We start from the raw sequence: 72089 nt of genomic DNA, 5'->3' as shown, positions 1-72089 counted from the left end.
TTAACATTTGAAATGTAAGAATTAATATTAATAATAATAATGAATAAGTATAATGATATTTAATTATTATTATAAAAAAAATAATACAAACAAATATTTAAAAGAAAATATTAAATATTTTAAATGTTCAAAATTCTATAAAATAAAATAAAATAAAATAAAATAAAATAAAATAAAATAAAATAAAATAAAATAAAATAAAATAAAATAAAATAAAATAAAATAAAATAATCCAGATAGTCAATGGGGTCTCAGACGTCTGCATGAGTAGATGTTATCGTGTCTGTTTAAACACAAGCACAGGGTTAATTTCCACATGCAAAGGGAGGCGGTCAGGAATGCAAGGGAGTTGAACATTGATAGAAGATGAATTGATATTCATAAAGCATAATGTCTGAGGTAATACTCAAAGGTGTGAACACAGTTATGGAGAGAGCTGTGTGTGTGTCATACGGGACGCTTTGAGCTGCCAGCACAGATTATAACACTCCTCCTAATGTATATTTCTCTTGGGGGTCAAAGGTCAATTTGCTCACTTTCAGATTTCTGTGTAGCAAGAGATAGCCTGAATTTGGAAAAGCATACTAAACAATGTTAATGTAATATAATTTATATTCATTTATGCATTAAGCATATCCAAAGAATTATTTATATTTTGAATGAGCTATTTTTATATTTTCAGTTTTGATTTTAATCTTAGTTTAAGTTTTAGTACTTTTGTCATGGACTTTTTACATTTTTACTCTTTTAAATTTTGCTACTTATCTTAGCATTTTTATTTCAGTTTTAGTACTTCAACTTATTATTTAAAAAATATAATTTAAGTTTTTGTTTTATTTTTTGTTTTTTGCAATATCAGAATAATCAGCACAGAAAGTACAGGCATGATATATAAATACGTAAATAAATAAATGGATGACTACATAAATAAACAAAATACATAAATATTTAAAAAGTATATTTAAAATATGTTTATATACAACATGCTTAATCTCATAATTAAAATACAGTAGAATTGAAGTATACATCGTAAAGTTGTAATCAATGCAATCTATGAATTAAATCAGATTTACCTTTTAATAAAGTAAGCGTTTCATCTAATATTGATCATTTATTTTATTTTTAAACATTTTACTTTACAATATCAACAGCGGTCATGTGACAGCGGTACCGTTTAAAATTTGTATCGTTGCATTAAAAAAATGTAAGACTAGTAATCCATTCCAAACAGAGCCAAGAAAAATCTCATTCAGACACAAAATATTAAAAGGAACAAAATGTTCCAGTCTAGATAGTTTGTGTAAACATGCCTTTATTAAATTTTATTGGCAATTAGCCTCAAAAGATTATCTCATAAGCATTAATTAATTTATTATTACTTTATATATTTTTTGCATTGTTCCACCCCAGTGTTTTATTTCTATAAAACGGCAATTAAACACGTTTGTTTTGAATTGTAGGTCACAGGTTATTTGTGTAATGTTTGCTCAGGGCTTTAGACGATCAACTGATAACCTGAAACAAACGTTCGATTCGTCCTGAGCTTTTGTCTGGACGTCAGCCTGTGTGTTTGGGTTGTACGACTGTTTTGAAACCATCCCGACCTCCAATTCATGAAATGCCTTTGGTTTTATTGTTTGTTCCAAAAGGCAGATCCATCTTGATTATGTTAGTTTACATTTGAAAGGCTGGTTTTAATGTTTGAAGACGAGTCTTCACTTGAATGATGTTTCAGCGGTGAACGTGACGGCCCGTCATCTGTTATTGGAAACAGCCGGGAAAATGTTGTGTCAGATTACCTAATTGAAAGCATCCACTACATTTGTCTGCAAGAAGGTGACGTGCTTTAACACTGGTCAGAGCTCAGCCTGGCAGCTGTTTATTTGCACATGTGAATCTGATGAATGAAAACGCTGGGATTTAGGAAGCGAGAAACATCGAGGAAAAAGTTGTGATTTTTAGAGAGAATTTTGCAGGAAAAGTATTTCACACAAATGGATTTCCGTGAATGTCTCTGAGCATAAATAAAGAGAGCTGTGAGGAATTCACGACAACCATCAAACTGCAAGATTTGAGCAACTATCATTTATTTTCATTGACAAATTAGTTTTTTCTTAATCTTTTGGTTTCTGTAAGCAACATTTAATTAATTGAATTATCCAAAAAAATAGTCCACATAACCACCATTTAATATATAAAACCTTCCTACATTGGACACAATTTCCAGCAAAAATTAATAAATCTCAATACGTTGCTGTCATATTTAATCACTCATACGCAATACAAAATTTTGGACATATAGCATACTCTTAAAGGAACACGCCGACTTTTTGGGACTTTATCTTATTCACCGTATCCCCCAGAGTTAGATAAGTCCACACATACCCTTCTCATCTCTCGTGCTGTAACTCTGTCTGACGCACACACCGCTAGCCTAGCTTAGCACAAAGACTGGAGGTAAACGGCTCCAGCTAGCATACTGCTCCCAATAAGTGACAAAATAACGCCAACATTTTCCTATTTACATGTTGTGATTTGTATAGTCACAGCGTGTACAAATAACAAGGTCACATGAGACACAGCCATCTTCTAACCGTATACATACTGGGAACTATATTCTCAGAAGGCAAAGCACTGCTACTTGGGCGGAGTGATTAGCGCAACACCTGAAAAGCACCGTTGTTACTTCCGTCAACAAAACCAACGTGACTAGCTAGCTAGTAGCTACTCACTTTTTGGGAGCAGTATGCTAGCTGGAGCCGTTTACCTCCAGTCTTAGTGCTAAGCTAGGCTAGCGGTGGGTGCGTCAAACAGAGTTACGGCACGCACGGAGATGAGAAGGGTATGTGTGGACTTATCTAACTCTGGGGGATACGGGGAATAAGATAAAGTCCCAAAAAGTCGGCGTGTTCCTTTAAAGCCGGTTCACACCAATGATGATAACTGTAACTATAACATTACTCAAACCGTGATGCAAAATGTTGTTCATCTGCCCACTCGTTGAAAACTATAATGATAATTATATTAGCATCCACACCAATGCACAATATCGTTCTGTTTATTGTAAGTGCGCGCTACAGTTTTGTCGCTCTTTAAACTCTTTAAAGGAGGATGGATTCTGATTGGCTGTCGATGTTTTTATCGTTCATCAGCTGATTCCTGTGCAATTATTGTTATAGTTGTGATGTGGAATCAGAATTAGAACGACATCTTTATCATTTTCAGTTTTTGATTTAAATCGGCCTTTACTGTTAGTTAACCTTTATTTTACACATCAACTTTTAATCCCAGCTAGCAAAAATATGTTCTAAGAACATTTTGCCAAAGTTACGATTCGGAATGTTCCAAACGTTCCAAACGTCAAGTTTAAAAAATACATAAAATGTTTCAAAATGTTCTTGGTTATGTGAACGTTAATGGAACATTCCATTTGGGGAATGGGGAAACATTATGGGGAATGTTACTTTTGAATGTTCTCTGAAAGTTCGTTCTGAAACAAGTAGTAAAATAAAGATAAAAACGTTTGAGGAACATCCAACTATTAAGTTGCAGAAAAAAATGCTAATGCTTTTAATGCTAACGTTTTTAGAACATTATTAAAGACCAGATAACTTTGAACAAACATTCTACTAACGTAACTGAGAACGTTTGTTCATAACTTTCAGAGAACCTATCCAGAGCGTTCCTAGCACACTAACATTTGGCCGAGAAAAAAAACGTGAAAACCTGCAATATTTCATTCATCCTTAATGACATTCACTTCCTGCTGGGTCGCTCAACATCGTCAGAGATTTCTATTTCTGTCCTGTATCAAAATTTCATGAGCGATTTGTACATGATTCTTGGCGGAAATGTGTCTGCCGGTGACGCATTTTTCAGGATGCCAGGAAGGAAAACGTGCCAAAGCCGGTTGTAGAGGATGGCACTATGTTCGCGTATGCATGACGGGTTCAAACAGTGGGTGTCCTCATCTCTTCAGACCTCTGCTTCATCCTTCAAGCAGCAGGGGATACAAAACACATCGAATTAATCCGACTCGTAGAAACGGGTCGTCTGAAAGGGTTTTGTGGGGACTCAGAGAGGGGTGTTGTCTAAAAAGCTTTTTCACAGTGAAAACACGCTGATTACGTTATTGTTGAGTGGCTTTTGATTCCCACACGAGGACCTAATGCTTCCCCGAGGAGACCTCCATTAACCGGCACAGCGGGGATTAAACCTCCACCTCATCAGAGTCTCGGACCCTCAGCGAATCACGGGAAACGCTGGTCCGGCTCTCGAGCGCTTTTGACCGTTGCGCCTCTTTCTAGTGGCTGAATGCGGGGTTCACAGTTTGTTGTTCCAAAACAATGCGCAGGGGTTGGATGAATGAAGAGTCTTGCGTTTTTTTCTGCGTTGTTTTCCCCCTCCTTCTCTTCTTCTGCTCCAAGGGAACGTAATTAGAGTGGGGAATTGGACGGGAGGAGGCTTGGGATGGGGGTTGAGAATGAGAAGGCTATTATCCCGCTGTTAGACGTGAATGGAGAGACCCACTCAGACGGCACAAAAGGGACGAAGCTGAGAGGAGCCCTTGCTAAAAGAGACCCGGCTCCACCGGAGCTTCAGTTCGGGAACAGATGCGACGACAAGTTTCTCTCCAAGCGCTCTGACAGGCAGCGTTAAGAATGTTAAGAGAAAGAAATGCCGTTTTACCTGAATGTGAAAAATGGTGCAACTAAAAGTTCTTGCAAAATTTCACCTCATGAATCTGCGTAATTTTTCACCCTAAATTCAAGAAAAAAGACTAAAAGAAAGAAATTTTGTTTTGTTTTTTGCATTGTAAGATTCATCTCACTGTAATGCAAAATAATGTCTCTCATTGGTGTAAAAGCCAAATTTCATTCGTTACCATAATGTGGAAATAAATGTCATTGTTGTTAGTTAAAAGCAGAAAAATCTCATCAAAAACCAGCAAAAAAAAAAAAAAAAACACGTTCTCATTACTATAATGCAGGAAAGCAACACCAAAAATGCACGTAATACTGTCATACTACTGTTGTACTATTCACTACAATAATCTGTAACACAAACAAAGCAATCTCACAAGAAAACGTAGTGATTTTATGAGGTGGTGTAAAAAATAAAATTTTAAGTAAGGATGAAGGACCACTATTGAACATTACCATAACTGAGGCGTAAGACAATTGTACAAAAATGTTAGAAATTTATATTATACATGCAAGTCGACTTGGATCAGAATGGTTATAGAGACTACAGGCGATCTGGACGTCAAATGCAATCTCCTTAGGAACAAAAATCCGACTTCTAAATTTGATCATCATTCCCACGGCCATCTATGCGAGTGAGCCCTGGAAATCATCGGCAAGCATCACCAAACATCTTTCAACAACGTCTTTGGAAAATACTCCGGGGGCCCTATTTTACACCCTGTGCAATACAGCGCCAAGCGCAATGCAAGTATTTTTTGCTAGTTTCAGCCCGACGCAGTTTTCATTTTCACGTCTTACGCCACATTGTTTAAATAGCAAATGCATTTGCGCCCATTTGCGCGCCCATGGGCTGCTAGTCTGAAAACCAGGTGTGTTCTGGCGCATTGTTGGCATGTTGCTATTTTGAGTAAATAGAACTAGACTGAGCCATTGACCAACTGAACCCTGGTCTAAAGTCAATGGCGCAATATTTTTTTGTTATTTAAAGAGCGCGTTAGTAATGTGCGCCTATAGGCGAGTCCACAACGAGCGTACACTCTGCTTATAACACACACAGGGACGCACAGCAGCACACAAACATGCCAAATATTTAAAATAAAAGGATTACAATGTAAAAGATTATTATTGTGTACATAAAGATATGGTGAATCCGGCTTGTCCCGTAGATGTTCTGCTTGCACACTTTAACTTCGCGGACGAGCAGATCCGTTTGCGCTCTGGAGACGGCTTCGGTCTTCGATGTAAATAACGAATCTGCCATGGCGCGAGCGCAACTGGCATTTAAAGGGAATGGGAGAAGAGACTCTGATTGGTTTAACGCACGTAAATCCCAAAACACACCCATTACTCATTAAGAGAATAGGGACAACCCTTTTAGACCATGCGCCGGGAGCGCCGACCATTTTTCCCATCGTTAAACTAGCAAAAGTGGATTCGGACACGCCCTTAGTGAACATGCGCCCTGCGTTTTAGACCATGCACTTTAAACCCCTTAGTTTTAATCTCTGAAAAGCCAAGCTAACGTTAATTCTTGTTTTATTACGAGCTCTGTCTCGTTCTCTTTTCTCCAGCAGACTCTGTTCAGCGTCTGTTTAAACGAGTGATTCTCCGGAGGCTGGAGATTTAGCGGCTCAATGTCAACCTTTCTCACTCACTATGACAACTAACCTCTTACACACACACACACACACACACACTCAACTAACCTCTTCCACATACACACACACACACACACACACACACACACACAACTAACCTCTTCCACATACACACACACACACACACACACACACACACACACACACACACACACACACACACACTCAACTAACCTCTTCCACATACACACACACACTCAACTAACCTCTTCCACATACACACACACACACACACTCAACTAACCTCTTCCACATACACACACACACACTCAACTAACCTCTGCCCCTCACACCAGACACACGGCAAAGCAGTTGGAGCAACTTTACTCTATTTATGGATATGACATAATTTCTAATTTTATATGAAAAAAATATAGACACTTATAACAGGCTTACCAGAGTGAATCAGCAGGATAAGACAAAAACATGTTTTGGAAGAAGGACTAATGATATATTGACCTAATTTTGAAAATGAATAAGTTAAATAATGCACCTTTAAATTCAGTACAAGAAATAATAGGCTTTATTTTTTTAAACTTAAAATGTACAACAAAAACTTCTAAATTGTCCTAAAAAAATAGGCTTTATTTTCCTGCATGCAATAAACTCAAGGGTGAAATGTGACCTAGACCTGTTCCTGACAAGTTTTCAGGAGATTCAGGTGAGAAGTCATTTGTAAGTTGGCAGCATCATCCAGCGTGGCCTTTAAAACACAGCGTTGTGTAAGTCAGCAGTGCTGTTCACTTTTTCCTCCACACTACACACACTACGAGCATTTCCAGAGAAAAAAAGGTCAGGTCTTACGCACGCTCACCACACGCGTATCAGGAAAACACGTTACTGTGTGGCCGAGGGGTTAAAAAAAGATTTTGGAGAGGGAGAGAGAGGAACTTCCCTGAGTATCAGCCATTGCGGTGAAGTTTACGATACGGAGAAAAAAATGGGGTGTCAGGAAAGAGTTATAGGAACCAAACGACAGCTGTTAATATTACCAGCAAAGGAGAAAGGTCAGCTAGATTAGCACAATAAACATACAAAAGTTGGTGAAAATGTCCATATAGGTGAGGAATTCATGTGAAAGTTTGTTAATACATACATTAATAATATTTTTTTTATATAAAGGATTATTAATAAGCTTTTGTGGTATTCAAAGTGGTATCAAAAATCATGACATTTTAATTGTATTGGCATCAGCTACTGCAATTTTGATTACTAAATGCTATTCAACAAATTTTTAGCTGCATGATTGGTTATTTTGTGGCACATTTTAACTATCACATATAAATGATATATAGATACTATAATATATACTGTAGCAAATCAACTCAACTATGTTTCTATATTATTGGCCAACTCTTTATATAAAGTTGGTCAACTTTATCTGCATACATACAGTACACTCACGTAGGGCGATAGCAAATCTCTACATTTTGCAATGATACAAAGCAATAAAGCAAAGTATATTATTGTCCAGCTCTAATCTGCTATATGCGACTATAAGATATTAAAATTTCACATCATGACTTTCTGTAAAGCTCCTCTGAATAAATGTGGATTGTGACAAGTTCTATATTGACAAAAATGTGAATTCTGAAATCACATTGCATCATGTTCACAATTTTGCAGATTTCACCCCAAAAATTAGCACAGAAAACGCGCTGCAGATCCCGTCTGGGCCGGTATGGTCGTAGTGGAATTGGTCTAACATTGGCGTGGCATAGAAACCAGCCCAGTTAATAGTTTCCAGGCTGGTCATGAACCACTTCCTAAATGAGGCCTGTGTTTCTGACCCCAAGGCCCCTGTCCTGTCTGGGGCAACAGAGCCGCAAACACACACGCGCTCGCCCGCTTAATGCATCTAGAGTCTGCTGTGAGCACTTTTCAGATGCATGTGTTTCGACATGAAATCACATTCATGACCGACCGATGTGATCCTTGAGAGGGAGGAATCATAAATGAGAATTTTGTAAGAATTTTCATGTATTAATTACTTTATCAATGTTTGAACGGCTTGTAACGAAACTTAAAAAAACGAGACTCCCCGACTCCATGAGTGTGGTCTCCTAGGTTGTCCATGAAAGCCTGTGAACTGATTTTTCTGTGAAGGACTCAAAAGGAAAATCAAAAGGATGTGGCGTTAACACACGTTTCCCGAGAGCATTTCTTCCGTTCAAGGACACATGAAACTAATGCTCATACAATGTCAGAAAAACATCTGAGACAAAGTCGATACTTAATCGAAACATGCCTGAGAATAACATTACGGAAACGAAGCTTATCTTTGGAAACGGAGCTTATCTGGAGTCCAGGTGCTTTATTTGGAGGCCTTTTGGAGGAAAAAGCACATTTGAAACTCTCTGAAACGCTTTCCACCACCCAAACCACAGTTTCTGGGAGACATTGAATCAGAATGCGATCTACGCCGCATGGATTACCCGTGTTAGGGTGGCCGCAGGTCTCAGACCCAACGAAAGGCCCCTGAAGGGATTTCCTGACCTTAGTTCAAAAATAAGGCGCTTTAACGACCGTTTCTCTGTGTATTTCAGGATCTGTCGAGAGGCGAGGCCGCGTGAGTCAACGTCTCCTAAAGAGAATCGCCACGCTTGGCTGAAAAACCACAGGGGTCCATACCCAGCTAATAGGGAACGTTCTGCCAAGGTTCTCTCGAAGTTATGAACAAACGTTCTTCCACTCACGTTAATGGAATGTTTGTTCGTGATCTGGTCTTTAAAAATGGTCTCAAAACTTTTTATACATCATTCATGGAACTTTTTTACTGAAACATTTTAGTTAGGCCTTCATCAAACTTTTAAAAAATGCTACTACTTGTTTTAGAATGTTCAGAGAACATTCAAATGTAACATTCAAAATTTGGACATTCATGTAACATTTTTTAAATGTAACTACTCAATTTAGAATGTTTAGAGAACATTCAAATGTAACATTCAAAATTTGGACATTCATGTAACATTTTTTAAATGTAACTACTCATTTTAGAATGTTCAGAGAACATTCAAATGTAACATTTAAAAGTTGGACGTTCATGTTACATTTTTTAAATGTGACTTATTTCAGAATGTTCAGAGAACGTTCACATTCTCATGGTAAAATGGAATGTTCCCTTAACGTTTCGCATAACCAAGAAAAAACACGTTTCAGAGAACATTCAGAAAAAAAACATTTTCATAACTTAATGGGAACGTTAATAAAACGCTCTTCGAACTTAGCTACTGTAGGTAATTCAATTCAATTCAATTCACATTTATTTGTATAGCGCTTTTCACAATACATATTATTTCAAAGCAGCTTTACAGAGAATTCATGTCTACATTACAATTTAGAGTGATCTGTTATCAGAGGTGACTGTGTCCAAGTTATGCATTTATGTAAAGAGAGCAGATGCAAAAATGTCTCTGCGGCTGATGTTACGATGAATCGGGGGACGAGAGGAGCCGGTTGCACGAGCGTGCATGTCAAGAAAGTGTGCATGTCAAGAAAGAGCGCACCCGAAGTGACAGAATCTGCTTTGCTTTGTGTATTTTCTCTTTCACGTCTGTCTTCCTCTCATTAACCGGCGGTGTGGTACTGTAGATCTCTGTGATCTGGCCTTCGGATTCGCCACACATTGCGTGAGATTCGATCGTTGCTCGCTGGTGTATGTGACAGAGGTCGTCAACATAGCATTAATTAAGACCCAAAAACAACAAAGCCCAAACAATAAACACCCGTCCGCAAAAGCCACTACTGCCTCCCCGACCCGACCGGGGTTCAGCCAAAGAAAGTAAATACAGTAATACGTTCAAGATTTGTTTTCCCTCCGCCCAGAGAGCTGCTCTTTGTGGGGCTTTAAGTGAAAGTGTTATTCAACAGATTCAACCGTTCGATTGTCATTGCACGAAGTGGCGTTGAAATGATCATGTTCCTGGCGGCGTTCCTCTGCAGATGTGCAGCTTGGCACCTCAAGCCGTTTCTCAAATAACCACATAGTTGGTCAAATGGGGCACCTCAATAAATGGTTTCTATTAGCACTATTTAAGTAGTATTCTCTCGCTATCGGTGTCTAAAACACGTGTTTATGTGTATATCATTCAGCAGCTTCTGCACAGCCAGTACAGTTAAACCTTTAAACAACTCAAGCCAAGTTTTAAGAAACACACGCTAATCCTAATTGTCAAACGGGTTTGGCCGCAGGTGCCAATGGGTTTATCCGAGTCAACTTTAGTTACACTCTTAAAAATAAAGGTTGCAAAAGTGTTTTTTGCAGCGACACCATAGAAGAGCCATTATTGGTTCCCCAAAAGAACCTTTCAGTGAACATTCAAAAAAAAAAAACATGTTTTATTAAAATATTTGTGAAAGATTCAATGGATGTTAAAGGTTCTTAATGGAGCCATTAATGCTAATATAGAACCTTTATTTTTAAGAGTGTAGTTCCAGCTGTCAAATTTCACTTCTGTTCATCCATCCAATCCTGAAAAGTTGCGATATGAGCCATCCCATCATCATGTCTGCTTACCTGTTAAAGTTCACAGCATGTTCAATAGTGACATATTACAAGCCTGTTTGATCATGTTCATTAAAAAAAAGTGAATACTGACTGAACACCAAACACATTTAAAAAAAAAAAAAGTTAGTCCTTTGGCTTGACTGTGATTGAATCACCTCATAAGTGAAATACCAAACCGGGTGCAATCGTCAACCGCAAACCAACACTGTGGTCCAAATGTTTTTCCATGACACTGGTAAGAGGGCAAAGGAGGTGACTGTTGGCCCGGTTAGCGCTGAGAGGGAACATGACTGCTTTGAGATTGCTTTACAATCCGTCATAGTATACGCCGTCGCTCGTTTGCCGCCACTGAATTCCCACTGGAAGAACAGCGTGTTACGGATCATTCCTAAAACTTTACTTGCAGGTGCCAGAGCATTAACTAAGTGCTGTCATGAACGCCACCACACTGCAAAAAACAACGTCTTCTTATTTGGTATTTTTGTCTTATTTCCAGTAAAAATATCGAAATGTTCTTAAATCAAGATATTTTACATGAGATATTAAGTCTTGTTTTCTGAAAAAGTAATCAAAACTGAGTGAGTTTTGCTGAAAATAAGAAAAAACATCAGATTTAAAATTAAGTTTTATACATCGTTCATGAAATGGTTTTTATCTGAAATATTTTATTTGGACATTCATCTAACATTTTTAAATGTTACTTCTTGTTTCAGAAAGTTCAAAAGTAACATTCCAGTAATGTTTTTGCAAAATGGAATGTTCTTGTTAAGTTCGTAAAACAACAACAACAAAAAACAAAAACATGTAATGTTTAAAAATCTGGACGTTTTGAACGTTCAGAGAGTGTTCTGAAATAACGTTTCCATAACTAGGATATTTTTTCTTGTTTGAGGCATAATTTTTTTTACATAAAACAAGACTTAACTCTTTCCCCGCCATTGACGGAATTTTCCGGCAATCCATGTTTTCACTGTTATCCGGTAGGGAGCGCTATTAGGCATCGTCTGAAAGAGTACAGAATCTCCTGATCAAAACACAGGCGAAGAAGAAGCAGAAACAAGCGATAGAAGTATTGCTGACGCACATGTAAAATAATGCGATCATCGAACATTAAACAGCATATAAATCAAACCGCCTAACGTTACTGAATGAAACGATGAACCCATGAAGAGGAAACGACTGTGAAGCTTTGAAGTCTTTGACAAAAACGCAATATTCTCAGCTTTTTTAATGAAACTTTCCCACATTCAAGTGTTGATAAAAAAAAAGAATGCATGAAAATAGACTAAAATGTTTTGTTTGTTGGTTTTTTGTTTGAAAGCAGAGGCTCTGTTCTTTTTTTTTTTTTTTGATATATGTGACCCTGGACCACAAAACCAGTCACATGGGTAAAAAAAATTAAATTGAGATTTATACATCAGCTGAGATACAACAATTTGAAAATCTGGAATCTGAGGGTGCAAAAAAAAAAAAAAATCGAAACATTGAGAAAATCTCCTTTAAAGTTCTCCATTTATGTTCGTGATTGTCCTGCAGTCACTCACAAAAATAAATATTTTATATATTTACGGTAGGAAATTTACTAAATATCTTCATGGAACATGATCTTTACTTAATATCCTAATGATTTTTGGCATAAAAGAAAAATCGTTAATTTTGACCCATACAATGTATCGTTGGCTATTGCCACAGATATACCCGTGCGACATGTGACTGGTTTTGTGATCCAGGGTCACATATTGCATGTGCAGATATTCATTCATACAACAAAATATTCCGGGGGCCATGAAAGTTTTGTGAAAATGATCAAAAATGCTGGTGCTGGCAACTTTCCACAGGTGGGAAAGAGTTAATATCAAGTAAATGTATCTCCGTTAAAGAATGTTTAGATATAGGAAACCAAGTCAAAAATACCATGTTTTTTTTTTTTGCTTTTTTTTTGGCAGAGTTCCGCTTTTTTCCCATTCGGATAAGGAGCATCTTCTTTGTGATTCCCGTCATTCATTTTCTCTGTCTATTCTCTAAAGAGTGCAGCGGGAGTCTGTCTTTCTCTCGCCCCTGAAAGAAAGCCCAGAATGGCCAGTGAAGGGAATTCAAAGTCGTTGATAGACTTGTCGGAGACGAGGTCTTTGCATCCTTGTTGACAAAGGTAAGTAATGAGAGTTGGCCGTGAGTCTGGAGGTTTCTTTAAGGCTCGGGATGGTGGGGGGGCTCGCTTTGGCTTTTGTTGACCAAGTCAGAGATGCTTCTCACAGGCATCAGAGTGTCAAGATCGGTTACCTCTAACCACCGCCGATTGTTGGCGAGATGGATGGACTCTCTCTTTAGAGCCAAAATGGGAGAGCGTGACCGCACAACGACGGCTTAGCATTCTGGGAGCTGAATTCACTCCGCCAGAGCGCTGTGGGATCCATTGACCTGCGCGCCATTGTTCGACAGGTCACTTCCCTGAAACCGTAACCTCAGGGGCGATTACCATTGGAATGCTCAGGACAGCATTCCTCCTCGACGAGCCCATTGACTGGGATTGGCACTCTGCGCTGGGCTGCCGGAAAATTCCCAACGATTAGCTACCGGTCCATAGAGACAGGGTTGGCCGTCGTGACCTGTGTCAGAGAAACGATTCCCGGGACTTATGGGAAAAGACAAGTCACAGAAGCTGCTATAATGACCCGTCCTGCACGTTGCTAAACCCGGCCTATGAGCGTAATCTGACGGGATTATTGCCTGTACAGTCACATTTACATTGCAGAATCTGTATGAAGAGCAGGGATTTAACTAAAAACTAAAACTTTAAATTAAATACACTTTAAAAATAAAAGTTATCACTGGCTTTTCCGATGCATGCTCTAATAATAAACTGCTAGGGGTGTAACGAAACCCTCATGTCACGATTCGATACAAATCATGATACTGAACTCACGATACGATATTATTGCGATACTCCAAGACATATGATAAAAGGTGAACAAAAAATTTACTGTTGATTAAAAAATTGGTATTACATTGTGTGTGTAAGTTAATAGGCTTGGACCTGGTGCTGGAAACCCAATGCACAGGACAATAGAGACACCAGAATGATTCTGAAGCTGAAAACTTTATTTTAGATGAATATGCTAGATATAGATATATTTAAAATAATGCATAAATAATGCATTATCAGGACCCACAAATATTCCCCCATTGCATTATTATACATTATACTCAACATTATATATAGTAGTTTAATGTAGTACTGACACTAAAACTCTGAAAACTTGAATTTTTTCTCAATTTTTATTTTGGGCGAATTATACACAATACATGTCACTATCCACGATACATATTGTTGCATTTTTGAATAGCGATGTATTGCGACACGATATATTGTTACACCCCTATAAACTGCACTGGCTAATACGTTGCATTATGTAATATCTTAATTAGGTATTTTATCTAATTGTGTGCATCACTGAATCTCATCAAAGTCAACAACACAGTAAAAACTAAGTTTCTTGATTTAGCTAAACAAAATCTAATGCTATCAGCACAAACCAAGTCAGCAGATTTCATAAAAAGGACTTGCAAATCTGAAATGCAAATTAGAACAAATGGCTGAAGTATTTATGGAAGCTTGTTTTCGCCACAGAATTAAAAATATAAAAAGGTAATTGCAACAATTTATCTAATTTCTTTTCTGATACTCGAGTTTATATGTCGCAATTCTGACCTTATATCTTGCAATTCTGACTTTATAACACACAATTGCGACTTTATATCTCGCAATTCTGAGAAATAAAGTCAGAATTGTGAGATTTAAACTCGCAATAGTGAGATAAAAAGTCACAATTATCTTTTAAAACGTTTTATTCTGTGGCGGAAACAAGCTTCCCTAAGTACTAGATGTTTACTTGAGTAAAGAGTCACAGCAACCACTTCAGAACAAACCAGAACATTGACAGGATTTTCTGACTTGGCAGTGCATCTCAAGTCTTCAATTTATTCATGCACCAAATTGACAATCTGCCACTGATTGATTGTAGGCGACAAGAAACTTCAGTTATAGGCCAATAACGTTAGGGAACTTTCCACTTACTGTGCACCTGTTTAAAAACGAGCGTCACACTGGTGTTTAATTGCAAGACAAAAAAAGCATCTTAAACTAGTCTAAGGTGGTCAGCCAGTCTGTTTTGCTGGTTTAAGCGGTTGTTTTCAGACTGGGAGACCAGGTAAAGCATCTTAAATGAGACCTGTAAACCACATTAGGCTGGTTTAAGCTGTGTTTTATTTTATTTTTCGCAGGGTGAGTTTTTAACCAACAAGCAGTCATCAGCTGTAGCTATAGGTACAATAATTAAATGCCAAACATGACTGAAATAAATAAATGTATGTAAAAAAACAAAAAACAAAAAAACATGGGAACATTCCATTTTATCATTTTGAAAACATTATGCGAACGTTAATGTCTGAATACTCAATTCTGATTGGCTGGAAGGTGTGCAATAAAATCGTTTAATGCACAGCTATATCCGTGGATTATCCCTTACATGTTCTTTGAGAAATAATGTTCTCTTTTCAGAACATTATTCAAGGCGAACGAACGTTCTATTAACGTTACTGGAGTAACGTTTGTTTAACTTTGAGAGAATCTTGGCAGAACGTTCCCTGTTAAGCTTTTGTTTGAGTTAATTCTGCAGGTTTAAGTGGTAGTTCCATCAATTACAGATTATATTATATAAACAACGATTGAAATATATGAAAAAACTCTCTTACAAGGGTTTTAACAGCCTCTTGAATCACTTGTGCTTTATAAACTGAACATTTCAATACATTTAATCAGTGTCACATCAAACATCACAGCGGTCCTGCTAATGTTTAGATATCTGAACAAAGCGGCCGGTCCGGGTGGGAAAAGTTTGCTGTGTGTAAGGCTTCAAACGTTCGGGATCATGTTGGCACGGTTCACAGTGCTTTTTCTCTGGCATGAAGCCTGTAATCTAGAAGATTTATGTCACTCACCGCCCCTGTGCTTAACAACCTTTCTAATATTCCAGGACATAAAAATGTAATTGCCCCACATATCAGAGTTACAGAAGATATTGGTGTACTTGTTTCTGACCAGAAACACAAATTGGTTTCTATGGAGACGCTCACCACTTATACAATTTACAAACCAACTCACGGCTCTGGTTTGGCTTTTGCGCGCGGGAGGAATCGTCTGACTGCTAGTTTGGCATCTGGTCCGAATTGTGGAATCCACATGTCGTGTTTGGGTTCACATGATCATCTTCGCAGGATTTGGATGCACCTGGGTAAAGAGAACAAAACACAGTCAAGGGCTTTTCCTTCTGTCAGGCCACTAATGCAGTGTGTGTGTGTGTGTGAGTGAGTGAGTGAGTGAGTGAGTGAGTGAGTGAGTGAGTGAGTGAGAGACAGAGAGTGTGTGTGTGTGTGTGTGTGTGTGTGTGTGTGTGTGTGTGTGTGTGTGTGTGTGTGTGAGTGAGTTTGTGAGAGACAGAGAGTGTGTGTGTGTGTGAGTGAGTGAGTTTGTGAGAGACAGTGTGTGTGTGTGAGTGAGTGAGTTTGTAAGAGACAGAGTGTGTGTGTGTGTGTGTGTGTGTGTGTGTGTGTGTGTGTGTGTGTGTGTGTGTGAGTGAGTGAGTTTGTGAGAGACAGTGTGTGTGCGTGTGTGTGTGTGTGTGTGAGTGAGTTTGTGAGAGACAGAGTGTGTGTGTGTGTGTGAGAGAGACAGTGTGTGTGTGTGTGTGAGTGAGTGAGTGAGTGAGTTTGTGAGAGACAGAGTGTGTGTGTGTGAGTTTGTGAGAGACAGAGTGTGTGTGTGTGAGTGAGTGAGTGAGTGAGTGAGTGAGTGAGTGAGTGAGTTTGTAAGAGACAGAGTGTGTGTGTGTGTGAGTGAGTGAGTTTGTGAGAGATAGAGTGTGTGTGTGTGTGTGAGTTTGTGAGAGACAGAGTGTGAGTGAGTGAGTGAGTGAATGTGTGTGTGTGTGTGTTTGTAAGAGACAGAGTGTAAGTGTGTGTGTGTGTGTGTGAGAGAGAGACAGAGCAATTGTGACAGAGTGTGAGTGTGTGTGTATGTGTGAGAGAGAGAGACAGAGTGTGAGTGAGTGTTTGTGTGTGAGACTGTGAGAGTGTTTGTGTTTGAGACAAGGTGTGTGTTTGTTTGTGAGTGTGTGTGAGAATGTGTGTGTGAGTGTAATTTGGTGTCTTTTTAAAGAAGACACTTGGCAGATTATTGCTGAAGTGTATTGCCTTTAACAAGTTTTGTACCATTTTGTTGAAGTAACATAAAAAAACAAAACAAAAAACGTAATTTATTTGGTAATTTAAAATTACCGAACAGCACCAGATGGTTAATATATTTATTTATTTAAAACATCAACATCAGCACAGTTAACAAAAAAAACCCCAGAGAAAATAAAATATTTACATTCAAAGGCATAAAACTATTCATAAATGATCAGCAAATCATTATGAACATAAGCAGGAGGCAAGTAGTTCTGTCAACAGACCCAAACTCTTTCACAGGCCCTCGGGCCAAACCTACTGTTGAGCCCTGGTGTGTTTTTCTGGTCTTTTCATGCCCCTGTCATCAGAACAGATGCTTGCTGGGTTTCAGTCATGTCTCATTGTGGGTTCTGAGAGAGCCGTGTGTGTGTGTGTGTGTGTGTAGCTACGTCTGTCTTGACTTGATGTATCTGTCAGATGCTAACACAGCTTCTCGTTCATTCCCCACCGTCTGACAGATGTCACTAATTTACTCATCCTGGATCAGATTAAGAAAGAAACATCACTCCAGGCCTCTGTTTCAATGGCGTCTCAGAAAACTGACTTGTTGAAATCAGTTCCAAATCAGATACTTTATGATATTATTCAGCCCAAGACACAGCCAAGCTGGGCCTCAGTACGTATATTTCTACTAAGGCACTTTCCTGGACTTTTAGAAAACAAACTGCATTTAAACACACTTTTCATACTCTCTTTTTTTATTCTGAATCATAATTTCAAATCACGTTTGTTGACATTTCTGGTCTGCAAAATGGCTGACTCCTTTGTCATGCTAATGCTAACTTCATAGCTATTATTTTATATACAACTATTTTCACACTTGTTTTCATAATTTTGCAAAAAAAAACAGATACTTACCTTGATGTTTCTTTGTGTATGTCACATTTTTCCCCTCAAGCTCTTCACTGACATCTCCTTGGTAAACAGGCACTTTTGAAAAAACTTTAATTAGGGATGAATGAGGGAGTTATCTGGGTATTTGTATAAAATAGGTAAGTCATTGTCAGAGAATAAATACTGAAATGGTTATAGCGCATAAAACACCTTATTTTATATTATATTTTATAAAATACAGTGACGTGTTTCTCATACATTTTTAAAAATAGATATATTTTGATAGGTTTTCAGAATTTCGATTTTGAAAGTCATACTTCATATTTCACATGTTCGATATTCTTTGCTCTGCCGTTAGAATGACGAAACGTTTTAAAAGTTCAATTTTACCGCTCGCCAATGTCAAAATGTTGGAAATGGCCAATCAAATCAAAGAAGGCGGGGCTTTATTGCTCACACAGAAGGCGAACATGAATTCAGCGTAAGGTAACGCTTCCTTTTGAACGGTTTAAGCGTGTGTGAGGTAAGAATAATATGTAACTAAACATTTAACAGCTGGTTTAAGATAGAAATGTTAAACGACCAACAGAAACTTCTCGACTTTGTCAAATTTCACCATTTTGAATTGAGAGTATAGACCACATTTACGTGATTCATGTAATTCATAACTGAGTGATGACTGATGATACAACAAACGGATATGTTTTCGGCATGTTAGGCATACATATGTTTACAACGTTTACATATTTAATTCCTTTAAATAATAAGGACCCGCCCAGCTAACAAATATATGTTCTAAGAACATTTTGCTAACGTTTCAATTAGGTTTCTGAAAGTTCTTTTCTTTTTTGCCATGCTAACGTTATAAGGGAACGTGAACGTTTCATTTTTATCATTTTGCAAACATTATGGGAAAGTTACTTTTGAATGTTCTGAACATTATAAAACATTAGCTGACCGAACTATACGTTTCATGAAAAATGTATAATGTTTTTGTGCAAAGGTTTTGAGAACATTGATACAGATAACTCTGACCGGACACACTATTTTAATAGTGTGGGTTGGTTCACCCAAAAATGATAATGATCCCGTAATTTACTCACCCGCAAACCATGCTAGGTGTTTTTGACTTTGTTCTTTTAGCCTTTATAATAGGAGTGAAAGGGGCCCAAAAAAGTGCATCCATCCATCATAAAAGTAATCCATACGACTCCAGGGGTTAATAAAGGCCTTCTGAAGCAAAGCCATATGTTTTGGTAAAGAAAATATCCATATTTTTAACTTTATAAACTATAATCTCTGGCTTGCGGTAACGGCCATAAGCGAGTCTAGTTCTGGCGGAGGTGACCTTTGACCCGACGCATGACGTATGATATAGGCTTAGCGTAAGCTTAGCTGAGAGTAGGCGCCGCTCGCGGTTCAAACAAATAGGGCTGGGCAACAAACTCAAGCTCCTCCTACATTTCTCTTTAAAAATCATCTAATACTTGACCAGCGTTTTGCTCTATCCTCTGTGCTTCCGCGTTCATCAATACGTCATGCGTCGGGTCAGAGGTCACTCTTCCGCCAGAACCCGACTCGCGTTCAGCTGTTACCAGAAGCCAGTGATTATAGTTTATAAAGTTAAAAATATAGATATTTTCTTTACCAAAACACATGGCTTTGCTTCAGAAGGCCTTTATTAACCCCTGGAGTCGTATGGATTACTTTTATGATGGATGGATGCACTTTTTTGGGCCCCATTCACTCCCATTATAAAGCTTGGAAGAGCCAGAATATATATGTTTAAATATAACTCAGATTGTGTTCGGCTGAAAGAAGAAAGTCATATACACCTATGGTCTTTTAAATAATTTTGGGTTGAACTATCCCTTGTCCATAGCTTTGAGAGAACCTATCCAGAACGTTCCCCGTTAGCTGGGTGTGTACAGCAGGACCACGTGCTTTTACACCATCGGCCGATGAAATGTGAAGATGTGGCGAGCAGCTGCTTCTGGCTAAAAATGTATTTTACAGCTTCTGCGGGACCCAGTATGTGTCTTCCCCTAATGCATTCATCTATTCATGGATTTTATGACAATGAAACTCCATAAAGCACTGAAATATCAGGCTCAGAGTTTACTTTGGACCAGTGAAACAGAAAAGATAATTATAAGAAATTATAATTAGACATTTACTCTGCTTTTTATCAGCTCGCAGGGCAAATGACAGGACATGTCCGATTCATGGTGAAAGGTCATGATCTATCAAAGGCAATTGTGGGAGATTATTTTAGTTTTATGTCGGTACTTTACCTTACATCTTCAGGGTAGTTTGGGTTTCTTACTTCGTTCTTCTTTGATCAAACCCCAAACATTAAGATGCTGAAACAGGTGAAAAAATCCCACAGATGCACAATGAAGATGCGTGTCTCCATCTGTAACAAATCTTTAAAATCTTCACAAAATTATGTTCCTTCCCATTTGCCAAAAAATTTTCTCTTCTAATTTTTTTTCTTCTATTTTTTGTCTCGACAACAGCTTGCGTGCTGTGTGAGCTAACCAAGATGTTGAAAATGCAAATATGTTCCAAATGTCTGGGGATTTTGTCTATGAAGTATCGAGTTTTGTGGTCTCAGCTGCGCCACACATTGATGTTTTATCAATGACATTGGGATCGTGGCATTCGTGGGCCTGAATGAGTCGAGACGCACGGCCTCGTGTGTTTCCAGCTTTAATGAGGAGATGTTTGGACACCACTATCCGTGTTTGAAGTCGGCTTATAATGGCGCCCTGTTGTTTGAAAACAAAGCGCCTGTAAGTCAAACAACAGTCGAGTATTGCGCTGTAAATTATTGCTTTGTAAACCCATGGTAACTATTTGTGTGCAAACAGCTTTACAAACATTACAAATCAGAAGCCGGTGGTCAGACTTAAAACAGATTTCTCTTCAAAGACGTGTTTGCGTGTGCATTTAAAGCTGAGAAAATGTCATTCTTTATACTGAGAAACATGATTATGAGTTATATGAGCAGATGCTGGACTCTTACAGCAACCCAGTTTACAGGGAACGTTCTGGCAAAGTTATTACGAGCAAACATTCTTCCAGTTGCATTAATAGAGCGTTTGTTCAAAGTTTTCTGGTCTTTAATAATGTTCTCAAACCATTAGAACAAAAACATTAGCTATACGTTTTTATTCTGAAACGTTTGGACGAACGTTCCCCTAACGTTTTTTAAATGTTACTACTTGTTTCGGAATGTTCAGAGAACATTCAAAAGTAACATTCCAGAAATGTTTGCAAAATGGAATGTTCTGTTCTGAAATGGAATGTTCTCATAACCAATAAAAAACGTTTTGAAAACATTCAGAGAACATTTAAAGTTAATGTTTTTATAGCTTAATGGCAACGTCAGCAAAAGGTTCTTAGAACATATTTTGTTAGTTGGCAAGGTACTTGTATGTCTGAGGTTTATGTATCACTGCGTCCGAATATGCATACTTCCATACTAGAGATCGACCGATAATTTTACCGATATTGTTCCCGATATAGCATTTTCCCATAAATGGGTATCGGGTTTTGTAATATAGGATTTATCAACACTAGTGACAATGCACAATTTTTTTTAACTCTTTCAGACTCTATTTATTGATGCAGAAGTGTGTTTTGTTTTGTATGCGAGGAGGGAGTGAAATTGCAGTATTTAAAAAAGTGTAAAAAGCTTAAAAAGTCTGTTCAGTGCTGTGGTTCTAATGGTCAAAAACAGAAATAAAACAATAAATAAATATCGGTTCTGTATCTCTGATGAATAAATATCGGTTATCGGGCACATAAACATGCAAATAATTGGTATCGGTTATAAAAAATCAATATCGGTCAATCTCTATTCCATACTTATAGTGTCGTACTTATAATTCCATACAGAGTGAGTCGTTATACTGATTCGTGAGTCTTTTTGACCGCTTTGACTGTAAAAGAATCAGTTAAGATTCATTAATTTACTTTGCTTGTTTTTTTATTTTATTTTTATTTCACAATTAAATCGTAAAGCAACAAAACTTAAATATTTATTTTCTCATAATTTCTATGGCAGTGCCTTGACCACTCACAAATGGATGATTTATATATGTGCATTTCAAAAATAGTGAATACTTGTGATAAATAGTGAAACTTGAGTCAATACAGTGTGGTGTTAACATGCTGCAATGTAGACACTGCAGTGCTCATATACTAATAAAAATGCACATATATAAATCATCCATTTGTGAGTGGTCAAGGCACTGCCATAGAAATTATGAGAAAATAAATATTTAAGTTTTTTTATTTTATTTTTATTTCACAATTAAATCGTAAAGCAACAAAACTTAAATATTTATTTTCTCATAATTTCTATGGCAGTGCCTTGACCACTCACAAATGGATGATTTATATATGTGCATTTCAAAAATAGTATATGAGCACTGCAATGTAGACACTGCAGTGCTCATATACTAATAAAAATGCACAACAAATATTTGGTAAAAGCCTACAATGTTTTAGAAACGTTTATTATTAAAACAATTTTTTAAAATAAAATGCATATATTTATGATAAAAATAATATGGGGAAAAAATTATATGCTAGATACAGGGTGGAAAAAACAATGACAAATGAATAAAAAAAAAACTATATAAATAATAAATTAAAACAAATATATTTAAATAAATATAGGAAACATACAGGATGGGAAAAACAACAAACAAATAAAAATAAATAGATTTATATATTTTAAAGGTAAATAAATAACTTCAGACAAAATGGAGATGATATAAATAGAAAATATATTTAGATTTTTTTATGATGCATACAGGGTGGAAAAAAACAATAACAAGTACAAATAAAAATGTATACATAAAAAATACATAAATTAAATAAAAATAAATGTATTTAAACAAATAAATTCAAACAATTGAGATTCAAACAAAAATAAAAATTGATTTATAAGTTTAATATATATATATATATATATATATATAACTTATATAAGAAAGAATTCAGAAAAAATTGAGATACTAATGAAAATAAAAACATAAATAATCAGTTAATATATAAAAGTAAAATATTAAAGTGAAAAGAAAGTCATCTGACATTTTCAGATGGTTCTGATGGAAGAACCTCACAGAGCATCACGTTCATCAGACACACACACACACACACACACACACACGGACTGCTGATGCTGCCGCTCGCGGTGTGAGGTTGGAGGGCGGTTCTGTTCACCCATTAACCCTACTCTAGTTTTACGTCCACGCCAACATAAATACACGCGCCGGCCAAGCGCAGGATAATTATTTAGTGCTCGCCGGCCTCATCTCTCCCCCTCCCAGCGCGCACATCCACGGCCCTATCTGTTGATCTGACGTTATTTACGGTTTACTGTTATTGTCCAGAACAGAAACTTATTAAAGTGCAGTTATTAAACGTTCTCGCAGGGGCAAGATCCGCCGTAAATCTAACGTTTCCCAGAGTCCGTCGGACCCTAATGGATGGTTATGGTTATCTAGTTGAGTTGTTTGCGCAAAAATGCTGTTCCCCACCAGAAAGAGACGATGTAATCGGGTTTTATAAGAATTATTAAGCGTCTTCGACATGCGCTGCAGTAAAGATGATTTGGATTAAGAGGTTTTTATGTGATGAACTGTGTTTTTGCGGCCTCCCTTTCAACCACCTAGTCATCTTGTGTGTCTTCTCAAGTTTAAAAGTACGGCAACATAAGGAACAGCATACTTTCATAATGCTCAATGTACTATTTTAGCAGTTCTCACAATTATGCAGGGTTATTATAGTTAACTATATCAAAAAAAATGTAAAAAAGTTTTTTTTTTTTTTTTTACAAATCTGTTATATTTTTTCCTGTTAATTCAAATAAATTTAAAACATTTGCTTGAATTAAAAACAATATTTAGAAAAATGATTGTATGTGTTTTCTCTGCAGGTAAATAGCTGCGATGGCAAAAAACACTAGGAAACAGTAACGTTCAAACTGCCAACTCAACTCAAGTAACCTTAACAAACAAGCATACTCTATGACAAAGATTGTTTCAGTCACTCAGTATGCATTTTTAATATGTTAGAATTGTGTAATATTTAATTATTTGATTATGTACTTATCCATTTGGTTGTGGGTGCAGTGCGCTTGCAGAGACTCCACCCACACACTCCTCTGATTGGCTGATTTTTTTCACGTCTCATAGTCGTGTCGCATCTGATGTGGACAGACAAATTGCATGACGCAGTTTTTAATGTTGTTTATATGTCTATGTGGTGTTTTTAATATGCTTTCAGACAAACCATGTGTAAATTCATAAGTCGACAGCATTGCTGAGTATTTTCTCCTTAAAACTGCAGTGAACCAAAGACAGTCTCAAAAACACGCTTTGAAATCGCTGGTGTTTCTGACGTCACAAACTACCTTGTAACCAATCAGATCAACGTGTGATCGTCAACCAGTGGATCTCTGAGCTGAGTGAGTGAGTGGAGGTGGGGCTCATTTGCATATTCATAGAACCACTTATACTAAATGAGGCAAGGGTGTCGAGTTACATTCAAGATATTTTAAGAAATGAAGACATTTTTTCTTGGAAAAAACGTTTAAATATGTCATTTTGGTGATCAAAGATGAGTTTTAAGAGATAAAATGATTGACTACACGGGGACTATAAAAATAATGTTAACTTGCATAACCCATGCAATTCCGTTGAGCTTGTACTGCCAAAAAAAAATTGTTTTGCATTGCAGCAATGATATAAAATCATTCATAAAACATTCATTTACTTGGAAAAACAAGGCTCATAAATTTTTATTTTATGTGAGATTTATGTTAACAGCCAAGGGGTCATAAAAATAAGCATGAAAACAATTAATATTTCATGCAATTCTGCGTCCAAAGTAAATGTAAATCTCATTTTAAGGATGTTTAGACATTTGTACTGAATAACAAGACAAAAATGCTGACTAAGAACATATTTTTTGCATTGCATCCAGCTTTTATGAATGCAAGAACGCCCCAACTCTTCTTCTCGGTGGTTCACATTCATCATTTAGCTGGGTTTTATTTATTTATTAAACTTTTTTATCATAGCTGTTGCGTGGTGAAGATCGTAGCAGGACACATCGCGGGTTCCTCCTCCTCGGGCCGTCCAGTACCCAGCAATAGATGAGCTCAGTCTGTTCCTTTGAATCCACCATGTGTTCCTCACCACTAATATCAACCAGATGACAGAGAACCTCACAGTGATTGTCTCTCAATGAGACAAGTAGTCAAAATAACATGAAGGAGATTATGAGCTGCGTTACTCAACAGACAAAGCGGCACATTTGTCTCCGGAGTGAAAACCCGAACGGTTATATCATGAACTTCACATGAGAGTCTTTTCATCATTCAGATGGACAGATATTTTGTTCATAAAGAGAAAAAGGTTTTGTTCATAAACACTAAATTATTCATTCAAATAGAGCGACTCTCTTCATCAACACTTGTAAAATACAGAAACTCTTCAAATTCACTAAATACTTGTTTCGCAACTCAATTATTTGACGTACAGGTCAAAGGTCAATGCCAACATGGTAGATGTAGTCTGAGCGTCTCCATGACTTTGGGATTGTGTTCACGAAACATGAACAGAAAGTCACTCACGACTGTAGAAACTGCTTGACTTGCATCCAGAAGCAGGAATATTGAATATCCATTAGTATGCGATGAAAAGTTTTAAGCGGCTTAAATTCTCATTGTTTCGTAACAACTTCAACATGATATTTCCAAACCAGCGAGACAAATGTGAACAGTGCTTTTCACGACGTCTCATGCTAATATCTCACTGAGTAATAACTGCCACCACCATTAATCTTCATGACGCAAACGCCACTGGTGAAAAATCACTGAGCTGTTTAGAAATTCGTGTGTGTGTGTTCAGTCTGAAGGGCCCTACAAACAGCAGAATAAATGTACAAGAATACATCACTTCACAGGGAGCGGGAATAGGCACATTTACCCATCAGCCATTGCGCTCCACACGAGTGCTACTCAAATCTGGGTTAAATCAGCAGCAAAAACCAGTTAATCGAGAGTCTGACTTTTTTATTCGCCACAATTCACTAGATAAAACACCATTAACAACAATTTATCACACGTATAGGGGTTGAGTATTGATTTATCTAAATATATATGTATATATTTTTTATGAAAATGTACACACACACACCTATATCTATATATATATATAATTTAAGCATTTACATTTTATAAAAACTTATATATATATATAGATATGTGTGTGTGTGTGTGTGTGTCTGTACATTTTCATAAAAAAATATATACATATATATTTAGATAAATCAATACTCAACCCCTATACGTGTGATAAATTGTTGTTAATGGTGTTATATATAATTTAAGCATTTACATTTTATAAAAACTTTATATATATATATATATATATATATATATATATATATATATGCATGTTTTTACATTAAAACTTATAAATAAAGATCTTATATTACATTATATATATATAATGTAAACATTTATATTTATATAATTTTTCATTTTGCCATATGTAAACATGCATATGTATTTACATAGAAAATAGATATACATAAATAAATATGTATATATATATATATACACATGTATATACATAGATATATTAAATATTTAATTAAACTTTAAACATTTTATTATATTTATCATTTTGCCATATGTTTGTAAACAGACATATGTATTTACATAAAGGATGTTATATAACATAATACATTATATATCAATTAGTATAAATTTAATTGGATTTGATCAACTTTTTGATTTTGCAACATATAAGTAAAAGTGCATGTATATATATATGTGTGTGTGTATATATATGTATGAATATGTATGTGTATATATCAAATGTACACTTATATGTAGTTTTGGTGAGTGCTATTACTCATCTGTGAGGTCTGACAGGCTCGTCTCAGGGTGGGCCGGTCCGCTATCTTTCACTCCCCTAGTATGAAAACAAGACTAACAAGACATAAATCATTTCTGTGTTTTCACACTGGAGTCGCGTTACAAGCTACCAGAACTGACGCTCAGATTCAGGAGCATTGCTAACAGTAGTTCAGCGACGTTTCACTGTATCGCACAGTAACAACCGTTATCTCTCCTCCTGCGGCGTCGCCGGGACGGTCCTGCAGAGCGGCGTAACGTGTGCAGTTTTCCTTCAGTCTCCACCGAGCGTTCTGGACGATCTCAGACGTCAGTTGAAAGCATCCCGTTACGCTTTTGTCTTCACCCTCCACCCTCCTTCCATTCCTTCTCCTCGTTTTTCTGAAGGATAATTTATTCTTTACGACTGTCACGTCTCTCCCACTCGCAGCTGCACGCTATCCATAAGCTCATCCCGCGCTAACTGATTGCTAGTCTGAGATTTGTGTGTCTACCCGGTAGGTCCCATGAAATCCCCCACAATGCTCAGCGCGTGCTGCTTTGGAAAACACGGCTGAGGTTAAACACCAGTGTACATGTACACGCCTGTGTCTGATGCTTTATGGGTAATGCCAGGATACAGTTGATAGACTTGAGAAAGCATATATATATATATATATAATATATATATATATATATGCTTTCTCTATATATATATATATATATACACATACACATTTGTGTGTAAACATGCATGTATTTATACGTACAAAATGTGTATGTATGTATATATATTATACACACATTTATATTTTATAAAACTGTTGCCATATATATGCAAATATGCATGTATATTTACATCGTAAATCAATATTTTATTTGTACATTTTCTAAGTTGTAGTGAAACAAAGATTATTGGAGTATGTTTTATAAGAAAATACTATTTCAGTCTTTCACATTTCGTTTAATTTTTACCTATTTGTGAATTTTCTGAGTGAAAATTCTTTTCTGTAAGTAAATCTGTAATTTTTTAATGTGCAATATGAATAGTCCATGCAATTATTAATAAATGACATGTTTTTGCAATTCTGATTTGGTGATTTACCTTTAATTGTCTGGTCAAATTTAGGCATAAATTGTGTAATTTTTGGGATGTTTAATGATCAGGGTCATAGTTCAGTCCAGAAGAGGTCAGTTGGGAAATCTGTTTGGAAACAGTCATTATGCATTTCCAAATGGATACACTAATGGCACAAAAACGGCACACTTCTCCTTGAATATGACTGACTTCCTCGTGAGCATGAAGTGATCAGTCAACACCTTTACCTCCAATCAAAACTCAAGATCTCATATTTCTGATTAATCATATTTCTCATCAAATGAACAGTCATGTTATCAACTCTAGACTCGTACTGGATGACTTATAGGATAAATATTTCAAAGTTGAGACTTAATCATACAGTAAGTGGGAACTCAATAAAATAAAGCCATAAAATTAGAGAGCGGCCTTCATTCTGCGTTTTATTAGTCACTAATCGTTGTTAAGAAGCGAAACGAACAGTGATCTATTAAACACAGTTGTTCTCTCTCGCCCTCGTGAGATAGTGGCTCTCGATCGACCGTTTCTGTGTGAATAAGGCCGTCGGCATTTGTTCAACTCGCATTGAACAAACGATCTTGACACCAGAACAAAAGCCGCTTTAGAGGAGAGCAGACTCTGTTTTTCTCTCTCATATTTTTTAATGGCAAAATGTTTGCCAGAAACAGGTGGATTTATTTTGGGCAATCCGGGGTATAGTGATGGAGCTTAGATGGTTCCGGGCCCCAGGGCTTCAGACGACTAACAAAACACATCTTACTTCTGCTTTGCTGCCTGTCTGTAATGCCTTTCAGCCGAGGGCATGGCGGTCCCGAGAGCTTCCCGAGAGAGACCGAAAAAAAAAAAGTTTCAGCTTGGGTATATATTCTATAAAGCATATTTCAGTTAAATATACATTAACATCAATCTTGACACAGACAAAACAATATTAATCGAAACCTGGATAGTGTAGATATAACTAAAATGTGACCCTGGATCACAAAACCAGTCATAAGTCGCACATGTATATTTGTGGCAATAGCCAACAATACATTCAAAATCAAAATTATCGATTTTTCTTTTTGGTCAAAAATCATTAGGATATTAAGTAAAGATCATGTTCCATGAAGATATTTTGTAAGTTTTCTACCGTAAATATATAAAACATTTATTTTTGTGAGTGAATGCAGCACAAACGCCAACATAAATGGAGAACTTTAAAGGAGATTTTCTCAATGTTTTGATTTTTTTTGCACCCTCAGATTCCAGATTTTCAAATAGTTTTATATCTGCCAAATATTGTCCTATCATAACAAACCAACATCAATGGAAAGCTTATTTATTCAGCTTTCGGGTGATGTATAAATCTCAATTTCATAAAATTGACCCATGTGACTGGTTTTGTGGTCCAGGGTCACAAATGTGAATTGTGTTCAGATTTTCCAAGTTTATCGCCAGTGTCTTGCTTCTCAGATCTTTCTCTTGAGAAAAAGACCTTGTAGGCCTATACTTTACATCGCTTAGATGCCAAAGTCAATCAAAAATAAATAGGTTTGTCAGATTTTAAAATGGAGGAGAAACCACTTTACTGTTTAAAATATATGTACAACAACTTTTTTATAGTTATACGAGTTGTAAGTTATATGAGATTCAACTAAAAAAAATTTAGCCAATTTTAATAAATTTAAGTTGAAATGACTTGATTATACTTTAAAATTTAAGGCAAAAAATCAACTTAAGTTTTTAAGTTGAAATAGGTAGAAATTCCCATATCTATTGTATTTAAAATCCAATCAAACTGTTATTTTAATGCTAATTTATTTGTAACTTGGCAATATGGCAAATACTAATATTATATGGTGGCTGTCATGACGTATTTAAAACATACATCAAATATGGAAAAACAGGTTAAGTAAAAATACAACGAATATGCAATATAGTGCATATATTTAGCAAAATGTTCCTCTCTAGAGTTAATTTTTTTCTTTCTGACTTAAAGTTTTTGGACGTGACATTGTTTACAAGCTATTTTATTAGCGTCTTTCCACTGATTTCTGTAGGTTGCACTGTATCTTTCAACATACCTTCTGATGTTCATTCACGTTTATTTCATTGCCTTGACTAGTAGTAAAGCAGAAGAGATGATCAGTCACTTGATCACTTGAACTCTGTCACACCTCATTAAAGAGCATCAAAACTGTATTTATTGTTTGAATTTCATGATAAAATGGACAGAATTTAAAAGCTGAGACTTTGTTTCATGTCAGAAGTAACCAAGCATAAAGCTTATAATCGATTTATTGGATCCGAGGCGCTACAAAGCTTTGTTCATTCATCAGCAGAAAACAGCTTAGACTAAAAGATGGAATTTAAGGATCGATAATGGTTCTTCAAAATCGATTAAAATTGAGAAATCGATATTATCAACCCAGCCCTATTATAATTTTTTTTAAATATATTTTATTATATTATATAACATATATATATTGTGTGTATATATAGAATTTTTGTTTAATTTTTATATACGATTACACAATTCTGAGAACCAGGCTTTCAAAAGTTATTTTTCCTTACAATAACATCATAAACGTCAGTCAACTTAATCCCAAATTCATTTTATAACTCTTAAAGTCTATACATTTTCATTTTTCCTAAGGAATTTTAGGAGAAGCATGACTGAAACGCTATAAAAGAGCAAAATATCTACCGCAGTTCGAGACCGAATCAACCTAAACTCTCTTGTTTTTTCCCCCTTTAATTCCTAAGATAACTCCACACATGCCACAATCAAGCGAACGGACCACAAGATATTATAAACATGTGTTTTCCTCAGAAACGTAAAGAAAGGCTGGATCAGCGAGCTGCTCGCTTGATTTAACTATGATATCTAATGATGTATGTTTCCTCCTCATGCCCTATTAAGATTAAGAGCGACTGGAACTGCGCAATACGGGCACAGTTTTCGGCCTTTGGGAGCGCGGCCTCAAATATGAGTCACAGTGAATATCCCTGCCTCGTTTTAGGCAACATTCCCAAATGGGGTTCGAAGACATGGAAGTGGAAAGCTGTCGCTGACATGGCCAGGAAACAAGCATAAAAAGCCACCAATGCAATTCATCTTGTCGTTTATAATAGGGAAATGGCGACGAGTCTATTCTTTTCGGGCTTAATGTTCATTATGTTGAGAGGTGATGTGTATTTAATGGTTTTCAGGCTTCTGAAATACAGGAAACTGGAGTTGGGATTCATACTGATGTCATGTGCACTTAAAAACACCAATATTTGGGTCCAAACTCAGTCTGCGTCATTTCTTTGGACTTTTGCATTTAAAAAAACACACAATTAATTTAGAAGCAATCAACCACAAGAGGGAAACCAATGCAATTAATCATATAATCGTGCATAGTTAGGGTTGAAAAATTATTCCGTCAATAAAATCCCAAATTTCAGTCAACTTGATATTTATTTTACTTTTAATTGCATCGTATCTGAATAGAAAAAATATCAGTGCAGCACTCTGTAACATATCCAGAAATATACTCGTTCCACATTTCATGAACTGAGGAAGGATCTTTGAATCGTAGACACTGCTTTAGCCAAGTTGGAAAAAGAAAAAGTGGCCCAAATGTCTATGGCATACCTACGGCTAGGTTTCAGCAAAGATGAACCGATGTTAACATGCATCAGCCGAGCAAAAAAAAAAAAATGACAGTGGTTTCGGAAGTCAACACATCATTAGCCATTAAACGTTTCTGTCGGAAAATACGGGGCCTTTACGTTTCATCTTTAGTCACGAGTTTCTACAAAGTCTTTGTATCCATTACTCTCTTTTTTTTTTACACTTAGTACAAAATAACACATTTCTACCCGTTAGCACTTCGGTTCCTTAGGAGACTATAACATATAATATATAATAATTTATTTTCAGTGTTCAAACAGACAGATCCAGTGTGACTGGATAACTAACATACTCTACCAGGTTCCAGTTGGCATTTTAGGAGGCTTTTTATACATCCCTCGATTTGCACTGAGCTCCTTAAACACAACTCAAACGAGTTCCTTTGTGCCGCCGGACGCGGCGACGTCTCGTGCCGAATCCCTAGAAACGCTACAAATCCCAGAATGCACTGGTATCCTGCAGTCCTTGAGCGCGAGTCAGTGCATGTACTTCTGGGCTCGTACCTACTGATAGAGTTTAGTATTTTAACTCTCATGTTAAAGCAAATATACATTCTGCTGTGCAAAAACGGCCGATTAAAACTGGCTTCCTCCCGTTCCCGTTCCCGTTCATTTGCAGGTAAAAACCTCCGTCCTCTCGCTACAGGTGTTGCATTTCACAAAACAACACCACTGGAATTTACAGTTGCATTGCCACACCTTGGTGTACTGATGCGTGTTGTAGCCCCGCCCACAACACATGAGGTCACAACCATCCGTGTGTGGAGACGTCCGGTTGCACATTCGCCCCTGCGTCCCAACGCTGCCCGTTTTGGCGTCCTCTTCGCAATAGTTCGGCGAGCGCTCGATGTACACCAAGTCTGTTTCCAAGGGCTTCTGGTAACCGTGAGTCTTCTTCACCTTGAGGAACGTGGGCTGTCGTAGACGTGATGCACGGACCGCCTCCACGTGCACCGCCTTGTTGTACTTGTCCTTCAGGACGTATCCGATCTCGCGAAACTTCGGTAACGTGGTCCAACAGGTTTTGGTGGTGCAGGAGCCCGAAACGCCGTGACATTTACATTCCTGCTTCATTCGCTCTTCCAGAACCTGCAGAAAAACACAACAACACGAGTCTCGTGAGATTAGCATTTACAAACTGGTAAAATGCTAACATAAAGGACAAACAACAGCATTCTGGAGTCACATGATGCAAGAAAACAATGGGCTCTATCATGTACTCAGCGTTATGCAGCGGCAAGCGCGACGCAAGTGTTTTTTGCTAGTTTCAGCCCGACGCAGTTTTCATTTTCACGTCCTGCGCCACGTTGTTTAAATAGCAAATGCATTTGCGCATCTATGGGCGTGTTGGTCTGAAAACAAGGTGTGTTCTGGTGCATTGTTGGCACGTTGCTATTTTGAGGAACTGAAATACACTGTGCCATTGACCAACTGAACCCTGGTCTAAAGTCAATGGCGATATATTTTTTTTGTTATAGTAATGTGCGCCTATAGGCGGGTAAACAACGCGCGCACACTCTGCTTATTACACGCGCACACTCTGCTTATTACACGCACACACTCTGCTTATTACACGCACACACTCTGCTTATTACACGCACACACTCTGCTTATTACACACACAGGGACGCGCACAAACATGCCAAATATTAAAAATAAAAGGAATACAATGTAGAAGATTAATATTGTGTACATAAAGATATGGTGGAATCCGGCTTGTCCCGTAGATGTTCTGCTTGTGCGCTTTAACCTCACACACACACACACACACAGCTTGAACCTCGCACACGAGCACATCCGTTTCTTCGCTAGAGAACCATTCAGTTTTTCCGCTTGCAAGTAAATAGCGAATCCGCTATGGCGCGAGCGCAACTGGCTTTTAAGGTGAATGGGAGAAGAGACTCTGATTGGTTTATTTCACTTTACGCCCAAAACACACCCATTCCTCATTAAGAGAATAGGGACGACCCTTTTAGACCATGCACCGGGAGCACCGACCATTTTTCCCATCGTTAAACTAGCAAAAGTGGATTCGGACGCCCTAAGTGCACTTGCGGCGTGCGCTTTAGACCCTTGCTGAATAACTGTTTATGAGAAATCCTACTTTGGACAATTTTATCAATCACATCGTCTTAAATAACAGCACAGAATAAGGTTTTGCAATGCTAGACATTTACTAGCATATTTTGCTCTTCTTCATCCAAAGCTTTTTGTCTGTAATATAAAATTGAACATCCCTCATAGATGCAAACACTAATTTAGAAAAAATACACATTTTAAAACCAATTCAAATAATTTTTTTATTATGAATGTATTGTTTGATTTTACAATTATATTGCTGTGTTGGTCGCCAAAATATCCAATATAAAGTACTAGCTTACAGTTTATTCTGTAGGAATAAATACTGCAGTGTTCAGCGTGTCACATCTTGAACATTAAACAATTTTTAAAATGCAAACTGTGTAAAAATGCCAGTCAAGAAGGGCTTAAATTATCATTAGCTACAGTTCATTCATCAGACTGGAAAAGGAAGGTCGAGTCGACCGCATTGCATTGTGGGATATAGTATCTCTCACGTATTCCATGCATAAAGAAAATTCCCAAACGCTGCACATTCTGCATACTTCAGAAATAGTATGCTATTCTGAACACTCTGGAGACAAAAACACAGCACATATATATATATATATATATATATATATACGGAAATCAGCCTTTTTATGGTTAGCATCGGCTGTTTGGAAGACAAGCATGTACATGCAGTGGAAAAACCATACGATCTAATGTGCTACATTAATACTGCTCTCTGCTGATCTCTGCCAGTTACCCATCAAACCTACTCTGTAATTCCCTCTACCTTCCTGCGCACCACATCTATGAGCAGGAAAAATAAATATAAATCTCCTACAGCCAAACACGTTAGATGTGGATTATTGAGCTTTTTAATGAATTGCAGATCTTTTGCAGCGATGAAGCTACAGAACGACCATCGGCGAACGAATAGCGGAAGAAGTCATCAAACAAAAATGTATCTGCATGTATACAGTATGTTGCAAAGAAAAAGAAATGTATTATTTTTAGATTTGCATTGGATATCATCAATACTGTATTAAATGCTGAAAGACTTTTTCCAGACCCCTGTCTGGCACGACTCCTCACCAGAAGCAATTATCATTTCCCTGGAAAACACATGTAAACTAATCGATCAAGCCCACAAAACCCATCCTGACCAACGCGAGGCCATTGACGGTTAAAGCCGACTGGGATCTCTCGATTTCAAGAACAAAAGAGGTCGGAGGAATTGTTCTGGCAAGACATTTATAAACATCTACATTAAAGTTCTGTCCTTCCTAGCCTTTCCCTCTGACTCTTATGAATGCTGCCAGGTTTCCATTTTAAATAAAAATGGTTCCTAATTGGGCACTGATTGAATTATGCACAAAAAAAAATGAACAGAATAAATATATTATTGCAATATGATTTCATATTTTAAAAATGTACTTGTTCCAAAACCTAGTAAGCTGCCTACATAGACCGCATTATAAGGCATAAATATATAAATCCATTGTTATTTATGTATACATTGTGATATATGCATAATTGTTTTTTCTCATTTTACATTATTTATATATTATTATATTTTGGTAGTTTTCTATTTCATTTTAATTGTATATATGTTATGTGTGTGTGTGTAAAATATCTACACATAATTTCAAACATGTAGATATAGTTATAATGTATATATAAATGTTAACTAATATAAAAAATTACAAATATGTATATAGGCTATATTTATATATATATATATACACACACACATAATCGTGTGTGTGTGTAAAATATCTACACAATTTCAAACATGTAGATATAGATATAATGTATATATAAATGTTAACTAGTATAAAAAATGAAAAATATAATATATATAGGCTATATATATTATATATATATATATATATAGTATATTTTAATAATGTAAAATATAAACATAAAATGTATTGTATGTATTTTAAGCAAGGCAGCTCACTTGGTTTTGGAACCTTTAATAACGAGTAGAATGTTTAATTAATTCTACCAAGCAGTAATTTGTTTTCATAAAATGTAAACTGGATTTTCAGCCATTATTTAACCAATTAACTTTTGAAATCAGTTCCACGTGTCTTCAATACATCAATGCTGATTCTGCAGAGAAATGCGTTCATGACTAATGTTGATTCAACGTACACCGAGCCAGCGTGTGCCCGCAGGCAAACGGCATTTCAAAATGAACGATGTGTTACTTCACAAGCCGTCCGAAGGCCCACAGCGCTGTTTACATTTGCCTGGATACGCTTATATCCACAGCGCTAATGTGGACCAGTTCTGGCCCGGCTCGCTACAACCACATTCACGTATGATAGCAATTGAAATTCCAGAGTGGCAACTTCCATCTTCCCCCATTCAGAGTCACATGGTACGTCCCGTTCCCCCCTTAACATATGATGCTATGGCTCCATGAATGCCATTGTGGGTCCTCTATAAAAGCCTGACTCAATGGAGCGAGGGTTGTGTTTTCAGTGCAGCAGAAAGACTCGCAATAATATCCTGTTACAGGCTTTAGACTTGATGATTCCATACAGCGGCCCGCGATGGGATTGGACCGGCTCCAACTGGCAACCGGGCTCAATCCCGGCTCGCTCACACCATAAAGCATGCTGTTTCAGTGCATGTTGTTTTGTGTTCTTGGATGACTAACAGCTATCAAACAAACAAACATGGCCAAAGCGGCGAGCAGCCAAACCGAGCTTGAACCGGCATCAAGGAGCGAACCGAGAAAGCACTCAGTAATTGGCTGAAGCGAAACGAGTTGCTGAAACTGTTCAAGCATTCGTCTGGCGAACGAATCCTCGGTTTGCCACCTGCGAAGGACGAACTACACCGTCTAAACTGTATTGGAGGACTGTGAAGATGAATCACGCCAATTGCTAAAACGCTCTAAATGCATTTGTCTTTCAAACAAGAATTAATGGATAGGAAGTTTTCCGAAAGAATTCGTTATTTGTTTCTTTTAACTAAATGTCGGCCAGAAAGTGCTTCCAAGCTTCAATGTTTTAAAGCCTCTGACATCTAAAACAGATTAAGCCGCTTTGTCTGGAAGATTTCCCCAACTGTGCAGTCAAACAAAATAGATAAATGTTTCTGCAAGATGACCATGACCAATGTTGGTAAATTGTCAAATTAAAACGCCCTTGAGAAATAACAAATGAACGCATAAGAACTTTTCCCTGAAGATTTTATTTGTTTCTTCAAGTCAACGTTGGCCTCTTTTGAGCCTTTAAAGGTTTTAGAAAAGCTTAATGGATTAAAGGAGTAGTTCACTTTAAAATGAAATTTACCCCATGATTTACTCACCCTCAAGTCATCCTAGGTGTATATGATATTCTTCTTTCAGGCGAATACAATCAGATTTATATTAATAAACACCCTGACGCTTCCGAGCTTTATAATGGCAGTGAATTGCAACCATCAGTTTGAAGCTCAAAAAAGTGCATCCATCCATTATGTAAGAACGGCTCCGCGGGGTTAATAAAGGCCTTCTGAAGCAAAGCCATGAGTTTGTGTAAGAAAAATATTCATATTTAAAACTTTATAAAGTAAAATAACTAGCTTCCGGCCAAACGAACATACGGATTCCACTTAAGTCTTAAGTCTTTATACGCAAGAAGACTGCCTCTATTAACCTTTGGAGTTCGTTTATGAAGGACGGATTAAGAAGCATTGTCTGGACGATTTTCCCAAGCATGCAGTCAAACCAAACATTGGATGAATGGTGTTGCAGAAACAAAGTATTTGAATATATATATATTTTTTTTCTTTACTTTTTTTCTTGTTGTTTTTGTTTGTTTTTTCTTCTCGTTTTTCTTTGTCTAATCTTGTATGGTTGTTTGTCTGTGTTTTGTTTTGTTTTTGTCGATAATTATGTGTATTTTGTAAAATTTCTGTATGTATTCCTGCAATAAAAAAAAAAGAAACAAACAAAGTCCCTAAATGTCGAATCAATATAAGCCTCACCTTTCGCCCAGCTTCGTTGTTATGAAGGTTCATCAGCCGTCTGGCATTTTTTTTAATCTCCCGGGCGTCCACAAACTTCCGGGAAAACTCGATGCCGTATTTGATGTCCGCGGAGCATCCGCCCCATTTCCAGCCCTCCTCCTGGTTGTAGTATCCCTGTTTGTCCCTATCGCAGCCGCAGTGGCTCATGTTGCCCTGACTGCACGCGGCCGTGACGGCGTGGGCGACCCCAGCGGCGGTGATGGCGTAGGTGAATGCTGCCTCCCTGCTGCCTGGGGGGAAGAGGGAACACACTGTGATATCTGCTCAACACGACTCAAACGCCAACGCATGTGCATGCAAAAACTTGCTAAATTAGTATATTGTGGTAAATAGGGGTAGTAGAAAAGCTAGCATCACTTACTGTTGCTCATATGATGAGATTTAAGCAAACCCAAGTATCTGTCTATTAAACCACAATACCATTGCTGAGTAGAGGGTGTGCAGTTACTTTACTAAGTGAGTTGTGATGAAAAAAAAAAAAACAGCATAGCAGCACCCTAGCAACTAGCGAAAATACACTGGGCAACCACATAACGTGCTAAAAATGATTAGAAAAAAAACTATTAGACTTTAACAACTGCATAGCAACACCCTAGCAACCAGCCAGAACAGAACTCCCAGGCAATCACATATCTGTGCTAAAAACCAATATAAGAGCACCTTAGCAACTGCATAGCAACATCCTAGCCACCAGATAGAACACCCTGGCAATTACATAACATTGTCCTCAGCACTGATTAGAACACCTTAGCAACTGCATAGCAATACCCTAGCAACCAGCCAGAACAGAACACCCAGGCAATCAAATAACTGGTAAAAACCAATAAAAGAACACTTTAGCAACTGTATAGCAACATCCTAGCAACCAGCCAAAACATCCTGCCAATCAAATAGAATTGTACTAAAACCAATAAAAGAACACCTTAGCAACTGTATAGCAACACCATAGCAACCAGCCAGAACAGAACTCCGAAGCAATAACATAACTGCTAAAAAACAATAAAAGAACACCTAAGTAACGGCATAGCAACACCCAAGCAACCAGCTAGAACACCCAGGCAATCAAATAATTGTGAAAAAAAAACAAAAAAACTAAGCTACAGCATAGCAACACCCAAGCAACCAGTCAGAACACCCTGGCAATCACATAACATTGAACTAAAAACAAATTAAAATACTTTAGCAACTGCATAGCAATACCCTAGCAACTAGCCAGAACAGAACATCCAGACAATCACTTAACTGTGCTAAAAAACAATAAAAGAACAGCTTAGCAACTGCATTGCAACATCCTAGCAACCAGCTAAAACATCCTAGCAAACATTGTACTAAAAACAAATGAGAACACCTAAGCAACTGCATAGCAACATCCTACTGTAGCAACCCGCCAGAACACCCTGGCAATCACATTACATTGAACTAAAAACAAATTAGAACACCTTAACAACAGCATAGCAACCACCTATCAATGTTCTAAAAAAAAAATATATATATATATATATATATTAAAACGCAGAAGAAACAGCATAGCAACATTGTGCTAAAAAACAATTAGACCCCCTCTACAACTGCAGAGCAACAACCTAACAAAATATAATATTGTGCTAAAAAACAATTAGAACACCTTAACAACAGCATAGCAACCACCTATCAATGTTCTAAAACAAATAAATAATTTAAAATGCAGAAGAAACAGCATAGCAACATTGTGCTAAAAAACAATTAGACCACCTCTACAACTGCAGAGCAACAACCTAACAAAATATAATATTGTGCTAAAAAACAATTAGAACACCTTAACAACAGCATAGCAACACCCTAGCAACCAGCCAGAACACCTAATATACTGGCAGCAACCTTTGCATGTGCAAACACCGCTCGTGTTCTTTAAAATATAATTATTTGTTTTTGAATTTTTTAAGTAATTTCAAAAGAGAACTGACTCATGCTTGCGCAGATGAAAGATACGAGTGTTTCTGTACACCTATGGCGAAGCGACTGCAGCTGTTGAGCTGGAGGATTCTCAGAGTGTGAGGAAGCAAAGCCAAGGTGCTGTCCAAAGTGCTGAATTCTCCTGCCAGAGCACCTTACAAACCCACCACAAGAAACACACACACACATCTGGAGCTTTATTTAACATGACGCCTGGAGGACATTTACAGTATCAGCTGAACAATCTGGGGAAATGAATTCACTGATGAAAGCAAACTTTGATCATCTCAGAAGAGCCAAACACTGGTGACTAATGGTAATAGGAATTGGAGGTGAAATGTTAAAAGTGGCATGAAAATAAATGTTACAATGAAAAAATAAATAAATAAAAGAGGTTCTAAAATATCTTTTGGAGTGTAATTTTGGACCAGATTCACCCTTCAAAATTTATTTGTGCAAAATGTCACATGGAGACCATGATAACCAATCTCTCCTTTCTGATGCTGTTTATTAAATACAACCAATCATGTGTCATTTTGGTGACTTTAAACAGTGTGTTTGCCATGTTTGCAACGCCTCCGGGCAGCTGTTCTGTTTCGGGCATCGAGTCCTATCTGTTTGAATGGGGGAATCCTGAAAACTCAAAAACTGCTTGCCGAACTCACATTTAAATAACATAGTTCAGATCAGCAACAAAATCTGACATGAACTGTCCCATAAATGTTTCTTGTGCTCAAATAGCATTCAAAAGGCTTATTTTTCAGTAGCTGCAGTGATGCAATGACTTCACCAATCACTGATTGGCTCTTTTATTTAGAAGGCGGGACTTATTCAGTCATATTGCACTTTCACCCATTCATAAGTAACATATGAGTGTAGCATCTTTGTATATCTATAGTCTTTGCTTTAAACCAGCCAACTTGTGATGACAGAAAAGACTTACACACACACTCACACACACAAACTGGCATGTTCAAGTCTCTGACTCAAACACACATATACACACAGTACCAGTGTTTTGGCAAAAGCAGAAAAAAAAGTTCAGTGCCAAGAAGAAAAGTGGCTGCCATAGACCAGCATTTGGATGCATGCAGCTTACACACACACACACACACACACACACACACACACACACACACACAGAGAGAGAGACAGACACACAAACACACATAGACACTTACACTCACACTCAAACACACACTCACATTCAAAAACACACACACACACACACACACACTCACTCACTCACTCACACACACACACAAACACACACACACACACACACACACACTCACTCACTCACTCACTCACTCACTCACTCACTCACACACACACACACACACACACAGAGAGAGAGACAGACACACAAACACAGACACTTACACAAACAAAAACACTCACACTCAAACACACATTCACTCACATTCAAACACACACACACTCACTCACTAACCCACTCACACACACACACAAAAACACTCACACTCAAACACACACTCACATTCAAACACACACACACTCACTCACTCACTCTCACACACACACACACACACACACACACAAACTCTCACACACTCACACAGCGAGAGACAGACACACACACACACACACACAAACAGTCAAACACACACTCACTCACATTCAAACACACACTCACTCACACACACACTCAAACACACACACAAACACTCACACACACTCACGCATGCACACACGCTTTAAAATTTGTTGTACACAATATACACACACACACAAATACATTTTGTATCCGACTGAATGAATAAATAAACAAAATAAATACATCAAACATGAAAACCCTTCAAAAGCAAGAACACAAAAATACAATCTCACTAACAAAACTTCCCAATTTCAATTTCCTGAATTGTCTTAAAATATCGTCTCGCTCTTCCTCACAATCTTTCCCATCCCTCGCCCGATCAGGCTTCTGTCCACATCGGGTTCACACACACACACACACACGCCACAGTGAATAAAGCCCGTCTGAGGAGGCCAGAACTCGACTCCAGTGAGGAGCACCCTGGGAAAACCTCGGATCCTGCCAGTGGAAAACTGGACTGACCAGAAAACCCTCAGAGAAGTTGGAAGGGAAGAACAGAGGAATATTAAAACACATGTCTAATAGAGTTTAGTGGCAAGTGTCTGCGACAGAGTCCAAGATCGCTGTGTCTCTGTTTACCCTCGTTTCACGTGTTCATCCGCTGACCTTGCGTGGAGAAGAGTGTGTTCGTCACGCAGACTGACGGCTTTGGCTCGGAACACGAGAGCAAACCGCTAAACAAATCACGCTTGACACGGCTGAGGAGATTTACAACCTCAGAGCGAACAAACAAACGATCCCGCTGAACCCGAGGAGGACCTGATGCTCCATTCATGAGGAGACTGAACCTGACCGTCATCTGAGGACAGCCGGAGACACACACACACACACACAGCCAGAGCATCGAGACACACACACACAGCCAGAGCATCAAGACACACATTCACACACACATCCAGAGCATCGAGACACACACTCACACACACATCCAGAGCATCGAGACACACACGCACAGCCAGAGCATCAAGACACACATTCACACACACATCCAGAGCATCGAGACACACACTCACACACACAGCCAGAGCATTGAGACACACACACATACTCACAAACACACACACAGCGAGAGCATCGAGACACACACACAGACACACTCACACAGCAAGAGCATCAAGACACACACACACACAGCCAGAGCATCGAGACACACACACACAGCCAGAGCATCGAGACACACACACACACACAGCGAGAGCACCGAGACACACACTCTCACACACACACAGCCAGAGCATCGAGACACACACACACACACAGCGAGAGCACCGACACACTCTCATCGAGACACACACACACACAGCAAGAGCATCGAGACACACACTCACACACACATTCACACACACAGCCAGAGCATCGAGACACACACTCACACACACATTCACACACACAGCCAGAGCATCGAGACACACACTCACAAAGCGAGAGCATCGACACACACACACACACACACACACACAGCGAGGGCATCGAGACACACACACACACACACATGCTCACACACAGCGAGACACACACACACACACACACACAGCGAGGGCATCGAGACACTCACAAACACACAAACACAGCGAGAGCATCGAGACACACTCACACACACACACACACACAGCGAGAGCATCGAGACACACACTCACACACACATGCTCACAAACACACTCACACAGCGAGAGCATCGAGACACACACACATGCTCACAAACACACACTCACACAGCGAGAGCATCGAGACACTCACACACACATACTCACAAACACACACACACACACACAGCGAGAGCATCGAGACACACTCACACACATACAAACACACACGCGCACACACAGCGAGAGCATGGAGAAGAGTTACGATGACACACACGGAGGAGTATCTGCACTGTAAACTCAACGCTGTCAGTAATAAAGCAAGTCGTCGTTACATTACTTAAAATATCACGGATTTGCAGCATTTCTGATAATATGTAACATTATAATGTATTATAATATGATAATAGAAAACCAAGGAAAAAAAATGCACTCATGAATTCGAACAGGTACTCACACACACTCACAGACTCACACACACACAGAGACTCACACACACACAGACTCACACACACACAGACACTCACACACACACTCACTCACACACACACACACTCGCTCACACAGACTCACACACACTGATTCGCACACACACATATACTCACACACACACACACACACATGCAGACTCACACACACACAGAGACTCACACACACTGATTCACACACACACATATACTCTCTCTCTCTCACACACACACACACGCAGACTCACACACTCGCTCACACACACGCAGACTCACACACACACTCACACATGCAGACTCACAAACACACACTCACACACACATTCACATATTCACTCACACCCACACTCTCACACACACTCTCACACTCACACACACAAACACACTCACTCAAACACGGGCTGTTCTGGTCTGACACACACCAGCTCAGCAGAATACAGCAGATCTCCTGAACTGATGCACTAGCTGACGCTTTACACACACAATGTTGCTGATCAACGACACATGACTGATCAAGTCCAGGAGCGCTGTGTTCCAGCACTGACTGCAGTTCATCACCGTAGAGCAGATCTTTGATCACTCCTGCTCTATTGTTCAGAGCCGCTCACATCTTTCAGATCTGAGATCAGTGTTCAGGACACATGCAAATCAGGCTCTTTATCTTCAGTGTCCATGATGAGGGTTAAAGTCTGGCCAATCAGAGACGAGCGATGAGGGTCTGATAGTGACAGGCAGACTTTCATCGGATGTTCCCAAATCCTGTTTCCATGCACACACACACACACACACACACTCGCTGAATCAGCACTGTCCTCTATTCACACACACACACACACACACGGCCCTGCACCACTTCAGCACACATACTCACAGAAATACATAAATAATAATATAAAATAACATAATATATATATATATATATATATGTTTTTATTATTATATATATGTTTATGTATATTATTTATACTTTTATTGTAGTTTCTTACATTTTTCTTTCATTTTAATTGATTATATTATAAATGTAAATATTATAATATATACACATATAAATAATTAAATATAAATAAAAATGATAAAAATATAAATAGTATACAATGAATAAAATATTAGACTATATATAGTCTAATATTTATTTATTTAATTTTTATTGATTATATTATAAATGTAAATATTATTAATATAATATAAATATAATCATAATAATTTAAACATAAATAAAAATGATATTAAAATAACAATAAAATTATAAATATATACATAAAATTATAAATGAAACAGTAAATAGTATGCATACAAATGTAATTAATTATATATTATATATGAATAATTATATATAAAATTATATATATATATATATAAAGTTATATATAAAGTTCTATAATATATAAAATATCCATTTGTGGACTATCCATATTCATGTTTCTAAAAAGTTTGAGTTCTGGAGGTAGAATATAGATAACGTATCTCTTCATTATTTTCCTACTTCTCTTGATCCCTGATGAGAGCGTAATCCCTGACCGGAACTGAACACACACATCTCCACACGGATCCACTCATCCTCTACAGAGATCCGTCTCTTCCCTGTGTCTTCAGGGTGACTGGACTAATCTACGCTTCATCAGTGACAGACGGGCGAGAGAGAGTCAGTGGTGAGGACTTCTGTAATGCAGGAAAAGCTTCGGCTCTCAACATGTTCCAGGATTTAATGCAAGCTCATGATTCCAAGCAGTTCCTGACAGTAAATTCCATGTAAGCTGTTCAGGCGTTGGATTTCATGCTTAAACGCGTGTGCTTGAGATTTCCTTCTGATAACTGCGAATACTCCTTCTCCTTCTCCTTCTCGTTCTGCTACACTGGGAAAAATGCTGTAGAAACAAGTTTCACTCAGGAATTGCTAGTGAATTTCACAATTAATAACTAATAAATTACAAATAACACACTGACTGAACGACTGAAATAGTATTTTCTTGTAAAACATACTCCAATAATCTTTTACAGTGTGCATATCATGACATTATATATATATATATATATATATATATCATGATATGTAAAAATTTTTTTTTTAAATAATATATATAATATATAACAGTATAATAATATATAATAATGTAATAATATATCCTATTTTTTTAATTATATCAAATATAATGAAAAGTATATAATAATTTAATAATATATATTATATAATAGTATATAAGAAAAAATTAAATAAAAATTTACAAAATTATAATGAAAATATTTTTTATAAATATAAGAATTAATTATTTTATTAAATAATATGTTTTAATATTATTGTATAAAAATTATAAGAATTAGTTTTTAAATAATATACATAAAGTTTTCCCCACTTAAAACATTAATTAATTAATTAATTCATAAGAATAATTATTATTATTATAATTAATTATTATATTAAAATTATAAGAATTAATATACTAATTATGTATACTATAAATAGTATACATAATAAATAAATAAATATTACCCCCTTAAAAATTATTATATATTTTAATATATAATTACAAATATATATATATATATATTTATATATATATATATATACCCTTTTTATATATATATATATATATATATACCCCATATATAAATATTCAAATTTATCTGCAAATTCTAGGATGCAACAGCGACTCAATGTCTACATTATAATTTGTGGAAGAGGATCAAATGCTGTTGCGTGAAATCAAAATGCATTCTTCAGAATATTGCGTTTGATGAACTCCGTTTGGTCATAGATTGGACCTCATAGTTTGCTTTTCCGGATAAAAGAGCGTCTCAGTGTGTTGTTCGGCTTCGCTGGAGAGTAATTTGCGATTATGTTCAGCGGCTCGAGCGTTCCAGGAGGGTCTGATTTCACCACAAATGAAGAGAGAGAACAACTCGTTTTATTCACTGGCGATCGATGCAACGAACAACAACATCCACAAGCGCTTCTCTTCTCCACTCGATGAACGAGGGATTCATGCAGAGTCTCAGCCATTCCTTCATCATGAGTTTACTTTGGAAACACTCACAAAACAACTTTGAGTTCTTTTTCTGTGGTCTGATACTCAATACTGAAATTAAAGAAGGCCTGAAATTGTTTAGACGAAGCTTTAGTAACATAATTGCATAATTGTAACACATGATCATACACATGATCACTATATAATACACTATATAATCAAAAATGATCTTGTTCTTTAGTAAAACATCTAATCATCTCAGATATTTCTCATAAAATGATTTGAGCTGGCTCTTTAATCAAATAATAATTTCTTATTTTGAAATTTTTGAAAATTGACTAATTTCAATTATAAGAATTAAAATAAATACACAAAATTACATAATTAAATGCATATATATTCATTTATATAATAATATGTATAATTAAAAATAAGATATAAAATTCCTCTCCTTTCACATCCTGTGAAGGAATAAAGGAAAAGGATCAATAAATAGCTATAAATAACTATATCAAATTATTTGAGCTGCTCTCTATAGCTCTAGACTCTTACTTGATTTATTTATTTATTTTAATTTGTAATTTTTTTAATAAAATAAATTCAAATTGATTACACAAACATTTATCAAATCAAATAATATGAATTAAAAATATACATATATATATTTATATATCAATTTAAATGGATTAAATAAAAATTATAAGAATTAAAAGTATAAAAAATATAAAATTAGTATAAAAATACATAATTACAATTAAATGTATATATATATTAAATATCTCAATATCAACCAAAAAATGTCCATTTGATGAGAATGATTGACTGTTGTTACAGCATCATCTGGGACAACATTAATACGTCAATGAAAGAGCAGCTTCTGAGTGATAAAGACGGCCGGTTCAGTCTCGAGAGTGTGTGTGAACTGTATTCATCTTCTCCTGGGCTTTTAGGAGTGTGTTTGGGGAATGATTGTGAAGTCTTCATGAGTTCAGAGGCTCACCTGTCGAGAGCAAAGACGAGGAAGAGCACGAGAGTCGAACTCTGATCATATTTCTCTGAAACTGCCCACAAACTCCTTTCACACGAGCGCTATCAATCACCTGGATCACACACACACACCAGGAGAGGAAGAGGTGTGTATGTGTGTGTGTGTGTGTGTGTGTGTGTATGTGAGAGAGAGAGAGAGAGAGAGAGAGAGAGAGAGCGCTTCATTCTGTCAGCACCTTCACACACAGTGAACACACACACACACACACAGTGTGGACACACACACTCACACAATGTATACACACACTTAACAGCCACTTAATCCCACTAAAAAGTAACAGATATTATCAGTTTTTTTTTTTTTTAGAAACACTTCGATTGAGACAATCAAAGAAACGGTTTGTGCAAAATAAATTAACATTCTCTACAAGACTTTAAATAGAGTTTAATGTTATTTAGGTTGCTAATGACACAATAGTCTAATAAAAACAAAAATGCAAATAATGGCAAAAATATTTTTAATATTTATAATAATATTTATCATTTTTTATTAAAAAAATAATATTTAATATATATATAGAAATTATTGTTATTAATTTAGAAATTATAATATTATATTTTAATAACATTTATATACAATTATATTATAAATTTTTATTTATTATTATTATATATTCATTATATGAATATATTTTGCTACTTTTTGTATTGAATGAATATATTTATAATATAAAATATATAAAAATTCATTAAAAATAATTATAAATATATACATATATAATACATGTTTCATTAAAAAAATTATATTATAAACTAAGTAACAGTATTATAATATATCTTCTAATAAATAAAATACCATATAAATGTTTACATTTTTTTATTTGTTTTTATTTGTTTAGAGAATTTATTAATTATTATTATCAATAATATATAATTATAAATAACTCTTGATATAATATATTATAAAAGTAACTATAATACAATAAAAAAAAAAGAATTCTAAAATATATACCATGGTGTACAGATTTTGTCCCTGAACTCGTTGCAATGCATCTGTTGTCTTCTCTATGATCCAGTGCTTCAGTAATTTGGATTATGAAGCTTCTGTCATTCTGCAGAATATTTATTCACAGACCGTTTCTGAAACTGAGGATCCAACTTTTGGCCCTTTTCTTTCGCCTGAAACCGAATCCTTCCTCGAGTCAGTTCTTCAGGCGCTCAGAAACTCTCAATAACCCAGCTATTAATGTGCGCCGCAGAGAACAGCCAAAACTGACCGGAGAGAGAGAGAGAGAAAGAAAGAAAGAGAATTAACTCTGCGGTCTGTTGATCATCATCTCTTCGAAACAACAGGAATCTAGCGAGCTCCTTACGAGCAGGGACAATTTAGTGGTTACAATCTGGAGGATTTACAATTAGAAAAAATCCCTGAGTCTCCGCGCATGAGGCGTTTCATGCCGTCTATTATGAGTGGACTGAGATATTCCTGGAATCATTGCAGCTTCAAAAGAGCGACTGATACATCGGTTTTAACGTCATTTACCAGTGAACTCAACACAACATGAAGGTCAAATCAACTCTCAAAAGGCTTTTAACTGCAAAAACGCTCCACGTCGCAACACGCAATAACCGTTCTAGAGCAACTGTGAACGTCACAACACAAGCTAGCCATCGAAACTGTTTTGGCAACACAAATGGACACTTCACAGGCTTCACGGACAGAAACACATGTTTGTTTTGCAGGGAATGAGACAGTGAATGTGTTTCAGATCTGCAGTTACTACGTCAAAGTGACATGTTCACTTATCGTCGTACCGAAACGGATAAGGAGCCACATATGCATGACATTACTAATGCCTCCATTAGTTCAGAGGTGAACTCTACACTCTTGAACAAGGCTTTAAGAGTTTATTGTCCTTTTGCATAATCAATAAAGCATAAAAAGTCGATGAAATACATACAGAGACATGCAAAACATTAATAAATGCACCAACAAGCGTAAAGTCAACAACTGCACACCTTCAAGTGAAACAGGATAATCAATGAAAAACAGAAAAAAATCTAGGATGGGACTTGATTTAAAGGGGTGGTTGTTTATGATTTCACTTTTCTGACTTTAGTTAGTGTGTAATGTTGCTGTTTGAGCATAAACAACATCTGCAAAGTTACGACGCTCAAAGTTCAAAGCAAAGGGAGATATTTGCTTTTACAGAAATCACTTTTTAAGGATTACAACAAACGGCTGGTAGAGACTACACCACATTCCTCCCGGGTTAGTGACATCACTAACCCTAAAATTTACATAAACCCGCCCCCAGAACACGATTTATAGATTATCAAGACATGCTAATTAATGACTAGAAGATAACTACACATAAGCTTCATAACTTCATCAACTAACCATTCAGAAATGTCCTGTTGCTTCTACATGTTGTCACTTCTTCTCGAGTCTCTCCATCATTGTCTGACTCCGGTTTGAACATAAAAGGCTAAAAGTTTTTGAAATGTTCAGTGCATGTCTGTGTGAAGTAAAAGGACACAAGCTCCGCCCTCTGTGCCGGGAGCAGCAGCTCATTTGCATTTAAAGGAACAGACACAACGGCGCGTTTTTGCTCATCCTCAAAAAGTGACAACTTTAACATGCTATATAAAAATATCTGTGGGGTATTTTGAGCTAAAACTTCACACACACACTCTGGGGACATCAGAGACTTATTTTACATCTTGTGAAAAGGGCATTATACCACCCCTTTAATCAATCAAAAATGGATTGGACTGTGAAAAGTGGGTGTGGCGTCAATGATGTCATTGTGGTTGGAGGGGAGGAGTTTAAAGTCGGAGGGATTCATGATGTCAGTTGGAAAAAACAAACAATACATTTTGATACAAAAAGTTTTTGTTTGCACTGAAGAATTCTACACATAAAAGAGTCTTAAAAATGTAAAACAAACAAAAAAAAACACACCATGTTTTACTTTGCATTTGATGCATAAAATAACTTAGTACCAATTTTCAAATTTTTTTATATGCTCAACTTAAGAAATTTAGGTTTTACAGAGAAAAAAAAGACATTTCAAAAGAGTGGTGATACTGAGCGCCACTCAGGAAAACTATCGATCTCAAGTTAGCCCTACTTAATATTTTTTGCATCACCAAGAAACACTTTTCAGTCAGTATAATTTACAACCAAAAAAAAAAAAAAGCTAGGGGAAATTATTATTAAAAGTTTGTTTTGTTGTACAGGCTTAAAAATATGGATTCAGAAGAACGAAAACAGCATAATCTACCGTTTTACTCACTGCAAAGCTGCTTAGACTACAGGACTCACTGCAAACTCCAATAAAAGCTGTTTATAAATGAGATTTCCATCAGTTGTATTTTTGGACGAGAGTAAACAAGCCCTTCAAGCAAAGTCCAAAGATTCACCACAGAAGTGTAAAATTTCAAAGGAACTGCGATGCGTTTTGTGGGGTTGAAGTGATGGAAGTTTACAGAGCGTTTTGGTGTGAAGTCACAGTCTGACCGCAGTTAAACAGCGACAAAACGCTTTCAAATGAGGGGAAATGTATAAACGACAAGTGTAAAAGAGCAAAGTGCCCTGCAACCCACTCAGGAATGCCTCTTCACACAAAAGCCATGAAAATGCAAATGTTTGCCAGGTTTGTAGCTCGTTTCGACTGTATAAACACAACGGGGAGAGAGATCGCGTGAAAAAGAGCGACAGAACTTTTATGGCAGGGTCTTCAATGGTCAATGCATTCACAATATAAGTTTTGCTGGCGTTTTCTAAAGCAAGCATCAAAATTGCTCACTATAAAACTCATTCTGCAGTGTTTGGTTGAATATCATCAAGGTTTATGGTGCACAAAATTCTGTACCAACTGCATACTATATATAGTAGAAGTTTTCAAATTTTCATGCAGTAATCCGTAGCTGATAGCATCTTTTTAACCTAGTGTGTATGTGTACGGTCAATGTGTAATCAGATGAATAGAGATGAATCAGCACTATATTAATCACAGCAACACAAACATGCTTTCGCAAGCCTTTGAGGCTCAAGTGTGTGCATGCAAACCATGTTGGGTTCGCCCACAGCACAAAGACACACTCCTTTCATATCAGCACATTTGCCCGTTTCAGTAAAACACTGAATCCTGTGTAATCAAAGCAGCATTTGTACTAGACGCTTATCTTCACAACACTAGTTCATCACAAAACACGCTTGCATCATCGCAAAGGGGCATCCCATCTTGAACAACATCCACATCTACATCAGTTAGATTAAAGCATCACAGAAATTACATTTACCTGATAATGTTCATCCCATTAGACACATTCAGCCCTCCCAAAATCAAAGAAATGTTTTGCATAAAGAATTTTTAAAGTCCCCCTGTAGTCAATCATTTTATCCCTTAAGACTCATCTTTGATCACCAAAATGACATATTTAATTGAAAATTAAAATTTCTTCATGCCTTAAAATTCATCAACTAACCATTCAGAAATGTCCTGTTGCTTCTACATGTTGTCACTTCTTCTTGAGTCTCTCCATCATTGTCTGACTCCGGTTTGAACATAAAAGGCTAAAAGTTTTTGAAATTTTCAGTGTGTGTGTGTGTGAGGTAAAAGGGCACAAGCTGTTGTAGCTCCGCCCCCTGTGCCGGGAGCAGCAGCTCATTTGCATTTAAAGAACACACACAAAAACGGTGCGTTTTTTCTCACCCTCAAAAAGTGACGACTTTAACATGCTATATAAAAATATCTGTGGGGTATTTTGAGCTAAAACTTCACATACACACTCTGGGGACATCAGAGACTTATTTTTATATCTTGTGAAAAGGGCATTATACCACCCCTTTAAGGAACATGACAGAATAAAAGTGAGCCGAATGTACAAATATTGTTTGAATGCAGATCTTCACACACCACCCCGAAAACAAACCCTTTGTGACAAAGACCTGCGACGACCACTGACCTACTCGCAGCTCCTGCCCGAAGACTGTGCGTTCGCCCAGCGCCGAGCAGTTCCAGCGCCCGTAGCGAAACTGGTACTGGCACTCGTTGATGCCCAGCTGCGCCCCTTCTCCGATCACGATGATGGCGTCGGGCCGGCTCTGACAGATGGCACGCTGGCGGGGCGCGAGACCCGGGATCTTATTACAGATGATGTTCGCACCAAGAGCCACCACAGAAGAAAGAGCCCTGTGGGACAGAAGAGACAAAACCAAAGAGTAAAGAAAGGGGATGGACATTAATGAGATGCTTGCATCACAGGGGCTACGTTTACATGCACAACTTTAATTTCAATCGGACTGAATTCAATATTCAATGAATTCAATAGTGTTTACATGAACGCTAAACGTGACCGGGTTGATGTGCGTGTTTATATGTCAAAAGCTTCAAATCGGAGTTGATTTTTTTGACATGCAATAAGTAATATACAGTTTCTCCTACATTGGTTCTTTATTTGTTTTAAACAGCAAGTAATATTTATCCATTTCTGGTCATAATTTGGAGTAAATGAGCATATGAACCGTTGTGTCGTGCTGCTTATATTTATCACAGTAAAAATGCCCAAAACCAGTCGTCTGTGGATGAGAATCCGAAACAAGTTTCAATCCGATCGAAATTTCATTCGGATTGAGCCATCAATCCGATTACTAACGGATTATTTGGTTGCATGTAAACTTAGCCAGTGTTGAAGGTTGGTTAAAGTCACCATGAAATCAAATTTTACATTTCTTACTTTATTATGGAATATTGCAGTGTTTATTATAAATGATTCATCCGTGCACCTCATTATTGTTTTTTAATTCATGTGCCTCGTAATCATGAATGAAAATAAATCCCCATCGCTCTTGCAGCAACATCTCTTCTCTTCTCTGATGACGATGGATCATTCTATTCTGATTCTACGAGCGGGACAACCTGTCACTCACATGAGATCCACCAATAGCAAACCACAACCATCCAATCAAATCCCTATGGACAAAATCAAGCCCCGCCCTAAATTTGTTCTTGTTCCAGAAGCCGTTTCACTCGGATATACGTCACAACAGGGAAGAAAAGACCAGCGAAACTTCTATTTCATGCCGACTTTAAGCATCCACAGTAGTTCAAAATGTAGAATTAAAAACAGTTATTAAAGATCTGACCACAACAAAGCATAGAATATAGTAGAATATCATAGAATAACACATAACCGCTGACTCGAAGAGAACTATAATTAATGAAATAGACATTAAAAAACATAACTGAACAGTAATAAATAAAATAGAACTGAATAGACCAGAACATGACTGAAAATAACATAGAATAGAAGCAAGTACAATATAATTGATCAAAATAGAATAGAACTGAACAGAAGTGATTAGGCCAACGAAAAACTTTAATATAGAATAGAATCAACATGACAGAACAGAATAAGACATAACCGTATAGCAAAATAGAACAAAAACAAATATAATAGAAAACAAAAACATAACTGAATGTGAATGAATAAAATAGAATTTAATAAACCAGAACAGCATTAATGAACATGACAGAATAAAAGTGAGCTGAATGTAATTGAACAAAACAGAATAGAATTGAACAGAAGTGAATAGACAAAAGCATAACTGTAATATAGAACAGAATTAGAATTGAATAGACCAAGACAACTGTAGCGCAGAATAGGACAAAAACAAATAGAATAGAAAAAAACAACTTAACATGACTGAATAAAATACAATAGAACTGAATAGACCAGAAAAGCAATAACTGAACATGACATTTAATTAAAGTGAGTAGAATGTAACTGAACAAAACCGAATAGAATTGAACAGAAGTGATTAGGCCAACGACAAACTTTAATATAGAATAGAATCAACATGACAGAACAGAATAGACCAAGACATAAACGTATAGCAAAATATGACAAAAACAAACAGATAATAAAAAAAACATAACTCAATGTGAATAAATAAAATAGAATTGAATAGACCAGAATAGCCTAATTTAACAGCAGAATGTCATTTAACAAAACAGAATAGAATAGAATTGAACAGAAGTAAATATGCAAAAGCATAACTGTAACATATAGAATCAGAAAATAATAGACCAAGGCAACTGTAGAGTAGAATTGGACAATAACAAACAGAACAGAAAAAACAACTGAACGTGAATGAATAAAATACAATAGAACTGAATAGACCAGAACAGCATAAGTGAACATGACAGAATAAAAGTGAGATGAATGTAATTGAACAAAAGAGAATAGAATTAAACAGAAGTGAATAGACAAAAGCATAACTGTAACATAGAATAGAACCAGAATAGAATAGACCAAGTCATAAAGACAGACCAAAAATAGAATGAAAACAATTAGAGTAGACGAAGAAAAACACTGCTGAATGTGAATGAATAAAAAGTACAATAGAATTGAATAGACCAGAACATCATAAATGAACATGATGGAATAAAAGTGAGCAGAATGTAAGAATAGAGTTGAACAGAAGTGAACAGTAATTTAGAATAGAATCAGAATAGAATAATCCAAAACATAACTGTAGAGCAGAATAGGACAAAAACAAATAGAATAGAAATGGAAAAACATAACTGTATGCGAATTAATAAAATCAAATAGAATTAAATATACCAGAACACGACATGATAGAATAAAACTGAAGAGAATATAATTGAACAAAACAGAACATGATAGAGTAGAATTAGAGCAATAAAACAGAACACCACTGAACAGAATAAAGAATAACTGAATAGAATAGAAAAGAACAGAACTGGAATACTACACACATAACAGAACAGAAGAGAACAATGTGTTACTGGTTATAAAGATCAGATTTTTCATGCCCCTTTTTTCGATTCTCGTCATATTTTCATGCAACTGTGACCACACAAAGTGGGTCGTGTTCCAAACGCACACATCTCTGTCATCACGGGGCTTTTGGTGTTGATACAGCCCTCGACAGCGCTCTTAAAATGCACGCAGAGTATTTTCTCCACTCTGTTTGCATGAGCTAAACTCTGTTTACGAGCATTGAACCCGTTCAGATATGTGCCTTTCAAACATGTCAGAGACGAGGGCTGTAAAAACTCATGCAAAAACGCATGCCAACTTTGAAGAATGACGTCACCGGCCGCGAGGACTCCACCGCAAGCGAGGCGAGTTGCAACAAGCAATGCGTGTGTCAGCAAAAAAAAAAAGGCACGCAGGAGTGGACGGGTCGGGAGAATAGCTGCGACTTATGGATTCCACGTCAAAATAGATCAAACAGTGCGGAACAAAGACCAGGAATGTTCATTGGAAATCGGATACGGCTGGTTTGATTCTTTTCTGGTTTTGTGTTTCCATGTCCACAAAGGCTTAAGAATTACTCTTAAATACAAAAGCACATGTGTGATGAAGTCGAGGGTCTGTGTTTAAGAAACATCTCCTGTTTCTGCATATAATGGAGTTGCGAGGGGCGAGCAGCTAAAAGTGTGTGTTTATTTAAACCCTTCTGCGAACACAAACTAACACTCAACCACACGTTAATATAGCGCCTCCAAAGCCTTCCAAACCCGGGCATTAAGTGAGCCGCTATGAGGAATATGAAGTTTTGCTGCCAAATCTATAGATCTGTTCCAAACCTAGTGAGCTTCAAACCTAGAGAGCATCATAGGCACGCTCAAAAAGTACTAATAGACCTGATATAGGCCGAATTTTAAAGGATGCATCCCATGTATCCTTTGTAATCCCAGGATGCAATGCAAAATGCTTCTAAATGGCAGACAAAGTGAGATAAATATTGATTGTAAATATGGTTACAATAACTGATCAAAAGTGACACTAAAGATATTTATAATGTTACAAAAGATTCTGTTGAGAAAAGATATGAAGCAGCACGACATTGATAATAATCATAAATGTTTCTTGAGCAGCAAATCATCATATTAGAATGATTGAAGGATCATGTGACACTGAAGACTGGAGTAATGATGCTGAAAATTCAGCTTTGATCACAGGAATAAATTACATTTTAACATATATTCACACAGAAAACAGTTATTTTAAATTGTAATAATATTTAACCAATTTTAATGTATTTTCAATTAAATAAATACAGCCTTGGTGAGCAGAGGAGACTTATTTCAAAAACATTAAAAAAATATTTTAAGCAGTAGTGCATATTTCATTAAACATCCTTAAATAAAAAAATCCTTTTCCCCAATTAGCACTAATGCCAAACTCTGTTGAAATCAAATCGGGAGTCAAATCTCTCATAACGCTTCACTATTTGTATGACGTCCACATTTGCGTTCAAATCAGTCACTTGGTTTTGTTTTATTCAGGATGCTACCCGAAGTATACAACACAGCTCACGAGGGTTTGAAACGTGCTGCAACTGCATAACAACACCCTGGCAACCACATAACGAGCTTCAAAACACTCAAAACACTTTAGCAACAGCATAACAACACCCTGGCAACCACATAACGAGCTTCAAAACACTCAAAACACTTTAGCAACAGTGTAGCACCTGCATAACATCACCCTTGCAACCACATAACAAACAAAACACTCAAAACACTTCAGCAACAGCATAACAACACCCTGGCAACCACATAACGAGCTACAAAACACTCAAAACACCTTAGCAACTGCATAACAACATGAGCAACTGCATAACAACACCCTGACAAACCCACCATAGCAACTGCATAAAAACACCCTGGAATCCACATAACGAGCTACAAAACACTCAAAACACTGTAGCTAGTAGCAACTGCATAACAACACCCTGGCAACCACAAAACGAGCTACAAAACACTCAAAACACCATAGCAACTGCATAACACCCTGGAAACCACATAACGAGCTACAAAACACTCAAAACACTATAGCATCTGCATAACAACACCCTGGCAACCACACAACAAGCTACAAAACACCTTGGCAACCACACAACAAGCTACAAAACACTCGAAACACCGTAGCAACTGCATAACACCCTGGAAACCACATAACGAGCTACAAAACACTGTAGCAACTGCATAACAACATAAGAAACCCCATAACACCCTGGCAACCACACTGTAGCAACTGCATAACAACACCCTGGCAACCACATAACGAGCTACAAAACACCTTGGCAACCACACAACAAGCTACAAAACACTCGAAACACCGTAGCAACTGCATAACACCCTGGAAACCACATAACGAGCTACAAAACACTCAAAACACTATAGCATCTGCATAACAACACCCTGGCAACCACACAACAAGCTACAAAACACCTTGGCAACCACACAACAAGCTACAAAACACTCGAAACACCGTAGCAACTGCATAACACCCTGGAAACCACATAACGAGCTACAAAACACTGTAGCAACTGCATAACAACATAAGAAACCCCATAACACCCTGGCAACCACACCGTAGCAACTGCATAACAACACCCTGGCAACCACATAACGAGCTACAAAACACTCAAAACACTGTAGCAACTGCATAACAACATAAGAAACCCCATAACACCCTGGCAACCACACTGTAGCAACTGCATAACAACATAAGAAACCCCATAACACCCTGGCAACCACACCGTAGCAACTGCATAACAACACCCTGGCAACCACATAACGAGCTACAAAACACTCAAAACACTGTAGCAACTGCATAACAACATAAGAAACCCCATAACACCCTGGCAACCACACTGTAGCAACTGCATAACAACACCCTGGCAACCACATAACGAGCTACAAAACACTCAAAACACTATAGCATCTGCATAACAACACCCTGGCAAACACACAACAAGCTACAAAACACCTTGGCAACCACACAACAATCTACAAAACACTCGAAACACCGTAGCAACTGCATAACACCCTGGAAACCACATAACGAGCTACAAAACACAGTAGCAACTGCATAACAACATAAGAAACCGCATAACACCCTGGCAACCACACCGTAGCAACTGCATAACAACACCCTGGCGACCACATAATGAGCTACAAAACACTTAAAACACCGTAGCAACTGCATAACAACACCCTGGCAACGACATAATAAGCTACAATGTGCAAAACACAAATGTCAAAAATAGCCACACACACACACACACACACACACACATATATATATATATATAAAATGGGGTTTTTTTTGTTGCCATGTGTGATTTGGATGATGAGACTAAAGGATTTGCAAGACTAGTCATCACATAGCTTCATCTGCAAATGTTTTTTTCCCATAGCTACATAAATCAGATTGTGGACCACAGAACATGCTGCTTTAGAAACAAATGAAATGCTCCACCCTTTTTTTTCATATTTATTTGGCTTTCATTTAAAACCTCTTATTATGGCTGTCCTGCTCATCCACAGTCATAAAGTACCAACTGACGTTGTTTCTGGTTAAACAAGTGATGTCTTCGGTTAAACAAGTCGAACATAGACCGTATCCTTCAGAGCAGGTTATAGTGATGTAAACCTGAAGAAAAGTCACACATCGCTTGATTTAATATCTCACATTAACATTGTGCTTTTTGCTGGTCTTCTGTTTATCACATACTTTGCATTGTTTAATCTCATAATAGTAAATCTCAACAATGTCTCAAACCGTGCCAAGATACCAAAGTCTGCAATCAAAACACAGAAACTCAAACATTTCTCATCACACTTCCCAAATCAAATGATCTGAGCTTTTAAACATTCACTTTCTCCTTAACTTTAGAACTCTGTAATGAGGAAAATGATTGTTTAAGAAAAACTATTAAGATGCACATCAACCTCAACCTCTTAAAATACAAATCACAACCTGCTAGCTGCACGTTTAACGGTTTCTTAACGTGTTTTCTGACCACACAGGTAACGCAGGATGTTTTAACTCCGACAAAACACGCAATGTATTTTCCCATCTGAAAATAACCATGTTTTTTTACCAAGCGACCCTACACTTAAATATAGCCCCAAATGTAAGTTTAATTGTGGTCCATTTAAAATATGACTAAATAAATCAGTTCTGTCTCACCAGGAAGATTTCAAACATGAGTAGGATTTCCTGGTAAATGAGGAATAAATAATCCCCAGGATGAGTAAATGCACTCTACTTTTAAACACAAGAAAATAAATGTTCCCTGTGCGCTTGGCTCCAGCTATCACCCAGTCCATTCTACTTAAAACAAATCCTGCTAAAACAAACTCTAAACTACCAACATGGATGAACTGGCACCAGAAAACTCTCAAACCTCAGACTACATCTCCAAAAAATGGAAATGGGACTTTTATGGGCTTAGTTATACGTCTAAAAGGGCAGTTTATTAAACTATGTCTCTTTCGGAATAGCAAAGGATCTTTCGTACTAATAATGGGACAGAGTGAATTGATATTTTTCAGAAGATAAGTTTTATCTGAGATTAAATTGTTATGCTGCTATGATGGCGGGTGGTTTTAGGAGGGTGAATTATGTGGATTTGTTTAAAAATAAATTGTATTATCTTTATTTTTACACTACACATGCTTCATGTCTGAAATCTGGAAACTGTAAGTAACTCTCACAAAATAAAAGTAGTTCCTACTTTTCCAGAACAAATATCTACACATTTTTAAATCAAGATACATTTACTTGAGAAGCAACATTTCTTAAGATATTAAGTCTTGTTTTTCTGGGAAAAGAAAAGTATTAAAATTAAGTGAGTTTTTGCTGAAAACAAGATTATAACTTAATTCACAGGGAAAATTTTTCGTTTTCAGACTCTAATTTTCAGCTACATTTTTATGAAACCAAGATTAAATATGTTATGGCATTTTTTAGCATCTCAAGTAAAAAAATCTTGATTTAAGAATGTTTAGATATTTGTACTGGAAAACAAGACAAAAAAACTGAGAAAAAACATAATTTTATTTTTGCATTTAGGTATGCAACCCTTTTTTTTGTACTTTTCCCACACCAAATTTTCCTCATAAAACTATTAAAAAGCATTCAGAAAGTAGATTCATCCTGTGAGAGATTCCCTGATGCGTTTTCTTCCCAAAAAAAACTCAAACATGCCCATAACTATTAGCGAAAGCCACGTCCTTCCTTTTTAACCTCCCTTTAAAAGCCATTAATTCCACAAAATGTATCGAATTTGCACTGTGCCGAATAAAGAGGGTTTAAAATGTAAAAGCAAACAATGGTGCCGTTCGTGATGTGCAAACCAACGCTATACATAGACGTACCCGCTTAAATGGCAACAAAAAGCCACATCTATTTTAAAAATTGAGTTTGGGGTCTCCAAAAAATGATTTTCACAGAGCAGTTTAAAGAGCAAATGCATCGCTGTCAGAAGCTCACGAGGATGAGATCAATGTTCACATTACTTTTTTACAGAAGTAGCACTAATTATTTTGTGGAGCTCCATGTAAATATAGGGGAGACTGGGACTAGATGTCACCATGGCAATTATCATAAGGGCTTTATCTCAGTAACTATAAAGCTTTACATTTAAAAGTCCAATTACACAAACACTTGTTTTCTCTAGCAATGCTTTTGTGTTGTCTGTTAACTTTTTAAAATTCACACTTTTCTGAATTCTGTCTGCCAAAGTAAAATTCCAGTATGTTTAACACAATAAACCCACAAAAACAACTATATATCTGAAATTTGGGGTATTGATTTTTTTTTTTTTTTGTGTGCAAGTTGTCACATGCATTTTATTCAATGTGCTAATCAATAATACCTGTGTTGGCCAAATGCATGTATGTTTACTTCTACATCTTAGCTGTTTCATCATTTTTCATCCTCATTTACTGTATACATTATGCTGAAAGGTCTTTAAATAGTTTTTAATATGACTGGAATACCCCTTATGGTGTGACAACTTGCCCCAGCAATAACAGATGTAATGTTTAATTTCTTGTTTGTACTCAAGACTTTGAGGTTTGTGACTAAACAGAAATAAACATGAACTGTGTGACAACTAGCCCCCATACCTCATTATTATTAATGCAATCAATAGCATTTGCATGCAAAAGGTGTAACATTGATCCTGGTGCTGTTTACAGCAGGTGAAGGTTCAACTGAGAAACCGTCTGTCTGTAAAACCGAAGTAACTCATAATTGAACACACACACACACTTTATATATGAATCTTACTGAACTTCTCTGCCACTCAGTGGCCAAATGAAATTCTCTCCCATTCAACTTCAACACTGAACAACACTTACATTTCCCAACCAGGACCAGATCTGCACTTTAACATCCTCTTCAACACTGTAACAAATAAAAAGGAGGTATTTCTATCTATCCTGACTCTAAAAAAATGATTGTACCCTAGTCATATTAAACAATATGCATGACTTGAATAAAACCTGTGAACTTAGATGATGCACATTTTGAGGTCACCTAAAAAATCAAACATTATTTACATTGTATCATCATGAACTTATCAAGAGATCAAACTATCCATCAAAATCCAGTCAAATTAAACCGAATCTTGCATTTGAACGCATGAGCACAAGTGGAGCTTCTGAACACCATCAACATGACATCATTTATTAAGCTTATCTAAATATTAACTACCATATTTACTCAATCTATCACGAGTTCATTCAAGAAAACTCCCTCCCGACACAGAAGTCTCCCTATAGATCAATACTAAATGTTAATGTTTTATTAATCCATCATTGTACACAGTCAGTCAAAGGTTTGGACGTGTCTACTTGTTCTCTGTTGTGACTATTAACATTATAGTATAATAGTAACATGCTAAAGAAAAGTCTGGAACATATATCACACAAATGAAAACTACCCTAAATGTATCTGTCCAGTATTCAATGCAATAAGACTCAAATAAGAAATGGATTTTCTTCTTCTTCAGATAAGGATTCATCCAATGGGGTCTTATTTGATAACAACTGAATTTACCATTAGATTCCAAATTCCAAAAGGAATCCTGTACACATGGAAACTGCCACAAAAGCTTGCAGTAACTATAAAGCTTTCCGTTTAAAGTCTATGTTCCTTTGGGATTTTGTGAGGGATGCGTTTTAAAACAGTATTACAGGAGATCCCATTCATGCTAGACACTTGTTAAGTGGTTTTCCATCAACTGTCCAACTAATACAGCTCAAAACATGCATTTAAATGTTAGTTTCGTAAATAAGCTTACTGTATATATGTCTGTAAACCCAGTTTAAAGCATCTCTGCCATCGTTAGAAACAGTAAAATGTGCCCAAACTTTCGCCTGGTTTTGTATGAACGTGAAATACACAGATTTCGAGGTTAGTAAACTTACAGGTAGCTCCCGCTGGTGAGGATGAGGAAGATCTGCGGATAGTAGACAGACAGAAGCACGCTGCGCGATGAGAAGAGGATCATGGTGACATATGGAGCGAACGGACGCTTTTCTGACGGGCTGAGAGAAACAAACGCGTTTAGTTCCCGTGATGTTCGGTAACGGAGCTTCCTTTACGCGGCGCGTAACTCCCAGACGCGTGTGTGTGCGAAGGAGACGCGCTGTGTCATCGCGCAGTTCGTTCTGTCGGAGCGGGCTGATGGTTTTGGGGGGATTCGGGGATGGAAACAGAAGTGGCTCTCTCCTCTCCGGAGACTCCGGGCTGCCATTGGGCAGAGGACGGCACCATCACACCACCATCCGCCCACTTTTGGATAAAGGGGCCACTAGGGGCCACACTGACTGACATCGCGCCCGTGCCCGCTGGAGAGGTAACCGAGGCTCCCTAATGCAAGCACAGCGTCACTTAAAGGTTTAAATACTATCACAAAAGTCTCTAATGTACTTATTGCACAGACTTTGTGCGAATTCTTCCAAGGCTGCGTTGTAGTTTTTAGCGCGAAATGTGTTGGGTTTCGTCTAGTCTCGCGCAAACCAAATTGTAATTTTAGCGCGCCTCATAGGCCTACTATCCAAACGCAATTTAGAAGACTTTCTAAGTTAATAATGTGATAAACAATACGTATTCTGTCCATAGCGGTTGCTTATCTATTTAGTGACTTTCACGTGATTTGTGTTCATGAGCATTTACTAAGTGAAAATATAGCTACTCTCCCTCACTCATCTTTTTTTGTGTTCACTCAACCATACTTTTGTGCAAATAAATTATTTGCTGACCAAAATTGAATTCGCCGCGGAAGTCAACATAGCGACAGTAGAATCTAGAGTTTTCTGTTATAATCTTTGAATTGACAGAACATTCTGAGTTTACTTTTCCACTAGATTATGGCTTGTAACAACAGCAGAACCGTTTTTTTGTAGTAGCCTACCTACTAAACTTTTGTTGTTGTTGTTTATAGGTACTTCGGCTAATTGAATCGCTAGTATGCTCGGAAATTTCTTACTTCCCACTTGTGAAGTCGTGATTACGAACTCATCTCTTTCATATTTTGACTTGAGATCTTTAACTAGGAAACTAGCCGTGAAGACAAAACCTTTTTAGAAGAAGAAAAAAAACGAGTAGAAGTTAACATATAGCCTACACTAGTCCAAAGACGAGCTATAAATCTGTAGGCCAGCTTTATTAATGCGCTGAGTGAAATGCTATGCTTGTACCTGCATGTGCTGTAGCCTATATGTCATGTTGGAGAAAGAGGGTGAAGGGGGTATAGTGACAGATATCAAGCCTCAGGGGTGACAAAACAGGTTTGACCTGACGAGACCCCATATTATCTGAAGATCTCAAGGCATGCTTTCAGTCATATGAGGTCTTGGGAGCAATCTTCTGTCTTCTAAAGATTGCATGATTAATCTCAGAGCTTTGACATAATGACAAACGTGCTTGCAAGAGGCCAAAAATGAGGAGGAAAAAAGTTATATTTTATAAGTTACCGTAAGCTGTATATAATCGCCTGTTATGGGTAAATAACAGCGGCATGAATGGATTTCCACTTCAAAAGATGGATAAAACTATGATCCTTCATCTGTTTGTGCATGCAGAAAGGCAGACGCAGATCTAGATATGATATACTAATTACATTTTGCATTGCCGAGAGTATAGTTTCTCAAATGGCAGTGCGTGTGTTAAATGCACAGCACAAACTAAATAAACGAGAGCAAAGAGTTAAATATAAAAAGTAAATGATGAATAGACTAGATGACAGGCGACCCTCTGTTGGAATACGAACAAATCCCTAAAGAATTCAGGTGAGGTCTTGCAAAACTAGAGGGTGAAGGAATGTGGAAATACAACTCGGCATGCTGTTATTACTGAGGGTATAGAGGTGAGAGCAAGAGAAAGAGAGTAAACCACAGATGAATCTTCCTGCAAACAAGTTAACTCAGAAAAACATGGTGAAAAATAGCTGTAAAGATCATATTCACTCACACGACAACCTTAAACCCCTCAATCTTTCAAAACTGCAGCAGGTGTACAGATCTGAAATCAATTTTAGTATACATGTGTTTATAATGGCAATAATTGCAATGCAAACTTCTATATTCAAAGTGCAGAACACAACACACAAAAAAAAAGTTATTTCTCCATGATTTTATTCAACAAATGTGATCCAAAATGTCACATTTGTTAGTGTTTTAAAGCGAAATGCATAAATATATGTATTAAATTGCATAATATTTAATCTCTCCCATTAGAAAACAGATAGCTGACATAAAATGCTTCAGCTAAGTGGACAAGTTCTTTAGTGTGACGTGCAATAATTCACCAAAAGCTATATATACAGCATTTTTGTTGTTGTTGCTAATGCATCTTTATGATCTCATATTTGTGTTTTTAATCATATCGCGGGACCATTTCAAAAGAGTGAAGGCAGAATAGATTCAAAGAAAGTGCTTTAATTTGAACTTAATATCATGATGTTGATTTTGACATAATGCATCAACTACCCAAATGTAAACATCATGTTCCAGAAGAAGCACTTTACATGTTTGCGTTGCGTTTAAAGTGCATATACATAATGCATCTCCTCCACTCACCCGAGTCTAGAATAAATGAGGCCGAAACACAGGAGCACATTAAAGATCCACAAGCGTAGGGGTCTGACCATGATGTCCATTCAGTGCAGAAATCCACCTCACATCGGCCACTCCGTTCCACCTGCGCAGGCAAACACGCTGTTTCGGTCTCTCCGACGGGGCTTTCTGATTCCCTGTAAAGTTAGAAATCTGAGAGCCATAGTCAGGGTTCAGATCGAGGATGCTTTGCCGTCCCGTTCTCGGGTTTGAAAGCAAGATTGAGGGTTTTACAAACGCTGTGTTTTCAAGGAGGAGCGACTTGAATGTTTTCAGGTGAACCTGCCGTGAGCGTCAAGTTCCTCCTCTCTCTCTCTCTCTCTCTCTCTCTCTCTCTCTCTCTCTCTCTCTCTCTCTCTCTCTCTCTCTCTCTCTCTCTCTCTCTCTCTCTCTCTCTCTCTCTCTCTCTCTCTCTCTCTCTCTGGTGGAATGCCGACGGTTTTATGTTCCAGGCTCATCGACTGCTGCTGGTTTGTTAAATTCTTTCCATTTCTCCGCAGGTGAAAGTCTAGGGCAGGTAACTCAAGCTTTATCCACGCCTCTTCAGCTTTACACTCACAGATGAGAGCGTGAAACACGTGCTTTGGCTGCACAGACCGCAAATGAAAGGTTTCGTGGCTCAACCCTCTCTTTTCATAATGAAATTGGCTGAAAGTCTATTGCACAATCAAGTGATCATTCCATGCATACGTTTCACGGTTGATATTTCATGACTCGGGGGAGGCGGGAACTAGATTTTCTTTCTTGATTCGGTCCCTTTACACATTCAAAGATATTTAGTGGGTGCAAACATCATGTTAAGCGATGCATTTGATGCAGAGGTTGGTTTTCTTACATATTAGAATGCTGTGTGCCTCCATTAAACATATTTTGTGGGTGCAAACATTATGTTAAGCGATGCATTTGAACCAGTTGTTGATTTTATGGATGCATTCCCATAAGATGTTTAATATCGCAATCGTTTTAGGTTAAATGGGCAGCAAAGAAACTTGTTTCTCCTGAGAAAAAGACCTCACATGTGTCTCCTCGAGAGCTTCAGAAGAGATCTCAACAATGTTCTCAAGATCAAAAAGTCTTCAAAAGGCATTCACTTTATAGCTCTGTAATCTTACTGTACGTCAACAACTGAGTTGATTGAATTGTGCCAAGGAAATCAAATCAGAGACAAAAAAAAAATCACCAAATGTGCTTATAAGAGGCTGATAAGATATTAAAAAGATGCATATTTATATAACTTAATAACTCAAGCAGTTAGAGATTTAATATATATGCAGTTGCATTTTAGATAAGTGAACTACATAAAAGCTAATATATATATATATATAAAAGCTGAGTTCATATCTATGTTGAAGTCAACTATCATGCGGTTTCTGTACAGGTTCAGCAAGAGATTCAATGCAATGAGAAAACAACACTCCCCCTTGTGGTAAAGAGCAAACATCTCACTGCAACCGCCCAGGATTACACATATGATTTCACTGGATTATATGGAGTACATTTAATAAGCATATTCTGAGAAACTAATACCTTAAAGCTTATAATTAATACCCAGTGTTCTTAGTAGAAAAACGTTGCTGGGGCAACACAAGAAATTTTCAATTCTACATGTGTTCATACTGGTTTTGGGTGGTATTGTGTGTGTGTGTGTGTGTGTGTGCGTGTGTGTGTGTGTGTGTGTGTGTGTGTGTGTGTGTGCGTGCGTGCGGTATGGCAGTGCCTGTCCATGCTTCATTCCAGCTGGCATGCCTACAACTCCTGATAACCAACAATTGAACCAGTTAACAGTAATTTTTGTATGACTAGCAGTAATGCAGTAATTCTGTGAATTTCTAGTCATGCAGAGTTTTCTTTGAGGGCACTATTTTAAATAAAATCAATTTTAAGAAATAAAAGTACTTTTAAAGAACAGAAATGATTTTCTTCCTCGATTTTCGTCTTGTTTTTCAGTATATCTAAACTTTCTTAAATCTAGATACATTTACTTAAGAAGCAAATAATTGATCAAAATGAAGTGAGTTTATGCTTAAAACAAGAATAAATATAAAAAAATAGCACGCCTCTTTGCATGTGTAAATTCATAAGTCGACTCCATTGCTGAGTATTTTCTCCTTAAAACTGCAGTGAACCAAAGACAGTCTCAAAAACACGCTTTGAAATCGCTGGTGTTTCTGACGTCACAAACTACCTTGTAACCAATCAGATCAACGTGTGATCGTCAACCAGTGGATCTCTGAGCTGAGTGAGTGAGTGGAGGCGGGGTTTATTTGCATATTCATAGAACCGCGTATACTAAATGAGGCAAGGTTGTCGATTTACATTCAAGATATTTAAGGCATGAATCATTTTTTTCAAGGAAAGATTTTTAAATATGCCATTTTGGTGATCAAAGATGAGTTTTAATATAATTTTATATAATGGCAGAGAATAGAGACCAGCTTAAAAAAGACGCAAAAGTATCACTGAATGATGATTTCAATTATTCCAAGTGTTCTGGGGGTTTACGAAAGATTAAATAGATACATTTCATGCATTATTTAACAACATTTATGACCTTGGCCATTGGTCTTCTGTGCTAAACTGCAAAATTGTGTTAAATAACACATTAAATATTGGTTTGTTTTTCACCAAACCCCCAGAACACTTGCCACATACGGCATGTTTTCTGACGTTTAAAATTCTCCTTTTGGGGTCCATAAAAGAAAGAAGTTCACACGGCATTAGAACAACACCAGGGTGAGTAAATTATTTAATTGAAGATCTGATTTAATAAAGTAAATGATTTGTAAATGAAGTGAATTATTGAATTGAATGACTTAATTTTCATTTTAGGGTGAACTATCCCTTTAAGAAAATCACTTTTTGCTTTAACTCTTAACTATTAACTTTAACTATTTGCTTTAACTTTAACTATTAAAGCTCAACAATATGCAAAATTAACTTTTTTTATTAAAAAAATGCAATGAAATTAATTGCAATGGTCTCTATGAAAGCCCTCAAATAAAGATATTACTGATGTGTACAGCTTAGAATTACACCAAAAAAATGGCTTTAGAAGTAAATAGTACTTGCATATTAATATATCATTGAACATAAACCACTGACCCACTGTCTAGCAACCGTCCAGCTGGTGTTAAATGAGGAGAAACATCTGACTTGAGCAAAAGTCTCCATTTGTTCTCCATTGAATCTGAAACAATTGAGAGATTGTGAGACAAAAACCGAGGCCTACAAATGTAAACGTGGCGGCACACAGATGGACACACACACACACACACTTATGAAGTAATGATTCTCCAGTACTTCCTGTTAATGGCACTAGTATGTCACTCATCTGTTCAGATGGTTCATTTTTGTTGACAGAGAAAACCCAACAAACCACAGCAATGCTTTGTTCCTTGACATCCCTTCTTTTACAGTTTTAAGAGCGCACTTCAAAACAAGCTCACAGTTACACCAGATGGTCGCTTGACGGATTGAAACTCAATATAAAGTCGCTCAGGGGGTGATTGTTGCGGCGAGGCGGTGTTTGAAGCGTCCGCATAAAACCATGGTCTTGTTTGTCACCATGGCCGTAATTTTTTGATTTAGCTTCATTAAAATGTTTAAAGGACAACGCTTTTATGAAATCCAATTGTCAGGATGGCATGTCACTGCATTTTCACGCCACATGTTAGTGTGCGTGCAGACGGTTTTGCGCTTTATTTGAGTCGAATGCATTTCCAAAAGGACTTCAAAAAGGACAAAGGATGATGTCATAAAAAGACAAACAGGTCGAATGCACACAAATTGCTTCTCCATGAATGGCTAGCTTAGCTTACAGTAGCTTTGTGAGGAACTATTAAAGATATTGTATTATAAACTGAAATGCAGTAGGTTATAAACTCTTGTTGCGAGATGTGAAATTCCCCTATGCAACATAAACGGTTATTAAACAAACACTGTTAACTAGCGCTTACTCTGATGCATTGGCTCTGTTCCAAAACCTTAATGCAAGTAGAAATTAAAAGCACGCTCGAAATCATTCAGTTTTCCTAATATTGCATTTTTATTAGCGATGCACCGATATGAACATTTTGGCCGATACCGATAACCGATAATTCTTTGTATTTGAAAGCCGATATCCGATATATTGGCTGATAAACCCAAATTTTTATATAATTTTTGAGATCCTGAGTACAAAAACAAAAGCCTCACCATTAAAAGCCATGACCCAAACACACAATTATAATGTTCTCATTATAATTATATGTAGTCTATATGACAGATTGCGCTGCACATGTTGCACTTAACAGTATTTTCCTTTTTTGAAGTGATTCCAATCATATTTCAAGCAATTCAAAACCATCATGTTGATCAGTGCGCATCTGAAGTGTCTCAGCTGAAGGAAATAATCCATTATTTATGGAATAATTTTTCTAATTTTTTTATCGGGCCGATAACAGGTATCGGCCGATACCAATATGGTGGCCGATATATCGTGCATCCCTAATTTGTATGCTTATTAGGAATTGAATCACATTCTTTGCAACATGCTGATACCAAACACTGTTGAAATCAATGGTCAAATCTTCTGTGCATGTCGCGCAATTTTCTGCCTGCTAAGCGTTCCAGATTGATCATTTATGAGGTTTTCTATTATTTTCCATTTCTATTTCATCTATGATGCAGTCTTATAGTACGTTTACACAACAACAATATATGGAAAAAAATTTCACTTTGCATTTTTCACGTACAGACGACAACATTGTCAAAATGATCCCCGTTCACACGGATCTGCGAAAACAACTAAAAATGCTGTATTATTCAAGCCAGGCCAGTAGGTGGCGATGTTTTAGTTTACACGAAAACGATAACGATATAGGTTTCAAAAACTTGCACTTTGAAACACGTTTTCAAAAGTTTGCGTTTTCAGGCCCCCCAAAACACCATTGTAGTGTAGATGTACGGCCAAAACGAATAAAAGTTGTCCATTTTTAGTTGAAAACGGTGTCGTGTAAACGGCCCTTTAGAAGGTAAATGCCTATGTACACAGCAAAACTAGGTTTTAGAACAAAGCCAAAATATTAAAGTCAGCATGAAAAAGGAAGTTGCACTAGTGTTTTCTTCCCTGTTGTAACATATATATCCGAGTGAAACTTTTCTGGAACAAGAACAAATGTGGGTGGGGCTTTGATTTTGTCTATAGGAAATTGATTGGATGGTTGTGGTTTGCTATTGGTGGATCTCATGTGAGTGACAGGTTGCCCCGCCCTCGTCATCAGAGAAGAGAAGAGACGAGCTGTTATAGAGGGAGAGGAATTTATTCTGATATAAGATTACATGAGGCACAGTGTACTCACTGTTAGAGTAACAAACAGCACTAATAAACGACAAGATGAATAAAAATGTTCCTGAATACCAAACCGTGCGAGTCAGTGAAGTGATCAACCTCTATTTACTGTAAACGCTAATAGCTGAGTTTACACAAATGTCCTGTGGAAAACCACACTTTGACTCATTTCATTTGTCTTGAGTTAATTTCTGTGTTTCTAGCGCAGGCAGATGACACAACTGACTTGGGCAAAGCAGAGGAGTAAAGACGGTGATTTACCAGACTGTCATTAGGTCAGGGTTTGGCTGGTTAACTGTTCCAGTTAGCCTCGGCATGTATATGTGCCGCAAACGTGGTAGTTTTGCAATTACACAGATGCTTCACCAGTGACTAAACAACTGTTATTAGAATGATATCCTTACTTCTGTTTTTGTCTTGTTTCCAGTACAAATATCTTAACATTCCTAAATTAAAATACATTTAGTTGAGAACCAAAACCACATATAGTATTAACCCTGTTCTAATGTTAGCTGCATGATTAATCGTTTAAAGATGGCAATCCCGATTCAAATTTGTGTCTATTAAACCTTTGACAAAATCACACCGGGATATTAAAATTTTAGAGAGCAGCTGTCATGTTTAGGTATGAAACAGCTTTACATAAAGTCTTTTAAGCCACACAGTATCATTATTTATGTCTTACAATAATTCAAATTATCACAGAAGTACTGGGATAAAAGGTTATAGTTCGGATGTAAACACTGTAGCGATCAAAATAGAGTAAATACAGAACCAATATAGCAACACCCTAGCAACCATCTAGCAATTCAACTACTTGGAACACCACAGCACCAATATAGCAACACCCTAGCAACAACCATCTAGCAATTCATCTACTTGGAACACCACAGCACCAATATAGCAACACCCTAGCAACCATCTAGCAATTCTGTAACAACTACTTAGAACACCACAGCACCAATATAGCAACACCCTAGCAACCAATTCAACTACTTGGAACACCACAGCACCAATATAGCAACACTCTAGCAACCAATTCAACTACTTGGAACACCCCAGCACCAATATAGCAACACCCTAGCAACCATCTAGCAATTCGACTACTTAGAACACCACAGCACCAATATAGCAACACCCTAGCAACCATCTAGCTATTCAACTACTTGGAACACCCCAGCACCAATATAGCAACACTCTAGCAACCAATTCAACTACTTGGAACACCCCAGCACCAATATAGCAACACCCTAGCCACCATCTAGCAATTCAACTACTTGAAACACCCCAGCACCAATATTGAAACACCCTAGCAACCATCTAGCAATTTGACTACTTAGAACACCACAGCACCAATATAGCAACACCCTAGCAACCATCTAGCTATTCAACTACTTGGAACACCCCAGCACCAATATAGAAACACCCTAGCAACCATCTAGCTATTCAACTACTTAGAACACCCCAGCACCAATATAGAAACAC

General features: G+C 37.1%; 1 protein-coding gene across 2 annotated transcripts; it reads right to left on the bottom strand.

The window, feature by feature from the left end:
• Positions 1-31438: 31438 nt before the first annotated feature.
• Positions 31439-65480, bottom strand: wnt7bb (wingless-type MMTV integration site family, member 7Bb). 2 transcript variants are annotated; one of them, XM_084095805.1, is made up of 4 exons: positions 65240-65480; positions 52287-52513; positions 37721-37992; positions 31439-32758 (listed from the first exon to the last, which is right to left on the bottom strand). In XM_084095805.1, exons 1-4 carry the CDS (start codon positions 65317-65319, stop codon positions 32279-32281), a joined length of 1059 nt encoding a protein of 352 aa, XP_083951931.1. In that variant the 5' UTR covers positions 65320-65480; the 3' UTR covers positions 31439-32278. The 2 variants fall into 2 exon arrangements, with proteins under 2 accessions (XP_083951931.1, XP_083951930.1); XM_084095804.1 differs by lacking the exon at positions 65240-65480 and adding an exon at positions 62585-62848.
• Positions 65481-72089: the final 6609 nt, after the last annotated feature.

The sequence above is a fragment of the Abramis brama genome (assembly GCF_963993115.1).
Source record: "Abramis brama genome assembly, chromosome: 20".
In the NCBI taxonomy this organism is placed as follows: domain Eukaryota; kingdom Metazoa; phylum Chordata; class Actinopteri; order Cypriniformes; family Leuciscidae; genus Abramis; species Abramis brama.
Note: the sequence above shows the minus strand (reverse complement) of the source record. Positions and strands in the feature narration are given on the sequence as shown.

Excerpts from the sequence above, each read along its gene's own strand:
- wnt7bb (XM_084095804.1), bottom strand. The coding sequence starts at position 62,667 with ATGATCCTCTTCTCATCGCGCAGCGTGCTTCTGTCTGTCTACTATCCG. Across the intron at positions 37,993-52,286 it reads CGGGCAGGAGCTGCGAGTAG|GCAGCAGGGAGGCAGCATTC; the intron begins GTCAGTGGTCGT and ends TCTTCCCCCCAG. Across the intron at positions 32,759-37,720 it reads ACAACGAAGCTGGGCGAAAG|GTTCTGGAAGAGCGAATGAA; the intron begins GTGAGGCTTATA and ends GTTTTTCTGCAG.